Source organism: Cyprinodon tularosa, unplaced genomic scaffold, assembly GCF_016077235.1.
Source record: "Cyprinodon tularosa strain WSP-4 unplaced genomic scaffold, ASM1607723v1 ctg141, whole genome shotgun sequence".
Lineage (NCBI taxonomy): Eukaryota > Metazoa > Chordata > Actinopteri > Cyprinodontiformes > Cyprinodontidae > Cyprinodon > Cyprinodon tularosa.
This window is the reverse complement of record NW_024038232.1, coordinates 216,848-277,795: the sequence shown is the minus strand read 5'-3', so window position 1 is coordinate 277,795 and position 60,948 is coordinate 216,848. Positions and strand designations below refer to the sequence as shown.

The window sequence follows — 60,948 nt, the reverse complement described above, 5'->3', positions numbered from 1 at the left end:
ATTATTTGAAACAAACATGTTTCCCTTGAAATCACTTTGTTTGCATGTTTTTTTTTTGCTATTTTATGTCCAAAATCCTGTTTCATCAGCCCAAATGATCTATTCTGTGGAAACCATACTAAGGGACTGCTCAACAAGACGGACATCCTGTAGATGAAAAAAATTGCTGTCACATGAAAGCCATTAATACAGTGAAAAAATAGACTAAGCAAGGAAACATAAGTTTTGAATAGCAAAATAAAAAATAAACTTTTTAAAGGTAGGTTGTTTGAATGTTTATATGTAATATCACCCAACAAAAAGTTTATAAAAATATTATACATATCATGATTCATACACAAATATCATTAGCATTAATAAAAAAGGTTTGATTTACATTATGTAGTTCCTCTATACACACTATGTTTAGCATAATAAAAACATTGGTTTATAAACAAACCCATTAACATGTTCACAGATTATGCCTCTTCATTGTCATTGGTTTCACTGTTATTGTTGCAAGTAATTTCATCACTCCTGCTGGACTGAGATCCTTGATTTTCTCTTTCACAATAAAAATAGCGTTGCCACATATTTAGGTATGCTCTCTTGATCTTCTTTATTTTGAAAGCATACACAACTGGGTTTATGGCCGAATTAGCATGAGAAAGAACAATGCCAATATAGATTGATATTTTGTTAGGTCCTGGCTTTTCTTTTCCAAATAGTATCATGCAGTTCACAATGTGAAGGGGAAGCCAGGACAGTGCAAACAGAGCCAAGACCAAAGACAGTGAGGATGCTAGTTGTTTCTCTTTCTTTAGGTATTGTTGTGACTTGCTTTTGGCCCCGTTGCCTGGTTTCTCTTTGAGATTTTCTCGGATTCTACAGAAAATATAGATGTACAATACAGTCATCACCAGCAATGGTGTTAAGGTGCAGAGGAAAAAGTTGAAGTACACCAGATAGCTTGGGGTAATCACATTTATAAACATGCATTTTGTAGAGTTGGATGGACTTCCATGCCATCCGAGCATGGGAGTAAAGCTTAGCGGCACAGCAAGAAGCCAGCTCGCAGCAGCCACAGCGTAAGAGTACCTCCAGGTTACAGTCCTTTTATACCTAGAATTATATATGTAACAGAAACTGTAACTTGATGTAAAAAATAACATCAATACAATGATAACAAATAAAGCATTACAGCATTACATTTTGGTATACCCTGTGATAAAATGTGCACAGTTAACTAAAAAAAAAAAAAGATCTTACCAGAAAGGGAAAACAAGGCGCAGGTAACGGTCCACAGCGATAGCTGTGAGACAAAGCACTGAAACAAGAGTTAGGAGGATGACCACACAGCTGATGAAAAGACAAGTGTGGAATGCAGTTTCAACCCGGCCATCTACCAGCACAGCCAAAGGTATAGCCACGGCTCCGACAAGAAAGTCTGCCACAGCCAGAGACACAATAAGGCAGTAGGTGGGTTGCTGGACACTCCTGGTTCTCCACAGAGCCAAAACAACCGTCATGTTCCCCAAACAGCAGCACAATGCAATGAAAACTTCAACTGAAGTATAAATAACATGTTCTACATCCATGGTGCTCTCTGACTGCATGTTGATGAAGTGAGGTTCCAACGCTCAGCATAAGCATTTGTTAGATAATGCCCTCAGAGGAAGTCCTAGAGGAAGTCCTTAGCTGCAACCACTTCTTTTTTTTCAAATTGTTGTCTTTAGCCTTTTTTTATTAACATGTAATCATAATTTTTAGCATCTACATCAAATACTTGAAATCATTTCTACTGCTGAGTCTGTTGACTTATGTTCCAAACTTTCTAAGGAAGTTGGAAATATGTATGGACAGGCAAATTTAGAGCTTAAACTCTGACAGTTTTTTTTGTCACCACAATAAAGCAGACCTACACCACATTACCCAGAAAAAGGGCCTGATCTTCAGGTGGTTTGTCTGTATAGAAACACATGCAAGTTTGGTAGCACAAGAAGAGCTGATCTACCAACAATCTGAAAAGGAAATTGCATGCCTAAAAGACTGCAAGATATTTATTTTGTGTTTCGCCCTCTCATCGATGCAGACCATAACGCTGATTATGAAATTAGCAAATTCATAACAGGAGGATTTGCAAATTGAATTCCTTACCACCAATCAATTGATCTAATCAGATTGTTGGTACAGTTCGTGCATCTGCATTTTGCACAAGTTGATGGCAACTTGCATACAAAACATTCTGCAGTCATTTTTGATAGATAGGTGCTGTTATATTGTGTTTATTTGAACTGCCAAAACACAATGCTAATGACTACAGATCTGAAATGTTTACACAGTTGTTGTCCACAACATGAAAAACAATTGTAGTAAGTGGGAGAGGTCAACTATGAATCATACAAAGATATAATATATTAAAAATTGCAGTTTTTTATTTGAGGGGAAAGAGGGGAGGTTCTTACATGTTTGAAGTCACACAGCTCTGGTTGTGTAAAACCTACAGAGTCTGTACACATATCTCCAGAAACTAGACAGCCTTAGCCTTCAAATGAGATATATCACAGAAAAGTGGTATCTATATTAGTTTTACTGGCCAATGGCATTTTTGGACAATGGACTCACTTTTAAGGAGCACATAAATTGTCTAGTTTTTAAACTAAATGCTAAATTTATGTTTTTACATCTAATTATACACTGAAACATATAAATATGCATCCAATTCATAGAGTTATTATAGAATATCAGTAACAAAGCATTATGTAGTTTGTAAAAGTAAAAAGACAGAATGAGTCTGACTGAGCATGAACCATTTTGCAAAAATCAACATGGTAATAATGTGTGTCTAGATTTGAAAAGCTGATATAAACAAACCAAAAGATAAGCATCAGTAATTGCTCTAAAAGGTGGTTTGATGTGCTGACTCTTAAAAATAATGCATAATTTCCTCCCTATTTTGCTGTTCAACACAACTTGTGTTTGGGTTGGTCCATCAAATGAAAAAAAATAGCAACATTTGTTGAAATTTGGGGGGTTTGTCTGATAAAATGTAGAAAACTACAAAAGATATATACATCCTTTTGAAACAATGTATATCAAGAGTAGTTTTAAGCAATTTGATTGGATATAGGACGGTCATTTTGAATTGTAAGTGTGTGTGCACTGTAACTGTTAATTTAAAGTTGTAGACATAAATTAGGTTTTGTCGTTGTAGATTTTTTTTTAAACTGAAAAAAAAATTGTAGTACAATTTCATTAGAAAAAGCTAGAAAACTTTTTCCACATAGCAACATTTTGATTGTAAATTTCACTTAATAAAGTCTAAGTAGATTTTACTCACTAAGAAGAGTTGATTTAACAAACTCGAGTAAATTTTACTACCAAATTTCTCTTAATAAGCAAAGATGTACTTTTGATTTGCTAGGAAATGTTACACAGAGAAGCCCAAAGATGTACAACCATGCACACACAAGGAGAATCTAGAGAAATCAATAAACATATCAGTCATATTTTCTGACTGTGGGAGGAAGCCGGTGTACCCGCAGAGAACCCACATATGCAGGGGAGAATTATGCAAACTGCATTGAGTAAGACCCCGGACCAGGGGACGAACCCAGGACCCTCTATTTATGCATTGTAGTTGTAGAGTTTTCTTTATCTTTCAAATTGAATATATTATTTAATATATATTTTTTTTTACACCTCTTCAAATTCTAAAGTACAGGTACACCAATGGTGATTTCTCATTGAAAACTAGGGAGGTTAAAACTCCCCTGTAAATTTCATAAAATTATTGGTAAAAAATGCATAGTCAAACTTCATAAATGTAGTCTTTACACAATTAAATATTAGCCTGATTTTATTAGTATCTTGTGCATTAATCAGCTGTTGAGCCTGCAATCTTACCTCCAATTTGGAGCAGCAGGATGCTGCCTGTCACAAAAAAGTAGAGCCCTGATTGGATAACACAGCCAAATAAGTACCACCTGAAGCTGGCTGCTCAATGCTGATTGGCAAACATACTTAAGGATTTTTAAAAATCAGTGACCACATAGCGAGGAGGTTTTCCACATGAGTGATCATTCAGTCAGAACAGTAATCTTGTGCTAAACTCTTGCTGGGGTTTCTGAAGTTTATTATTTCAGAGCTATACAACAGCTATATTGACCCTTTGTATTTATGTGTTTTAAGTATTTCAACAGTTGCTAAAGGTATAGAGGACAATCTTTTATTTGCAGGTGCATCATCTAAATAAGTGGTCCTCCTAATTGTCAAGCAGTCTGGTGTCATGTTTAGGTAAGGCCTTTCTACGTGCTTGTCTCGTTAGCTATCTTTTTCTGTGCATGAGCACTTTCAGCCACATATGTGTAGTGAACCACAGTTTCAGACAGTTATTGAAGCTTTTTCTCACAGTGGTTCTTTGAAAATGACCCAGGGTCATAAGAGAAAATCTGTCTACGAAGTTTATGAGAAGAAAAGAAAGCCCTCAGAAGTGGCAAATATATCCCAGATTGCTTTGCGCAAAGATCCCCATTGGTCAAAGTTACTTGACCAACGGGGATCAAAAAGCAGTGATCATCCATCTGAACGGTAAGCTAACTGAGTTTGCTATAAAGTCCACTATATAGTCACCGCTGTATGTGGACACAGTAAGCTTGTATGAGCTATGAAAACAGCACATTTTAAACAGGACGTGCATGAGGAGAAATGGGCTTGTGCGTGTTCTTGCATGCGCATCTTTTTTTAGAGTGAAGAGGTCAGGCCCTTTAAAAAATCCTCCACAATACCTTTAATGCAATACATGATGGTTGGATTTAATGGCCACCATTGAGCCTCCCCTGTTTCAAAGAGGAGCCACCACTGAAGTAAACAAATTGTGCTAAAACATAAAATATCTCTTGCACTTTCAATTTTGGTCCAGTTAATCTGAGACAAATGTTGATGTATTACAATCTTCCCAATTCTTTTATTATTATTATTTTTTCTTTAACACAACTACAAATCAATGAATATAACTACTTGAAACTGCTGCTGTGAGTTTGAAATTCAGCTTGACTTGTGGGTAGTATACAGAACTAAACAGCAGTGAGCGCTGTCTCCCATCAACTGGCACCAAGAAGGAAATCCATATTTGGCCCACTGCCACCTTCAGAGGACTTGGTAGACATTGAAGGATGAAGCCACTGATCTATAATATATTTGAATATGTTTTAAACTTGTTGTACTGGATAGACTAGACCAGCCTTTTGACTTAAGGACACTACTGTTTGTTTTGTTCTCCTTCATTCACCAATACACTGTAACTCTGTAACTCTGTGTTAATGATTCTAATTTATTTTTTCGTTTATTTTTTTCATTTTTCACTTTATTTATTCATTTATAGTAAAACCCATCTGTATATATGCTATTGTTATAACTGTAAAAACCCTTTTTATAGTAATATCCACCTGTATATTATATTTGGTACATATCCAGTTGTAAATTTAGTTCATAACACTAGTTATCTATATATCATATTAATCTATTAGTAAGATTCTGCTTATAATGGTATTCATCTCTATACTCATTCAGTAGAAACCCATGTCCTGTATTTATGGAACCATTATTTATCCTGCACTTGCTGCTATTGCACTTCTGGTTAGACCTAAACTGCATTTTGTTGCCTTGTGCCTGTACCTGTGTAATGACAATAAAGTTGAATCTAATCTAATCTAATATCTGGTACAACTAGCCAGATCTAAGCTGCTCTATAAAGTTCGGCTTTAGGGGGTGCTACTTAGCTATTTTTCATTGTTTCTTTAAATAATAACCCAAATCATTTATTTTCTGACATCAGTAGCTTAGGGCACTGAACTGTAAAAAACAGTCACATGAAACACACAGGAATTAATACTTGGTTACACAACTATTTTATTTGAGTGAAGGGGGTTCTACTAATTTTTATCCATGAATGTTTGTTTACAACTAAGCAAGCTGCAAAGTAAACAAATAAGAGATAAAAAACAACAAATACCACAATTATAAGATGCTGATAAATCACAATGTTTGATCCATTCTGCAGTATAGTGTATTTTGTGTTTTTTATAATTGTTTCAGTATTTGAATCTACTGATGTCGTAATTTATCTACATGTAGATGAAGAATTACTCAGTTACCCAGTTCCTTTGTTTACTATAGATCTACGTAATCACATGGATGTATTTACAGCAGGGATGGGGTCCTGAGAACCATCTTGGTCTTGGTCTCCGGTTTTTCCCTGTATAGGGCTTACGCACTGTCTTTAAATCTTTTTGCCTTGGTATTGGTCTCATTTTGTCCAGCCTAAGGTATTGAAACCGGTTAGTTTTTTGTATTAAAAACAAGATAGTAATAATGATAATGATACAAAACATAACTTCCTTTGAATGTCACCTGTGGGTGCATTTTGCAATGTAAACTAAAAACAGCATCAGTGATCAGAGCACAGCTGGATGCTGCCATCTTAGACAAAATGCAATATAATGGCTCATAATGTCCCTGCAAAACATAAAATAGCATTTCTTTATTTTTTTTATTATTGCCACATTTTGATCTATTACTTAAAACAAGCAAACATTTATCTGCATTATTGCTTTCATGGAAAACACACATCTGTCTCAGATGTTTTTTTGGAAATTATAGAATTTGATTATCAAAAATATGAAGCGTTTGAAAAAAGGGAAACAAAGATACAAGAAAACCAGTAAATTCTGTTGAACCCAATGATAAAGAGGGACGAACTCAAGTTTTACTTTACATATACACTCCTGATCAAAATCTTAAGACCAGTCAAAAAATTGCAAGAATTTGCGTTTTTCTACACTATAATTTTTCTTCCAGTGTTTATGTCTGATCACTGCTGTACTTTAATAAAATGGGAAGCTCATGAGAGCTGTACAAAACTAAAGTTTGTTTTGTATACACTCTGTGCATACAAAATGACAATAAAGTTTGTCTAAGTCTTGTCTTAGTCATCCTGATAGTGTTTACTTAGTCAAACATCTCTGTGTCCCATCTGCTGGCAGCTTAATTTCCAAATTCGAAACTCGAAAATTGAGGAATGTCTTACCAATTACATACACAAAGAAATATTTCTGTCACTATCTAAGAGCCTAAAAATGACATTGCTTTTGCTTGTATCTGTATTAGGAGTGCCAAATGATTTGTTAATGTGGCAGCAAATTCTGAATGCATTGTCATGAACCGAGGTGAGGACAGATGGACCCAGTATTCAAGGAGAGACAGTCAGTAGGAAAGTTCAAAACGTTTATTAAATAAACAGACAAAACAAAAGTGGAGCTGTGGCTCGCGGACACTGCAGGCGGGGGGGCGGGGCACCGCCCAATCTCAGACACTCTAGGGAGGAAACACAGGTAAGTGACCATGATCATCTTACTGAAGATGATGTTCTCAGTGAGTCACTTACCTGGTTTAGCAGTTCAGTCCATACCCCTTGAGGGGTGCAATCCAGCCGATGGGCTGACAGCTGACGCAGCTCGCGTCACCCAGAGTGTCCCCAGTGCACAGCTCCGGAGGAGTTGGGGGAAGCTGATCCTGATCAGGGATGCAGATCAGGCAGGAACAGACAGAACAGGTTGCAGATCAGGCAGGAACAGAACAGGTAGCAGGATCCAGGCTTCCAGGCTTTAACAGAGCTCTGGGACAGGAGGGTTCAGAGTCTGACTGGGACCAGAACCATGACCAGGTGGTCACACACTGGAGCAGACAGGATCAGGTGCAGACAGGCAGGCTCAGTGGAAGAGGGTAGCCGAGACAGGACGTAGAACCGGAACTTGAAGCAGGACTGGTCTCCTCCCTGGAGCCAGGCTTACTGGATAAAAACTGAACCTCCCCACATAATGAGCCAAAACCCAGAGGACTCCACAGGGGAGGAACAGTGGACGATCAGGAGACGAGACAAACACTAAAACCCTCTTTCCACTGGCTGCTAGGATCCAGGACATGAACCATAAAATAAAACTGAACAGACAGACTAACAGATAGACAAGTAATGATCTGGCACTGAATGCTCAGGCTGAACTGAATAAAACCAAGAAGAAACTGGTGAGAGGAATAAATTATAATTGAGGCGGGGAGCGAAAACGACAGGTGAAAGGAATTACTAATTAAGGAGGAGCAAACAGGCCAGATCATGACATGCATTTGCAGGAGTCGTAGCTTAAGTGAACAACAGAACAGACCTATTATGGAGATAATAACAAAAAAAAGAGAGACAGAACAGCCCCCCCCCCCCCCCCCCCACCCCCAATTCTAGATAAGTTTCTGTATTCTCTATGCACCATCAGTCTTGTGTGAAAAATTCTCATTGACTTCTCAGCATTTAACAGATAAGAGGAGATACTAACAAACGCTACAACTGATCCCTGAGAAGGGATTCATGGCCACACAAAAAAAAGTGGTTTGCATCAGAATATGAGATCCAGAGTAAGAACTAAATGTGAAATTGCAGTTCAAACATGTTTCCCATTTTTGTTGTGATGTTAATAACTTTATCATTAGACCAAATCACTGATAATGCTTATCCATCTTCACAGCTTAACTGTACACTCCCAGATCTGATATGCTCATTTCCTCTGAAAAACTCCACACTCACACGCAGGGCGCACACATACACACTTAATGCAAGCAAAACTAATGCTGCAGAGTGCTGCAGAAAACAGAGTCCCTCCCCTTGATTTTATGACTCCTTCATACAAAGTGAATAAGAGGGAGTGAGAGAGTAGAGAGGAGTGGTGATGCAGTACTACTGAGTCCCTCACTAGATTTCGAAATTGATGCAGAAGAGTGATCGTTAAGGGTGTCTTTACGGGCACTTAATACGGCAAGAGAAAAGTTATTTCCTAGCTGAACAACCAGTCTACTGGAAGATGTTTTTGCTGAGGGATAACACAAAGGGGACAGAAGAAGCTTCTGCAACTTATTTACCTTCTTTTACAACCTGATCAAGATAAAACAGATACCTGAAGCTAAAAAAAATGTCCTCACCAGGTGTTGAGAAACAGGAGCATATGGATGTGGTGTACATCTCCATTGAGGTAGCCATTGCTGTGGCCTCTGTCCTAGGAAATGTACTTGTTGTGCTTGCAGTTTATGTGAATCGGGCTCTCCGGGACACCACCTTCAGCTTTATTGTGTCTCTGGCTGTGGCTGACATAGCTGTTGGAAGTTTGGTTATCCCTCTGGCCATTGTTATTAGTCTGGGATTCAGTACCCAGTTCTACACCTGCCTTATCCTCTCAAGCCTGGTGCTGATCATCACCCAGAGCTCTATCCTGTCACTCCTGGCCATAGCCATAGACAGATATCTGCGCATAAAAATTCCTACAAGGTAAGAAACTGTTTTGATTTCACAGATCTGCACTTCAAACTTCCAAGAGTCATTTATTTTCCCTTGTATTGAAAAATAAAACAAATGCAAAAGACTCATTGATTACTCATGCAGTGATGCAGGCTTCCAAGAACTCTAAAAATAAGTGCTTTCAAAAGGAATAACCAAACATTACAGATGGAGAACAAGACATAATGTCAATGTTTTCTCTACCTCAGTCAGGCTTCTAAATATAAACTTTGAAAGACTGGAGTGGCTATTGCATTAAAGTGGTAAATAATTCAGATCCCTCAATAAATTAATCTGATAATTAGTCACTGAAAGTTACAAATAATAAAAAAAAGACTGAAGCCCTGAAGCTCTCTACCTGACAATTTGATTTAGACTTTGATGAGGGTTATTTTTATATGTTTACAGATATCTAAATTTGTTTTCAGTAACAGAAAGACAAAATGAAAGACTGATCGTCTGTGTAATCTTAGTAGTGAGTTTTTATGCAAATCAGGCTGCTGGACACCAAACCTTTTAAGTAAATTGAAATTTTCCTGTCTGTCTTAATTACTGATAGTTTGTTTCTTTATGTAGCTGGCAGGTGTCTCTACTGATGTTTTTTTTATCAGCTGAATCCTGAAGTCGAAAGCTGACACTTAAGAAAAATGCCTCTGAGAAAAAAAGCAGACTGGCACAGATTCAATGAAATGCCATTACAGTTGTTTGTGAGTACATTTACGTGATTGGAGAGAACTCTTATTTGTTTTCTCATTGTGTTGCACAGGTACAACGACATAGTGACCCAGGGAAGGGCGTACATGGCGGTTTGCATGTGCTGGATCCTGTCCTTCCTTAGTGGATTGGTTCCATTGGTTGGCTGGAACAACCAAAGCAGCAGGAACCTCAGCAACTCCAGTGAGATAGTTTGTAAATTTAAAACTGTTATCCGGATGGACTACATGGTGTACTTTAACTTCTTCGTCTGTGTGGTGGTGCCACTGAGCTTGATGATCATCTTGTACGGGGAGATCTTCCGAGTCATCCGGCAGCAGCTAAACCGCCGTGCAGAAGCTACTTGTGATAGAGAACGATACTACAGAAAGGAGCTAAAGCTTGCCAAGTCACTGGCCCTGGTGGTTTTTCTTTTTATCATGTGCTGGATGCCAATACACATTATTAACTGCATTGATTTCTTTTGTCCCTACTATGAAATACCAAAGTTTGCTGTGTATATAGGAATTTTTATGTCTCATGTAAACTCTGCACTAAACCCAATGGTTTATGCATTCAGAATGAAGCGGTTTCGTCAAACACTAATCCTAATAACTCGCCGCTGCATGTTATGTAAGGATACAATGGCCACTACATACCCTAGCAGCACTATAGAAGCAAATGATAAAATGACTGTAAATCTATAGCATTTGAAGACTGTTACTTGCTACACAAAAACCACCAGAAACGTCTGGAAAAGCAAAAATTAATGCAACGGCTGTTGGGTTTTTTTTTCTAACCCTTTGGAAGGGTCTAGCCTACCAAACTATGCTAACACAGCTTTACTGTGGCAGTATGAGGGGGCAATTTTGAAAGCAGCACACACATCAAGTTTAAAATGATGTTGATACATTGTTTTGGGTAAAGTTAAGCCCCTATATATTTTTTTTACTTACAAAATCAGCTAACATCTACTTTGTTTGACAAGAAAAACATATTTAAATCAATGAATAAATCAGTGTTATGTATGTATTGAAATAATTTTTTAAGGGACAATGACAAGACTAGAAATATATAAAAATGTCTTTATGGAAATCATCTTTATTTCAAAAAACCTCTTCTAAACAGTGCTGCTTCAACACAGGAAATGTAATTCAAATTATTAAATGAGCCACAAAAGTGAAGAACTGAGTGAGAAAGTATTTGCATCTTTTTTTTTTATGTGTATGTCATTTTCTTTTTAATGCCTTGTTCCATATAATGTGAAATATTTTATAAAATTGTAAAACATTTTTTCCAAGTCTTGAATCTGAATGCAGCATATATTGTGTTTTTTTTGGATTTGTTAACATACACTATATTGCCAAAAGTATTTGCTCACCTGCCTTGACTCACATATGAGCTTAAGTGACATCCCGTTCCTAATCCATAGGGTTCAATATGACGTCGGTCCACCCTTTGCAGCTAGAACAGCTTCAACTCTTCTGGGAAGGCTGTCCACAAGGTTTAGGAGTGTGTTTATGGGAATTTTTGACCATTCTTCCAGAAGCGCATTTGTGAGGTCGCACACTGATGTTGGACGAGAAGGCCTGGCTCTCAGTCTCCGCTCTAATTCATCCCAAAGGTGTTCTATCGGGTTGAGGTCAGGACTCTGTGCAGGCCAGTCAAGTTCATCCACACCAGACTCTGTCATCCATGTCTTTATGGACCTTGCTTTGTGCACTGGTGCACAGTCATGTTGGAAGAGGAAGGGGCCAGCTCCAAACTGTTCCCACAAAGTTGGGAGCATGGAATTGTCCAAAATGCCTTGGTATGCTGAAGCATTCAGAGTTCCTTTCACTGGAACTAAGGGGCCAAGCCCAGCTCCTGAAAAACAACCCCACACCATAATCCCCCCTCCAACAAACTTTACACTTGGCACAATGCAGTCAGACAAGTACCGTTCTCCTGGCAACCGCCAAACCCAGACCCGTCCATCAGATTGCCAGATGGAGAAGCGCGATTCGTCACTCCAGAGAACGCGTCTCCACTGCTCTAGAGTCCAGTGGCGGCGTGCTTTACACCACCGCATCCGACGCTTTGCATTGCACTTGGTGATGTATGGCTTGGATGCAGCTGCTCGACCATGGAAACCCATTCCATGAAGCTCTCTGCGCACTGTTCTTGAGCTAATCTGAAGGCCACATGAAGTTTGGAGGTCTGTAGTGATTGACTCTGCAGAAAGTTGGCGACCTCTTCGCACTATGCGCGTCAGCATCCGCTGACCCCGCTCCGTCAGTTTACGTGGCCTACCACTTCGTGGCTGAGTTGCTGTCGTTCCCAAACACTTCCATTTTCTTATAATACAGCTGACAGTTGACTGTGGAATATTTAGGAGCGAGGAAATTTCACGACTGGATTTGTTGCACAGGTGGCATCCTATCACAGTTCCACGCTGGAATTCACTGAGCTCCTGAGAGCGACCCATTCTTTCACAAATGTTTGTAAAAACAGTCTGCATGCCTAGGTGCTTGAATTTATACACCTGTGGCCATGGAAGTGATTGGAACACCTGATTCCAATAATTTGGATGGGTGAGCAAATACTTTTGGCAATATAGTGTATATCGTTTTCAAAATTAAAATTTTTAATGATAGATTTTTTTTTTCTTACAATATTTTTATGTATACCCCCCCCCCAACATAGATTAAAAAAATGGAACGATATGTTACTAGAATTATTTGACAATACAAACTAGAGATGGATCAGCTCTTAAAAAGTGTACTTAGGTAAGAGTAGGACTTAATCAAAACCTTTTTCCCCCAAATAAAAATTACTCAAGTTACAGTAAAAATATATTTAGTAAGAAAGATGACTCAAGCAATGATGATAGCATCTGATTTATTTTTTAAAAGAAATGTAATCGGACAGACAAAAACATAAAGAGACATGCATATTCTTGTATCTCAGACACTAGAACGAAAATTACAATGAAAAATAAAATGTATTTTAAACAAAACAACAAACCAAGGGAGAATAAACACTTTGATTATCAAATGTATTTGACAAAAAAACAACAACAATGAAACCAATTAATATATCTATGTTAGAAATGGGTGAAGAATTTCTAGAGACAACATGTATGGTTCAGCATGAGGGTGAAAACATTAGAGCAAAACACTTGGTTACAAAAAAAAATGTCTTATTTTAACATAAACTATAACTCTGTGTCTATGCCTGGTGGATTTCTGCCAAAAAAAAGCATTTGTTCCTCATTCGGTGCAGTTACTCATAATTGGTAGCGTGGAAAGAATTCTTAATAAAGTAAGCATAGTAAAAAAAAATATAAGAAAATTGCACAGGTAAAATGAAGCAGAATGGTGAAGTAGAAGAGCAGGGTTATACAGGGTTAATTCACAGGGTATTTATCTATACATCTATTGCAAAACATGTATTTAATTAAATTTAATTAAATTTAACTCAGTAAATTAAAAATATTCCTCTGATAAGCTACTTGCTAAGCTGACCCGGGTATCTGTGCAAATAACAGAATAATAAATCTTTACAATAAAAAATGAAAAACCTTTAATCACAGTTTTGGACCTCTGACGTAACATAGCTGGGGTCAGTACCCTTCTGGATGTTGTAAAGAATCATATTATTTGAATTGTTTTTTTAAAAACTAATAACATATATAGTTTTGTTTGAACGTTTACACACCCTCTCATTAAAGAAAATGATAAATTCACTGCAGTAATTCCAATAATAAATAAACTGAAAAAGTAATAGTAAATAAAAGTTTTCTAAATCATTATTTGTATACCTATATATTCCAAATCAGTGCTCTGATTTCCTTTTTTTTGTTTTTACTTACTATTTATTTTGTGAATTTCAACTTATTTTACTGGCAGCCGATTTTTGTCACACTTTAATGGAAGGCTTTGTAAACTTTCAAGCACAACTATATATACGAAAGCTGTAACAAAAATTAAAAGAAGCTGCAGAGAATATAACGTCATTTGGGGTCAAGATCAGTGGAAGGCAACAGACCTTTTTGCAGTTGGGGGTTGCATGGACAATCACTCTTTCAACAGTAAATATAAAAAATTCAATTGAACTTCCCTTTAAACAGTTGCTCAGCTTACAAATGTTTGCAACATTTTATTCATTGCCTTTTATCATAGTGCCTTTTATTTTCAAATACAAAACTGGGATAAATGCCAATTTACTAAAATACCTCAAATCATTGTCCTTTTTAATGCCATACTGGTGTGTAAAAATATTTTTCCCATTCCTGATGTTTCAATTTTTGTCCAATTTTAGTGTTTCAGAAGTCATATCAATTTAAAAATAGGTTAAAGACCGTTTTTAAATGAAGGTTTTCATAATTAAGAAAAAGAAAAAAAAATCTAAAGCAGAATGGCCCTGTGTGAATAAGGGACCCAAGTAAAAACACAACTTAAATATATTTGATCACATTTGGTTCACTTTGAATTAAAGTTGCACATGCTCCATTTCAAGACATCACTTCAATAGGGATTTTCTGACAAAGCTAAGTTGTCATGACTCAGAACAGAAGGACTCAGTATTCAGGGAAGACAGAAAGTTGGATTAGTGAAAAAGCATTTATTAAAATAAACAGTTCTGTGACGTCAAAGGCAGAAAACTGGAGAAAAACAGGTCAGAGACCACATTAATCTAACAGAGGAAGATTCTGAACATGAGTCACTAACCTGGTTTACAAGTTCAGTCCATAGCCAGAGAATGAGGTAGGATCAAACCGGTAGGCTGCCCACAAGATGTAGCAGATGCCAACCAGAGTGTCACAGATGCTGAAGCCCCGGAGAACATGCAGGACTCCAAAGTCAGGTCAGGCAAACAGATCAGAACAGGACCAGGCAGGCTCAGAGGTCCAGGAGTCCGAAGCCAGGTCAGACAAACAGATGAGATGAGAACAGGCAGGCTCAGGTTGAGAGGCAGAACAGGTCAGGATCAGGAAATCAGAAACATCAAGATACTCTTAAAACACTCTCACCACTGGCTAGAAAGAACAAGAATAATCAGGCCCTGATGGCTGGATGCAAGCAGCTTAAAAAGAGGCAGGAGCAGGTGGATCAGGTGAGAGGTAATGAGCCACACTGGCAGAATTGGACAGGTGAATGAAATGAGTAATTAAGCCAGTCACCAGTGCCACACTGGTCAATCTAGGAATAAGTTAAAATTTCCTAAATTAAGTGTATTTATCCCTAATTTGTAGGTAGGTAAATTATACTCTTAAAATAAGATAATTAGATAATATGTACATGAAATGAGACAATGCAATTGGGTTTTCTTATTTTAAGTGTAAATTGTTTTGTTCCATTGGCAAAATGTCAAATGCACTTATTCTAAGAAAAAATTACTTATCTAGATTTTTCCAGTGCAAGATCATGACACAAGTACACTCAAATCTAGGCATCATGCTTATATCTCTATCAAAAGAAATATCCGTTTAAAGTAAACATAGTAATTGAACCACTTTATTAATGTAAATGTAAAAGAGTACAAGTCATACATTGTACTAAAGTATAAATACAAATTATACTTTAGTAGTCTTTGACTTAATTGATGCAAATTATCTTTTTTATACTATTAAGGACAAATCAATTCTATGCATAGGTAGAGAGAACATCAACAATACTGACTCTATCTAGCTTTGCTCTAAATTCATTTACATTGAAGTTAACAGAAGTCCTTCATTAGCAGCTGAATGCCTTTAGAGTTCTGGTATACACGGCATAAAGTTACAAATATAGTTAATGAAGAACTTTAAACATAACTAACACATACATTTAAAATCTAATGAGGGTGGAAATGATGGGGATTGTCTTTGTTACAGCTTTTAAGTCCTGTTGTTATTAACTAAGTATCTGTACTTACTAAAGGGTGAACATTTCTGCCTAGAGGTGGTCTGGCTGACCAAAATTACCCCAAGAACAAAGTGACGATTTATCAAAGAGGTCACAAAGACCCCATAACAACATCCAAAGAGCTTCAGGCCCCACTTCCTTCAGTTATGCTCAGTGTTCATCCAGTCATTATAAGAAAGAGACTGGGGAAAAAATGGTCTGCATGGTAGAGACTCAAACCAATACTCAGCAAAAAGAACACTAACACTTTTCTACAATTTTCCAGAAAAACATCCTTAATAATCCCCAAGATCTTAAGGAGAGTATTCTGTCGAGTAACAGGACAAGTGTTGGAAACTATTTGGAAAGTGTGTGGTCGATTACATCTGGTGTGAAAGTAACATAGAATAAAAAAAAAACTGAAACAAAAACATCATACCTAGGACAAAATATGGTGGTGGTAGTTTGATGGTCTGGGCTATTTTGCTGCTTAAGAACCTGGAAGACTTGCTCTGATAAATGGAACTATAAATTGTGGTGTTTACCAAAAAACTCCTGAAGGAAAATATTCAAGCACCTGTTGATGAGCTGAAGATGAAACAAACTTAAGTTTTTGGAGATATCTAGTTAATTATTAATAGTTAATTGCCTGTGGTGTAACCCTGAAAATACCATTCATGATTAAAAAAAACTGAAATGCGGCTGAATTAAAACACTTCTGCAAAGATCAGTGAGCTAAACTTCCTCCACAGTTATTACAAATGCTTGTGTTGCTGCTATTAGAGGCCAAGGGGGAAATTTGTTAGGAGCTCCTCAAATAAAAAAGACTCCATTAGAAAATGCATTAGTGTTTATAGTCTTTTCTTTGACTATTGATTTGTTTTGTCTTCTTAAACACTCAAGTATCCCAAGCATCCAAGAACTAATCATTATATTTTTAAAAAGCTCCTTCTTATTAGCTGCTGATCCTGACTATCACATCATCAGGAAAGAGTGAAGATCTAACAGTATCTTATAAAATTGTTAAACAAAGTATTTCAAAGAACACATTTTCTATTATGATTTGCACATAAAAAGTTTGTTGCTTTCAGTTGTGTAGAGTTTTTTGTGACTTTAGGGGAATTAGCTGCAGCCCCCCTTTATTCAGCAATAATAAAATACTCTCTTTGTTTTGTCGTAATGTCAGTATGTAATAAACCTTTCATCATTTAAAGTTACAAGAATCTAACTCTAGCTTTTCTGGTCACCAAATTAATAGGGACAAAGATCCTAGATGGATTTAAAAAATTTTTTTTTTTATTTAATAGATAAAATAATATAATAACTCCAATGCTTTTGTGTTCTATTTTCGAATGCTCTATTTTGAAAAAAAAATTGACTTAATATAGACATAAATTAAATTGCCACCCCAGAAGTCGAAGTGAATAAACTCATTTACATCGAACAAAACCCTGACAAAGACAAGCAATTTAGTGCCAAGCCTTTATAAGAAAACATTGGACTCTGTTAAGCTAATTCAGCTTCCTCAGGCCATATATTAAAAGTTTCTGCAGAGAGGTGAAATGCGGTGGACCATTTGAATCAATTACCTAAAGAGCATTAAGCTGATTTATACCAACTCTAAACCCATAGTCTCTGCAATAGTTCTGCTTTGTCATCAGTATGACTTCTGCCTTCTACAAGGGTTTTATAAAATAAAAGATGGGAAATTCCTCTGGAACATTAAACAATTTGTTTTTCAGATTCTGTGTGTGGTAAATACTAACATCTGCAGTAATAATAGGCATTGTGCTCTTTGAAAATAATTAATTTCCTCTGAATTATGAAATAAAGTCTTAACACTGTGCCTTTGTTTCTGTCTGTCTCTCAATCAGGAACTCATAATACTTAATAATGCCATCTGCTACCGCCCCTCCCTCTCTCGGATGAGGGATTTTAAACTGCTGAGTGTGGTTAAATCCTTAGGACTTGTTTCAGTGTCATAGATAACATATAACCAAATTGCTAATACTGGCTTTAAACGCTGTTTCTGTTTTCTTTGGCCTTGCAGATATACAAGGAGCAGAAAAATGATCTAGCAGAAAAGTAGGGAAGACAAAAGTCTCTGTTTCTGATAAATTTCTTCTCTGATTCTAATCTAGAATACTAATCTTCTTTAAGGTAAGGCATTATGTTTTTTTTTATAATGCAACAAATGGGGAAGGAAATGTGAAACCTTTATCCAGCTTTACATACAAATCAGATATTTTTTCTTCATTTATGCATACAGACTTCAGAAAACAGCTTACATTTGGGACCACAAAATGGAAAATGCTGATGAAGCTGAGGGAAGTCAGGATCTGGAGGCTCCAGAGGAAGACCTGGATGACGAACAGCAAGCCTTGCTGCACTTAAGCAAACATGGAGAAAGACGGCGTGCGCTACCATGGGAGCAGTGGACCTTTAGAGAAAAGGCAAACTATTGCATGGATCGCATCTTCCTTTGCTTTTTAGTTCTCTTTCTAGTGATGTTGCTGTGTGAATTTGGCTATAAAATGGGGTATGTGTTAAATGCAAAGAAGATAGCAGAGTTTATGTCCGACTCTGTCATTTTTATTATTAACTGGCTCTTCACTCAGGAAAAACAGGAGGAACTGGTTGAATTATAGGATGTGAATAAAGGTGATCATTCCATTATATCTCTCATTTCTGTATTGTATGTAGTATTTACTTTGTAGTAATACTATTCCATCAGATCTACAGCCCAATTTTAAGTAATAAAGAAAAAACATTACTATTTTATTTGTGATGTATGTAAGAACTCAACTGCATTTAAGAATATTACTATTTTCAACTTGATGCCAACATTTGTTATTATTTAAAGTCATGCTTGTCTCTGGTGTAAATGATAAACACGTTTGATTTTATCAAGACAAAACAAAACAGGTATTCATTAGAAATTCCCACTCTTTTAAAGACTAACCCTGGCATTTCTGCAAGGAATATAAATTCAACGTATAAATTTACAATCAGTATGATTATTAATAACACTCTGTCTACATACATTTTTGGGGGTAAAAAAAACATATAACAGTGAGGAGGAACACTGGTATGTTTTAAATTCTCTTACATGTTTTTCAGTAAACAAGAATAAAAATGATTTTAAAAAAAGTATCAACATTGTTTTCTTTCTTTTAAGATTCTCTGTGTTAGCACTTTATAAGATTTAATACAATTCTCACGTTTATTTACAATAAAATTTTTCTTAAACATTTTTTTTTTTTAGAAATGGGATTTAACAAATATATAAAGTAGATTTTAAAAGAACTGGTCAAACTGGTTTACCTATGATAAAGGTTCAAACACCATTTTAAGTGTTGAGAAATCAGATGAATTTTGTTCAAAATTTAAAAATATAAAATCATGTGTTTTGAACGCTTTAAAGAAAAAAAAAATTAACATGATTTTTATCTGAACTCCAAAATCTAAAAACTTGCTGTAATAACCTAGAGAGCCAAAGGGGGCGCTATCAGACCCCACTCTATGCCCATTTGACGTCTTTTTTGTGACACACGAAACAACCAATGAAATTCACAGATCACATCCTTTTCAACTTCCGGTCTCATCAATCAGCCTCTTCCGGATTTCTTGGCGTGACCGACGTTTCGTGTCTGTTTAGACTTAAAAGTAAGTTCAAATAAATGACCTACCCAACGTGTTATACCAACCATTCATACCCTTATCGTATTTTAATAAAATGCACACTTATATAATGTGTGTAAGCTGTGAAAACCGTGGCTTTGTGACCTGCTACGCACTTATAAATAGTAGTTTGTAGCACTGGTAGCAGCTGCTAGCAGACACAGCAGCTAGCTAAAATTAGCTCGGTGTAAAGTAGGTTAAAACCACTAAATGGGCTGAATCTTTATTTAAACTAATCCAATAAACGGCTGTGTTTGGCTTATGTTTGGCTAATTTTCAGTGCATTTTATTTCTAAAACAAATATTACTGACGGTAAACGTGTGATTAAAAATGGCCATGCGCTTACTTGCTCATTGTTAGGCCTGAAAACGTGGTTGCAACCATTTAACTGAACCAACCATATTTTTAGAAATACTAAAATCTACTCTCTAAACGACATATATACTATTTGCTGCAGGTCTAGGCTGTCTGCATGAACGAGACTGGATCGCATGAATTTAAGAAAAAAATAACGATTCTCTGAATATGTTTACATAGGAGAAAAAAAAGCTTTCAAACAGAAGTATCATGTGTGGGCTATAAATGTTATCATCTTGAAAACGTAGTAATTTTAAAGCTCATGAATAATCTGGCATGAAAGAGTTTTAATCAATCATCCTTTCAGAATATGTTTAAAGTTAACAGGATCACCCCTTTAGCTGATGTTTGGCGTTATTGAAATAAATTTGATTACCATATGAAAGCTCGTCTTTTTTAGCCCAAAAGTCATGTTTAAGTTTTAGAATTTTGTGCACATTTTAAAATTTGATCAAATGACAAATAATATTTTAATTTATCATTTTTTTAAAGTCAGAATTCAGTTGTTGGTGCTTTACTAATCAAAACCTCAGTCCCGTTCAAGAATGTGACTTTTTTTGTGTGTGTGTGAAGCAAGCGGCTCGTAAACATAACTTTTTACTGGAATAAAAAAAACAGGAACTGCAGACTCGCTGATTGTAACTTCTGTATGTACTGACTGTCTTGATAAGTATGTGTCAGGGGTGTGTTTCATACCATCTTTTAGAAGAAAAACAAAAACTCGCCTAAAAAATTTAAGTAATTGTCTGTATTCAGCTTACTGTTTACGCTTTGGCCATGTGGTTAAATGACTACAATAAAATCTATCATCATTTCTTCTGTGATCAGGGATCTAAACTGTGATCAAGCCCAGTTTGAAGAGCATAATACTGACTTACTAGATGATATTCAAGAGCATTCTTTATTTTAACTCAATTAATCAAAATACTTATGAGAACATTGTTCTCATACCTGTAAGTTACTAAGGCACAAAATACATTTAGAGCAATAAAATAGACAAGTGAAGAAATTCAATCATTGCACAATACAAAAATACAAATGAGATCTATGAATAACACTAGTTCCTGAACTTAAGGCAACTCCTTTGTCTGTTCTCTACTTGATGAACTGATTAATCCAGGTGTGCCTGATGTCAGTAACCATAACAGTATTGACCAGACACGCCTGGGTTTATCGATTCATCCAGTGATGAAAGACTGAAAGCAAAGGAGCTGCCTTGGGTTCAGGAAGCAATGGAATGGGCCTAGAGCCCATAGGCTATAATAAGGGCAGGGATTTAGCAATAGTCTATAGTAAGTAGGACTTGGTGTTATATTGCAACATCCCATAGTCTTGAAAAATCCCTTCTATCTTTTTCATTAAAAAAAATACTTCTACCTTCAAATGCAGGCTATATTACAAATCCATCATGTTTCCCATGTGCGGGAATTCCTTTAATTATAAATGTGCTGTTTGGGTTTCTGCCTGTCATGTGTTCTATATACTTTGTCATCTTCCAAGTTATTATACATTATTACTTTTTTGTGTTTGTAAGCTTGTTTATTACTTAACAATTGTTTACATGCTGCATCCTTTCCAGAATGCGTTACGTGGCCGCTTACCTGCTCGCTGTTCTGGGTGGAAACACCAGCCCCTCCTCAAAAGACATCAAGGAGATCCTGAGCAGCGTGGGAATTGAGGCCGATGATGAACGCTTGAATAAAGTATGTAATGTAGTGTAAGTAAAGTTTTTTGTAAAGGGGCCAGGTAATTAATTATCCGGTTTTCTCTGTTAGGTCATTAGTGAGCTGAATGGGAAAGACATCAACGAAGTCATGAATTCAGGTAGGGACTCTGATCTACACAGCTCTGCAGTTTGTGCTCTAGATGAGTGGTTCCCAACCCTGCTGTCCAAATACTCCTGTGTCTCATTGCTGCTACACCTGACTTTAACGAATATGTGATTAACAGGCTTCTGCAGTATTTGGTGAATCATGGTTATGTTATAGACTCATTTGAATCAAGTGTGCTCCAACAGAGCAAATATAGAACGTGCAGGGGTGCTTGAGGAGGACCAGGGTTGGGTGTCACTGCTTCGGATAGAAGGTTTCTAACATTATTTCTTGGATTTCTAGGCCTCTCCAAGTTAGCCTCTGTACCAGCAGGTGGTGCTGTTGCGGCACCAGCAGCTGCTGGTGGTGGAGCTGCTGGAGGTGGTGGTGCACCTGCTGCTGGTATGTGTATATAAATGTGTAATTTCTTGACATAAATACACAAAATATGTTTATGTAAAAGATTTGAAATTAAAACTGTATTGTCTTTGTCCCTTTTTCAGCGGAAGAAAAAAAGGAAGAGAAGAAAGAGGAATCCGAGGAGTCAGACGAAGACATGGGCTTTGGACTCTTTGATTAATCTTGCTTCTCTGTCTATAAAAAGCAATAAAAATGTAAAAGGTTTCCACATATGTGTATCTTTTTGTCTTCAGTGTATTTATACTTTAATTTGCTTGGGCTTCATAAGTCATTTGTCATGCCTGTAAATACTGGTTGAGAAGGAGTAATGTAATGAAGCAGTGATATATCTACCAGGGGTCACAGCAGAGCTCTAAGACCTTGAAGGACCTCAGAGCCGCAGTTTGAAAATATGCACAAAGCTAAACACTATAATTTATATGAAAATGAAAAATTAGAATGTTCTTTAATCTTTAGGTAGTATGATTTGTACTACCTTACAATGGAATATCAAGCTGCCTTGATAAATTGTCTTTAGTAATTTCAAATTTTCAGTATCCTCAATACATATTTTTTTCACTACAAAGATATTTTAAAGGCCATATAGTGAAAACCACAGTACAGTTGTGTAGAGGTTTGCATATTTTACTGAAAAGGTGAGTGCAGTAAAGTCTACAGTGTTTTCACGGCCACAAACCAAAGCTCTCCTTTATGATGCAGCATTTGAGTCAGATTTGACAATTTGTTATTGAACTTCAACTTGCAGGACAATTGGCATAACTGATTGTGTAAGTAATTTATTTGTCACGGGACATGACACCTTTGGTAATCTTAAATTTTTCCACTCCCGGACTTTTGTTCATGCTTTTTCCAATTAGAAGTCACACTACAGCCCAGCCTTTTTAACTCATTTTATTGTGGATCTTCCCATTTGCGGCTGTTTATGGATGTGCTCAAAGTACAAAAGAAGCACATTCCTGTGCTGCTATAGAGAGCCATAATTAACACTAAATCCATAGAAACAGACATACTTTATTACATTTTGGCATGTACCTTTTACAAACTGCTTCGCAATGCTTTTGATATAAATAAGTTTTCACACTTTATTAGGGAATAAAACTTGGTGTATGAGTAATTATTTGCTTCTCTGAAATGGTGCTGAAACAGGTTAGAGCTTATGATCTACATCACTTGTTAATGATCTTTGGCTAAGGAGTCAAAAACAATTTCTTAAGCTAAAGGAAATGGGTGCAGACTCAAAGCCTGTAAAATATAAGGATTTGCTTGTTTCTGCACCTGTACGGTTAACCAATGGTGCACATCAATGCATTCAAAGAGTTTAACCTTTCCCAAAAACAAGTCTGATCATTTCTTAATCCTCCAGGTGTGTAAACAGTGTGACTCACTCTGACACACTTCACCTTCCCAACAAACGGTAAAAGGAGCAGCACATAAGGTCTTTTTGACAAGCTGTTTTTCAGCTCTGATGTCTCATTTTTGCTGGTAAATGAGCGACTGCAATCCATGATGGAGTATAGATATATTTATTTAAAATAAAACAATTTCATTACAAAATGAGTCAAAATGAATGCCAGCATTCATATCAAAAAGTCACAGTTAAAGTGCTCAGGCAACCACCTTATTTACAGAATTAAATATTACACTGTATTTTTTTGTACAGTTGCAAAAAATACAAAATCTTTATTCTTGGGGTTTCTGTAAGCACCTAATTTTGAATCGAACAAAGTGATATCACAGTTTAGTTCAATATATTTCAGTGAGAGGGCTCACTTAGATTTTCTTCAAGACATCAGTCCTATTAGTGACTTTTTAAAAAACAAAACATCCTGTTGTGTCACAGTTATAGGTTTTCAGTCACAGCTTAGTGAAACTTCAAGCATGTTTTAAATAGCTTTACTTGTTAGACTTTGTACATAAAGTGGAGCTCGTGCAGATCTTGAGTCACATCTGTGGAACGTTGTGCAAAAGCCTTCATTTTCTGAACAACACTGTCTATCCATCAACGTTGTCGGACCATGGATGGTCTGTGCACGCCTGGAAGAGAGAAGAAGATATTTAAACAAGGTTTTAACTTTCGATTTGTCAGCTGGCTGAAGGCAAAGCCCCAAACTTTCCCCTTGCTTACAAGAAAGACCGGTTCTGCTGTTCATGGAAATGAGGGCAAAGCTATGAACGTAAATATTCTACAGGTTTATCCCAAATAAGAATGTCAAATATTTCAAAAATATGAATTAGTTTTAGTACTTAGACCTTTATAAAAAAAATGTTTTTGAGAAATAATGTTTAGGAAACTTAATTTGGGGTATTAACAGAAGCAAAAACATGAAATCTCTCACTGTAAGTAATAAATGGATATAAATTTCACTTTTTAAAATTACAGTAGGGCGGAAACAATTAATTGAATTAATCGTGATTAATCAATGATTGAAATAATCAACTAATTTAGTAATTGAGTAATCATTAACTGGAGCATAGAGACTAAAGTATGCCTTTAGCTGACAGAGCAACCAACTTAGAGCAGTAATTATAATAAAATTGTAAAAAACAAAAAAACATGTAAAGTTTTTGCATTTAAGATAAAAGAAAAACAACTTTTGTTCCGTCAATATGCTCTATTAAGAACTCTTAAAGTGGAAAAGTTTTAGTTTCACCTGGTTTAATTTAGTAAAATACCTTCTTTAAGGAACCCTTGACTGTTTGATTATTAAATGATCAATCGAAAAAAATATCAACAGATTAATCGATTTGCAAAATAATCGTTAGGTGCAGTCCTAAATTAAAGTGAAAGTGAACTCACTCAGTTGTGCTAATTTTGATGACATATTTGGTTAAGTCTATTTTGCACAAATTATTTTGTGTAGACTAAGTCTCACTATAATCAATATGCTGTGGCAATATATTAATAGTATAACAAAAGTTTTACTTCTAACAAAAGTAACATGATTTCATGTTACAAAATTTCTGTGTGTGTGCATAAAATACTTTAATATCATCAAACAGCTATACTGATACTGGAGTTTATCACAATAAAAAGAACATTAAAACTATGAAAGTACATAAACACCACAGTAGTCTGTCACTAACAGAAATCAGTTCTTGTCATTCTCACCTGTGTGTATTCAAATCGATCCTGCAGATAGCGATTACCAAGACAAGTGATGTAGCCTGTATTTTGCTTGGAGAGGCCAGCTATTCTGGCCGTGAAGTCGAGAGTGAAGGCCAGCTTGACCAGCTCGGGTGCTGTTGGTGGCACGGTGGGAGCTGTGTGGGTCGGCGTTGCCTCGTTCTCCAGATAAGCATCAGCCAGCCTCTGGAAGGAGGAGTAAGACATCCGCAGGAAAAAGTTGCTCAGAGTTGGGTTCCCTTTAAGCTGGAGGAGATATGAACAACAGAGCTATCAGGAATGAAAGCATGTTTGACCTACTTTAGATAACACAGAGAAGCTTATCCTTTTACTGTATCCCAAAGCAATTCCATTAATCCGGTTAATAATTCATACTTAGAGGCTTTAAAAGCGCAGAGTTCCTAGTTTTGGCCCGTTTTTTTTATCTATTGTGTGAACTTCGGGTTCTGACAACATCTTAAATAATTGGAAATAAAAAAAACTGTTTAAGAAAAAGAGATGCTGCAAAAGAAAAAAAATTAAGCAAGAAATCAAGTAAAAATTGCAATTAAATATTTGAAATGTCCCTTTCTGTCTTAAATCAGGCTTACAGGTTTATGTGTTAGTTTCATGTAAAACAGTTTCAGTAGACTTTACAACACAACGGTCACATGACCTGAGGTTGTTTTTCAAAGCCAGCTTTGTGACTCAGCATGTGCTATATGCAGTAGAGCTCTTCCTCCTTTTATCCTCTTACAGTGACTTTTGTTGTCTCTAGAAACATACCTCAAATTAACAAAGGAACAGACAAACATAGAATATATAGTAATTTTAACTTAACTGTACTTTTATGTTTTTCAGCTTTAGCATTAAACCCCATTGGTTTTTAACAGATACAGTACGTTTACTGTATCTTTACCTCAATGAGCTTGTATCCTTTTTATAAAATTATTTACATCTGATAAGTTTTTATTCTGTTATTATTACAGCTCATACTTTTTCACTGACAATACAAGGAAATACCCACCTTGTCATCAATGGCATCACCCTCTTGTTTTGTCATTGCAATAATCCGTCTGATAACTTCCTCTGATAACAAACACAAACAAAAGTTGAATATTAATAGTTGGCTGAACAGGTTTTATTGACTCTGAAAGCTTTATGTGTTTATTTCCTAACATGTTAATTTTCACTCCTGCAGTAGGCTACTTTTACTTTATCGTGTTTTTTTTTTTTACAATTTTGCTGTCAGTGCAGAACAATTTTTTACAACTGCAAACTAAGACGATGTGCTTTTTTCATACCATTGGAGAGAGTTTCAGTTTCCTCATTTTCTTTAACCTCGTGTACGATTTTTTCAAGTTCCTCCGACATTTTCTCATAGTAGGAGTATGTCGGTTCCACGTTGACGACACCTGTTTAGGAGATGGTTTTGTTATTTATGTGCAGTTTGTTGATGCAATACCATGTTATAAAGTATGTATCTGCATATTACCTTCTACTCTTGAAATACCAGCAGTGTTGAGATCTTTGATGGTTCTACTTGATCTTAGGGAAAGCCTTTTAGAGAGTTTCCTCCTTAAGGATTTTTTCCTCAGTGATTTCTTTGGGGAAGAGATCTGGGTTGTGGGTAGACAGGTAGTTGAGTGATCAGAAGCTTCAAACACCTCTGATGAGCTGCCTTGAGCTTCATCTTTGTCCTCGTTGTTCTTCGGGGTGAAAAAGCTGACCAAATTTTTCCAAAATGAGGGTTTCTTGCTCTTTTTGCTCTTCTTTGGTTTGATCGCTGGTTTCTGAGGTTCTTCCGGAGCCCTCTCTGGCTCATTCGTCTGGGATTCAACCACAGAGATAGCAGATTCTCTGGGATTTAATACCTCAGACAAGTGGAGCAAAGGGTCACTGGAGGATCGCCTGTGCCTTTTGGACATGGTTACCCACTTTTCTTTCTTCCCTGAATGCTTTGCCCTCAGACTGCCATCGTTCAGGCTGAGGCTCCGTTTAACATAAACCTCCAGGAGACGGATTGTGTCATTATGGGGCACAGAGATTATCTGGCTGTGTTTTTCTGTCTCCGTTTCCATGGTGGACTCTAAGAAGAAAAGCAAGAAGAGAAAATCCCAGGTTTATATCTGATTTCACTCTTTTTCAATACAAAACAGTATATTCACTGATGCACTTCAATAATGTTATGCACTAGTGTATTTCTTTTTTTTATTCAAAGGTTGTCAATACATATTATTTAAAAAAAAACGTTTTATTAACTTCAATAATCATGCATCTTTTAATATATTTTGTTGTTTTTTTACTTTCATTATGAACATGTTCATATAAAAATGATCAGCATGACGTTTGATCTTATTTCTAATATAAAGCAATAAAATTAGATGATCTTAAAAACATCAATTTCACGCAACACCCATCTACTATCCTAAATCATCTATAAACGTAGCAGAAAATCAGTTTAAAAACAATGACATCATGTTAAAGATAACTGTTATTATAGCGGTATAAAAAGAGACGCTCTTTTCTGTTTTAAAATCTGAGGGGGGAAAAAAAGCGTTATTTTTGTAAAAAAACAAAACAGGTTTACTCTTAAACTCACCTTGATCCGATAGAGTTTGTTTTTAATATATATCCGTAAAGAATTAAGGCGTTTTTATCGGCTCGCAGGATTTGAAGCAGCTCGCTGCAGTGACAGACTTTTTCTAATGAACAGACTCCGAAGTCTACCTGCTCACTGAAGCCAGAGCTCCTCCCACTTCTGCTCCGGATACACCTGAGATAAACTGGATGACAGAGGGGATTTTTTTTCTATTCACCTGCATGTTTTCCGGGTTTCGCTGCAGGACGTCAGAATCGGCCCTTGTTTATAGTTTCTCTTTAGCTGCGCAGTGTAACAAACGGCCACGTTTCACAGGAAGTCTGAGCTTAGTTTATTTCCTTCAAAAGGCAAGATTTAGAGAAACACTGGGCTAATAATGGAATTTAACATTTAAACATCTTTCTTTCTTTCTTTCTTTCTTTCTTTCTTTCTTTCTTTCTTTCTTTCTTTCTTTCTTTCTTTCTTTCTTTGCAAGAGAGATTCATAGACTATAATCAGGAAGTTTGTTAATGCAGAAGCAGTTTGTAATAGACAGGCTAGGTTATTTCACATTGTAAACCATCCATAGCTGGCTGTTTAGAGGACGACTGACTAACTGACTTCTGACTGACTTTTATTATTAATCATAATATTCAGTAACAGTTAGTTAATGGTTTCATTTAAAGGTTTATATCTCCCAACTTTTGTTTTACATTTAAACTTCGCACACACATAAGTGCACTTAGTCGCACATTACCATGTAACATCACATTAGTATTTCGTTTGCAGTGAACAGTGTTGGGCACGTTACTTTGAAAAAGAAATTTGTTTTAGTTACTAGTTACTTCTCCCAAAAAGTAACTGAGTTACTAACTGAGTTACACCACAATAAAATTAACCAGTTACTAGTAAAAGTAACTATTGTGTTACTTTTGCATTTCTCGCCCCCGTAACCCTCACCACCCGGCCCCCACCTTCTCGCCGTGTGTTTCAAAAGCCAGCTGAACAGAGCTGACGACAAAGTATCTGCAGAGAGTTTTGCATTTATTGCAACTCAATGTAAATTACATCAGGAGGGAACGCTATCTGGGCCATGCAACAACCTCTCCACAGACGCATGGCCCAACACAGAAGAGCGGCCTCCTCTGGCAGTACACCTACACCTTGTGGACAAAGGACATTCTTTTGAGGACCAGAATGTTCACATTCTGGATAAAGAAAATAGGTGGTTTGAGAGGGGCGTGAAGGAAGCCATCTATGTTAAGAGAGAAAAACCAACTTTAAACAGAGGTGGTGGACTCAGATTCCAGCTTCCAAAAACATACAATTCAATCATAGACATGATCCCTTCCAGATATCACCAAACCCCCCACCCCATCAGAGGAACGAGGGACCTACCCGCTCCAACCGGTGAACAATACCTCCTTAACGACCGACTCTTAACAATCATAGACAGGTTTCAGGTATTACAGGAGACAACCCCCCCCTTAACGGCAATCCCCCCCCCCCCCCCCCCTTTAACGACCTCAGAATCATAGACAGGTTTCAGATATTTCAGGCTAATAATTTTGAATTTTTACGGAATGACTATGACCTGGATGACTGAGAACCTTCATCAGCAACTTGCAGAGGCACATAATTTTCTCTTTACCCCATATAGCACAAAACCTAGCTCTGAAAAGAGCAGGAATTCTGTACTTATAATATTTGATGTTAGTATATTAATGTGTGTAATTGACCACAAAAAATTCAAGTTTTTTGAATATTCCACATGAGAGTATTACTGCTGCCACCATCTTTATTTGAGGGAAAAAATGGTCGGGGTGGCGACAGTGGTGGCCAATGATAGGGTGGCCACAGCCACCCCTGGCCCCCCATCTAGCTCTGCCCCTGATTCAGTGGTCAATTGCTACATTAGAGGGTGGATGTAAACATCCCATTGCAAGGCAATGTAGGTTAAAGTAGTCCAAACTCCATTCAATAAAGCGTTAAATATCAAATGGTATCAACAGATTCTTTAAAAAAGTTATGAAGATGATTAGTAAATCATTTTACTTTAGTTTGACAATATATGTATCATGATTTGGAGTTCAGCAATGTTAAACTCTATCTCTATCTGAAACTCGAATATCTGGAGGCTTTGAGAGCCACTGACAAGGCTGCTCAAAAGCTCTCTGAGTTTAAGATTTGTCAAGTAGCGCAGCTATCATTTTTTGTAATGCAAGTTGTGCCTTATAAGATGTCACAAACCAAAACCAAGCGGATTTAGGTTGTTTATTTATTTTGTCAGGAGACAAAGAGGCTGTCTGACTACTGTTTGTCACTACGATCCCCTTAAAAACACCCTATGAAGTTTCACCTTAGATACAGGTTTCACATACAGACAAATATATTTGTATGGATGTTTATTGTTTTTCTCACTGTAGAATAATACAATATAGGACAGGGGTAACCAATTAAAAATCAGTGGGGTCCGAATAAAGAAAATCAACAACCAGGAAAGATCCAGAGACATTTTTAATTATAATCCGTTACTTTAAACAGCATTTAACACTGAAGTGAAATGTAGGCATCCATGTTATACACAGAATTTTTAAATAAAAAAAAAAATATATAAAAAAAAATAGGTAATTTTTCCATTTAAAAATCTAAATTTTTTTTGGAAGTAGAGAACAACATTCTTTCAGTTTAGTATATAGACAATTTCCTGACTCACTTTTTTTTTTTTTTTTTATAAAACACCTGAACTGACTGTTTTTTTTCTTTCTTTCATTTTTCTGGCTTAATGAAAGCAGTGGGCTTTAGGCTGCCCTACAAGGCTTTAAACCTGAGTTTAATGGAAACAAAGCCATTCTCAAGCACATATCAAGGTGCTCATTTTGAGCCTGGATTGATATTTATTTTTTGAGTATGTTCATGGTGAAGAATCCTGCTTCACAGCAGCAGACTGAGCCTCACATACTAAAAAATTTGCAGGGTCATCTTCGAACATGCTATTTTACCAGTTCATTTCAGTTCTTCTTGCAGTCCGGTTTGCCTGCTGTGTCTAAAAGGTAAATAGAAGCAGCAACCCAGACTGACAGCCCATTGGCTAATTTGTATCACGTGTAGCCTGGTGCCGGACGCTACGAATGGCTTTACCATGCAAACAGGAGAAGCGGCGCAAGTGACGTTTATATACTGTCGTCGGACAACATGCAGTCATTTATAAATGTTTTAAATCAGGTTGGGTCCGGATTAGCCACCAGGTGGGTTTGGATCCCGACCCTGGTCCGCTAATCTGTGATCTCTGGTTTAGGATTAACCAGAAATTCCAAGCCAATTTTTTTTTTCATCAACCTCCATTCAAAATAGAACAATTCATGCTGGATTTGATTTATTTTTCAAACAGGACCCATCTCTAAAGCGATGCAGCTCAGGTTTGGTGGCCAGTTCAGTACAGCTTTATCTTTTTGAGCTGTACAATTTTTACACTCAGGTAGCCTATTTACAATTCAAATAATTTCATGCCAAATTTGACCTTATTTAGCTCTATGTAAAAGCTAAATATGCTAAAATTCAATGCTATGCTCCAACATAGCATTGAAATGAACCTACCCTGACATTACCTCACACACTTCCTGTAATAACACCTTCCTCTCCACTCCTCTTTATAGTATGGAAACTACAGTGTTGCTACACCAGTTTGACATCTGTCATTTCACGGAAGGTGTTGTTTATGAGGCAGAAACAGTTTCCCTATTTTTCAGTCAGATAGTTTGTGTAGATTTGGTTTATTGTGCTGTCCAGCAATTAAAGTAAAACATTAAACAAATACTATGATTGAAGTCTTATCGGGTTAACTTTTAACCCATAGAAACCGAAACAAAAACTGTTTAATCATACGGATTATCTTTAAGGATATTGTTGTCAGAAAGCCGTCCTTATTCGGTTAAACTTTTTTACATCACAAGATGGGACTTCAACCTGTAAAAATGAATGTTTACAAAGTAAAAGTTAATAAATAAAATAAAAGGGACAATAGTAATAAAATAAGGCCTGTGACACAGTTTAATCATAAATTTATCATATTGTTTTATATTGTGTGTAAGGAAGAACATTTTCTCTAAATATAAATAAAACATAAAGTACCAGTTGCACAAAACTATTTCCACAACAAGCAGTGGAAAGGGAGGGGAAAAAATGCCATTTGCCAAAATTGCCAAAATGCCATTTAGAGGTAGATCTATGAAGCCACATTCAGCATTTTCCAGGTCATTCTAATATCTTCAGTGTTTTGGTTAAATTAAGGACTGCCAAATAAGATAAAAGCATTGTGTTTTGTAGTACATACTAATCTCCATAGGGTGTCACAGTTACTTATAAAACCTTAGTTCTACACGGACTAAAGACCACTCATAGACCCCTTTCAGAGGTGTGAAAAGTTTGCATTGTACATTCTTTACCCTCCTTTAAAAGTACAGATACCTGCTAAAAAAAAAAAAGACTTCAGCAAAAGTACAGATTAAACACCTTTACTTAAGTAAAGGTTAACAGATAAAAGATTCAGGTTCTACATTTTATTTAAGTACAAAACCTAAATGAAGCTTTTGCCTTAAATTATACAAATAACTTTGAAAAACTATTATTTAAAAGACATTTATATGCAAATGAAATGGCATAATTTCTTCTTCAAACAGAGCAAAGAAAGTTGTTCTCTCTAGTTTTTAAAAATGTCAATTAGGATAATATTGATTGAACTGAACTGAATTCCAGCAAAAGAATTTGAACACATTTAGAATTGATTTTTACAGCATTAAAAGTGAAATAGAACTTAAATATATTTAATACATAAATGTTAAATCTACTAATTTAGATTTAAATCTGATTTATCTTTTTGAATGTTTTCCAGCTCACTTTTTTCACCAGTTTTTCTATAAACAAACTGTGCTCCAACTGGACAGATGCTCTTCACACTCTTGAGTTACCCTGGTTTGTTGCAGCTGTTAAAAAGCAGATAGTTAGTCTTGACAAAGTAAGGATTAGAAAGTACAGATATTTTTTTGTAATATTAAGTACAAGTCATAAGTGACTCAAGTAAATAGAAACATAAAAAGCTACTTTAGCACAGCAGCTAAGTATTTATAATAAATTACTTGATACCTTTGGACACTTTTAATAGGTGTGCCTAGTTAAGGTTAGGGTTGGACCCCTTTTTTTTCTAAATAACTGTCCTAAATCTTTATTGTTAAGGTCCAACGTTGTGTTGCATTATGCATTTGAAGGTTTAATGACTGTCCATGATGCGAGTCTCCTGTTCCAACATGTCTGTATTTAAAGCGGTCTGGTGAGCATGGAGATCACTACTGGAAATCAATTTTTAGTCATTTTCAATAAGGTTGATTATAGATGTTGAAGCTTGGCTTGTTTTTTAGTGTAGTCCTGTTTCTCTGACTGTAACTAACTGGATGTGCTCTCTTCATCCTCTGACGTAGAAGCTGGCTTGGAGCTTGTCTTCCTGGCTGTGTCTTTCCTGGCTGGGGCCGCCTGTGGAGCTGGTTTACAGTTGCCTTTTGTATCTATGCTTCTTTCTGTACATCTGCTTCTGTCTCCTTGAACCCCAGTCGGCCTCGGCAGTTGGCCGCTTACACTAAGCCTGGTTCTGCTGGAGGTTTCTTCCTGTTAAAAGGGAGTTTTCCTCTCCACTGTCAGTACATGCATGTTCAGTGCAAAGGATTGCATAGAGTCAATGAGTCGATGCAATCAACTGGTTTTATTTAGATAGAAAACTTTGAACCTGCCTGACTGTATGATCTGTTTGAATTGTCTCTGTAAAGGGCCTTGAGATGATATATTGGCATCATCACCGATATAAAGTTTGCATGACCTCCCTCCTCCCTATGTGGGTTCTCTTTGAGTTCATTTAAAAGCATGTGTTACAGTATTTTCTTAGTATTATTTCCAAGTTTAAATAACTCTTAGTAAAATATAGAAATGATCATTTCAGATTGATTCAACTGATGGGAACAGCAGTATTTGAGTACAATGGACATTTGTCTGTGTAAAAATAATCCTTCTTATATCATACAATTAACCAATTAGGCTTTCTGTTTTGTCTCATTCATTGATGTCTGGGAAAACACACTCTCAGGGCATTGCTCCATTTACTGTTTGGCTCTCGAAGATACTTTAGGTCACCTTCTTTATTTTTCATGGCCGTTAAGCTTTACAAATGTGAGACTCATGTTTCGTCCCACATGGTTTAGTCATTGACCTCTGGAGCAAGCACCCCGCAGCAGGGCATTTACTTTGCATTTACCTGTCATAAATCTTTATGTTTTTCAGTCATTACTTGCCCTCTCTGTGTCCCTGGACACTCTTCTGCAATCACAAAATGATTTGTGTTGCATAAGGCAACACAAATCATATCCAAAGAGACTGTGTGAAAAAACATATGTGTGGAAGTAACTCTAAAACTCATTGTATTATCATACTTAATATATTGAAAGACATTTCTAAAAATACTAAATTATCAAACTTAAAATAACATAAATATTGTTTAATATTTATTTTAATTTTTTAGTAGTTTATGGTGTTATTTATCACAATGTAAAGAAAAGTACAGTGAAACAGTTTTCTTAGTTTATTAATACTTGGTTGAAGACATACTTGTGAATATAGGTGTAGATATACAGTAGGTGTAACACTTTTTCTATCTGTTTTTACTTTGGGTTTGAACAGGTCAGACTTTAAACACAATTTTAGAGGTTGCCTGAGATTTTCATTTTGTTGTTCTCCTCAAATGTTTCCTAAAAAATGTTTTAACCATATATTCCCTGGCTCTAAGTGTGTATACAGGAACTTGGAAAAATTTTTCATAAACCTTGAACACTTTTAGATTTTATCATGTAATAAGAAAACTCCAATGAGTTTTTTTGTTGGGTTTTTATAAGACAGATCAAACTTCATTTTTAAGCTGAAACGGAAAAAAACACAGTTTCCTCAATGTGAAATGTATGACATTAAAACTTTGTAGAACCACCTTTTATATCTACTCTTGCACTTCTTTTTGTCTCCAAAAGCTTTGAAAAAAAACAAAACATTTTGCTTTCGTCCTGGAAAAATGAAGTGGGTCCAATATTATCAAATTGTCCATCCAACCATTTTCTGACACACTTATCCCTAATGGGGTCATGAGGTGTGCTGGTGCCTATCACCAGCTGTCTACAGGTGAGAGGCAGGGTGTACTCTGGAGAGGTTGCCAGTCTATCGCCCAACAAACAACCATTCAGATACACACACTCACACCGAAGGAGAATTTAGAGAAGCCAATTAACTTGGACTTGGAGCCAGAGTACTCGGAGAGAACCCACACATGCTCAGGGAGAACATGCAAACTCCATGCAGAAAGATCCTGGGCCGAGAATCGAACCCACAACCTTCTTGCTGCAAGGCAGTAGTGCTACCCACTGAGCAGTCCCTATCAAATTGTCAAATCTAGAAAAAAAAAAAAAAAAAAAAAAAAAAAAAAAAAAAAATATATATATATATATATATATATATATATATATATATATATATATATATATATATATATATATATATATATATATATATATATATATATATATATATATATATATATCTCATTCAATTTACATTTTGTATTTAAGTCGAACATTCAACTCGAGAAGAGGCCTGAAAATCATTCTATTGAATCTCTGGCTTTATGTTTAAGGTTACTGTTTACCAAAAAGTGAAGACTCCACTATTATCTCCATCTTTTAATCAACTCTGACCTCCCCCACAGCATGATGCTGCCAATGCAAATGCCAATGCTGCCAATGTTGTTTTTGCACTTTTACTTTATACTTTGTTCCGCTTCCATACAAGTTGTAGCTTCTTAAAGAAACTATTTGATTGAAATGCAGTCTGATGAGTTCCAGGTGACTTTACCCTCCAGAGAACATAAACTAAAGTGCAGAGCCTGCTGTCTGTGTGACTGAAAATTAAATTAACATGTGTGCTGACAGTACAGTAACCCAATCCACTGATATGAGACTCAGTGTCTTATGGCTCAGTGGCTTTTGCGTGAGACCCGTCCATTGTTTCACTTAGAGCAGAGGGATGCAGCTTGTCAGCGCCTGGAAGAGTCAGAAGGAAAGAGCAGTCATGCTACAGAGATATTTATAGTTCTACTAAGATTTGCACTACACTGCTGCGTCACAGTGACAGAACTGAGTGGTGGTCTTAGAGCAGCTTTCTCGGGGGTTGAATTTTCATCAAAGGTAGGCTGGATTTGATCTCCTCATGAAACACCCCATGAATTATAAATGACAGCCTCTCTTTAGCCTGACCTTGCCTGAGCCAACTGTCTTTTTATATTCTAAAATTCGAACAGAGGGTATCTGTGGGATATCAGCAAGCAATCAGAAATCAGAGGAGTGGCATACATTGTAAATAGTTTAAATGGCTTAAAAACTCAGCACTAGTCTCAACAGGAGTGCAATTAAATCTCTCAAGCAGACTGAAAATTACAAATCACAAGAACTTCATAATCCAGTTCTGTGTGGTCTGAATTAACTGACTGACAATGTCTCCAGCATATGAAGAAATGTGACTAAAACAGCAGGAAAAACACTCTCTGACTCACTTCACAGACCCAGTAAGATCATGTTATAAAAGATTAATATGCTCTGCATATTTAACTTGGTGTTTTTGCTTCTGTTCAGGTCCCACTCAATGGCATTGTTAAACTTGTTCTGATAGCTAAACTCCTCCCATTTAAAGGGAAGTTAAGCCAACAGAAAACTGTTTCTGTCCTGTTCCGCATTCAGTTATGCTGATTTTCTATCTTACGAATCGGTCAACATTTTTTATGCATTCCAGCTTATTTTTCCATTTAGTAAACATTAGTTAAGAGGCTTGTAAGAGTTCAAACAAACATCTGCTCCTTCAGACTCATTTTTACATCACAACATTAGGGATTTTGATACCGATACAGCAAGAAAAAAAAATAATTAAAAAGCCAAGCTGTTTTTCCATCCTATCATATGACAGACACCGCACAACCATTTTAATCATGATATCAGCAATGCAAATAACCAGCAAGAAGGTGTTGATAACAAGCCAAGATGAGGTGTTAATGAGTGTGCAGCCTTAACGACAAAAACTGACACACGTTTATTCATCACTTTTATAAATAAATCTACGGAAAAGAGAAGCACAAACCCCTGTATCTGCCCAAAAACGCACATGTTTTGTCCCAGGCTGGGGAAGAAGCTCAACCGAAGGAAACATGATGCAGTTTGGGTACATGTTTAATGAAAGGCACTCTTTGCTGGATAAATAAAACATTGCAAATTATGACACTGTACTGTACAAAGTTGACACATACAGTAACAGTCTTCACCCATTCAGTGCTCCATAACATATTAAAGTGCTGATTATTGAAGTGACCTACTAATGTCACCTTGTTGCAATATACTTTCCTTACAGGTACAGCTTTTTCAGGAGGTGAAAAGCATTTTTCTGTTAGGCCCATTTTTTTAAGGATTATTATAAAGGCATTGACTGAGATACAATTACATTCACTGACATTTCGGTACAAGAGATATTTATATGAACACTCATACACTATGTTCCAGTGAAGAAAATGTTTCATGCATAAATAGTTCATATTCATCTTATCTTGTGCAAAATGCAAGTAATCATTTCTCATTATCTCACAGTCCATGTTTTTATTATCTCTTCATCTCATCCCTTAGTATATTGTTCCTCATAATAGTTTAAAAATATTATTGTAAATTCAGTTGCAATATATACTCACATGTATAAAATTTTCATAAATGATAAAAGGAATGAAATGTCATATCAGTCATTATGCCATGCAATAAAGAATGAGAAATCATCGGCAAATGAAATAAAAATCTTAAATAAAAAACATTTCTTTTTGCTTTTTTGCCTTTACCATTTAGTCTGTTCACAAATGCATATATGTATATAATTTTTTACAATTCTGTACACTTTTACAAACACATTTTCCCTGCTAGCAATGGAGGATGTAAAGCTCCTAAAGTGCTTAAGACATATGTAGAAAAAAGCTTTTAGTGCAAAGAAGTGATGCAATATTAAAGGGTATTTATTTCACATTAGAATATAAATTGTTTCGTTGTTCAAGTTAAAGTCAAATACATCTGCATTGCTGCTTGGTGCCAAACTATAATAAAACGAATAGATTAAAAAAGTAATCTGTGTTTGTGATTATTAAAACCGCTGCATGCAAACCCTTGCATGTATACTGAAGATAAAGCAGTTTTATTTTTAACTTTGCAGGGTATCTACAAGATTAATAGCGGCCATGCGACTTCGCCTGCTATTTATCACACAGATATTGTTACATGGGGAGGTGCCGCTGGCTGTACATTTGCACCTATAGATGTGCTGAGAAGACAATGAGTAAGCCAATGTCCTATTTTACACTACACACACTTGCCTGCCCTTGAACATGCTGCCAAAGCCTATCTGATTTCACTGTATATGATAAAATAACTAGATTACTTCATTTGTTTTTATCTGACAGACAAACCTATTCTACTAAGGTCTTATCAGTTTGCACTTCTTAGGTTATTTTTTCTTACTGCACTTTGTATTCTCAGAGTTACTGAAGCAGTAGTTGCTCAGTTATGTTAATTGCACTTTGACACATCTACATGCAGACAGACAGTTTGTGTACTGTCTGTGCCATCAGTGTCTAATAATACTGTAATCATCTTCATAAGTGTTTCAGGTACAAAAAACGAGTAGATAAATCACTTGTGCCTCACTAACAGATATGTTTTATTTTTAATTCCTGTTTATCTGGCCCCGTATGTTTAAAAAATGAAACATTTTACTCAATGCATGCCATTTTTCTCATTTTGCCAAGTCCCATTACTCTTGTTGAGTGAGAGTGTGCTTCCACTCCTGTTAGCAGCTGACATTTTCTGTGCAGCTTCTGCAGCTGCATCCATCACTTGTTTTTCTTCTTGCTCTGTCTCACGATGGTAGAAATAGTTAAAGTTGGAAACGATGACAGGGACTGGTAGGGCAATGGTCAGAACACCAGCTATGGCACAGAGGGTACCGACCATTTTGCCTCCCATAGTGATCGGACACATGTCTCCATATCCGACAGTGGTCATGGTTACAACAGCCCACCAGAAGCCGTCAGGGATGCTAACAAACTGTGTCTGAGGCTCATCCACTTCTGCAAAGTAGATGGCACTGGAAAAAAGAATGACTCCTATGAATAGGAAGAAAATTAGCAGCCCCAGTTCCCTCATGCTGGCTTTCAGAGTCTGACCCAAAATCTGAAGACCCTTTGAGTGTCGAGACAGCTTGAAAATTCTGAAGACTCTCACAAGTCGAATGATTCTCAAAATTGCCAAGGACATGTTCTGACCTGCGTTCACATCATCATCGGGTGTTGTGGCTAGCTCAGTTCCAAGAGTAACAAAGTAAGGAATTATAGACACAATGTCAATAATATTCATGATGTTATTGAAGAAATCACTTTTACTGGGGCACACCACAAAACGGACACCGAGCTCAAAGCAGAACCATATGATGCAAATAGTCTCAACAATGAAAAATGGGTCTGTGAGATATGTCCACGCAGTTTTTAGGGGCAGGGTAAGAGGGAGAACTGCTTTGAGAGCCATTGATCATTTGGATGAAACCTAGAGGAAAGTCACTGTCCTCCCTGAACTCTGGAAGAGTCTCTAGACAGAAAATAAAGATTGAAATGACAATGACAAAGACAGAGACCAGAGCAACGGACTTAGCTGCGCTGGAGCTCTCTGGGTATTCGAACAGAAGCCAGAACTGCCGCTGCAGTTCATTGGTCGGTAAGAGGACTTCTGGTTCTTTGATGAAGCCTTCATCTTCACGAAACTGTTCCATTGCTTCATGACCCAACTCATAGAAAACAATTTCATTTGCAAAAATATCCAAGGGAACGTTGGCTGGTCTGCGGATTCTCCCACCTGACTGGTAGTAGTAGAGTATTCCGTCAAACGATGGACGATTTCGATCAAAAAAATATTCGTTTCTCATTGGGTCAAAGTAATGTATCCTCTTCATGGGATCACCCAGCAATGTCTCTGGAAACTTACTAAGGGTACTGAGTTGCGTTTCAAACATCAGTCCTGAAACATTAATGACAACTTTCTCATCCTTTTCTTCAAAACAGTGCTTTTCAAAGAGATCTTCATTTTCATAATAATCCTTTAGCATCTTACTGAAGACACTGTCACTGGGGGACTCACTGTTGGCCAGAAGCTTGAGATTTGAGATCAAGCTGCCACTGCTGGAGTTTGCTTTTGAGGTAAGAGTTGGAGGAGTAGAAGGGGACAACCCATCTTGACCAGACTGACGCTGTCGCCGTCCTCTGCGTGGGGACTGGCGAGGAGAAGCAAGTCGATGGGCCAACAGGTTCTGATCAGGAGCCTCTGAGGTGGGTGAGGTCGGGTAACCCGAGTCGCTTGGATCACCGAGGTTGATTCCAACATCATCCATGTTTTCAAAATTCACAAGCGGCACCTCCATTGCCGGCTTTGATGCTAGCTCTGATGGTCAATCTGGTTCCGTAGGTAGAGGAGGCACTTCAGCCAGTGCCACGCTGAGGATGCTACTGCAGCTTCTCTCCACCTGGTTACCATTCAGACTGCTGGAAACTAAATTTTAATGCAGGCTTCTGGTTTATCTGCAAAAAAGTGTTGAAAGCAATCATATTAAAGTAGTGTTAATCGGTTCAATCTAGTCCTGTTGAAAAAATACTTTTCTTTCAGATTCTGTTGCATCAGCAGAGAACCTGCCATCTGATACATTGCATGTACAGGTCTTTTTTTCCTCTTTATTTTCTTTTCAATGACCTAAACGGAAACTGCAACTCCCCAAGATCAGATTCAAAAGTGCTTACATGCTGCATACAGTGCATTATTGCTGATAATGTGCAGCAAAACATTTTTTTCTGTCCACACAACTTATTCTGCATCTTTGACCGATACATTAAGTAATTTTAAATGACACATAGTTTTCTTTCCATATATAATTTCCTTATTAAATTTTCAAAATTTCTATTTTTACACCTTATTATTATCTATGTAATATTATTATTATCTATCATCACAATCCTTCTTAGATTCTGGGTGGGTAATCCGATATTAAAGTTGCCATATAGTTAAGTGGCTGTTTATCATTCCTTCAGTAAAGATTTGACAGGTAACCAAATCCTAACAAACAACACAGGGCTGCAATGCACTTGACACCGAGGGGCCCTTCAAGACTCAAGGTGATTCACATGGCTCTGTTTCCATTCTCAGCTTAGCAGATAGCATGACAGCTGAGGGTATAGAGTTGATTCTTATGTAAGGAAATCATAGATGGCTGTTACAAAAATATTGGAGTTAATTGCCTCATGTTAGTGACCATGGGTCACTAAGTAGCAAGAATACAAGGGATATCACCAAGAACTAAGAAGTAGGCACTAACATCTATAGACCTCAGAAACCTTACTCAGTGCAAAAAGATTTTAAAATCAATTGCTGTTATTTGAAGGTCTGCTGGTATTTATAAGAATAGTTTGCACTCGAAGGACACTTAAAACATAAGTTGTGTCAATGTGACACAACATGCATGCAATGAGGACTCACCCGTGATCCTGGCTCTGCAGAAGTTTCTGTGCCCTCTCTGTCCTGCCTGCCGGCTCCGCTCTGTTCCCCACTTACCTCCCTAACACTCCCTCATCCAAAACTTCCAATCAAGAGCGTCTCTAGCTGTATTAAAGCTCCCACTGAGTAATTTAACACCATGTGCGAAACCAGAGATGTTGAATACACCCTCAGAAACTCACAAACATACACAACTGCTCCCTCACGCTCTCAAAACTGCTAAAAAATAAAGAAAAACACCCACAGAGGTATCTGACCACATTGAATGTGGGGGTCACCTGGTGTTGTTCTCCCTGATCCCTCCTTCGCCAGAGGGGACATTATAGGTGAGCTCTGTGATAGGAGATTTACTCTGCACGAGCCAATCGCTGTTTGATGAGGGAAAGGGAGTGTGGGTCCTAGTAGCTTGCTTCTATACTGCAGACTAAGCATCCACTTGCAGGATCATCCAATCCATTGTCACCTTGGGAATTAAACTTTTTCTTCCTCTTTTATACTACTTCTCAATACTTGCAAGAACATCTGTCTGCCTAGGGGCTTCGGTCTCTTGTTTTATTTGTCCTGATTGGGCACAAGCTGTTGTTTCCTCTGAAATCTGATCTGTTTGAGTAATTTCTTCAAATATTCACAAAAAGATCATAGTGTTCCTCTTGTAACGTAAACCTGTTAAGGTGCGGTTAGACCAATGACAAATTCATACCATCAGTGTTTTCAAGGATAATGTTTAATGTTCTGATTACTTGAAAAAGTTAACAAGGTAAAGCAATTAACTTCTGCAGATTTGTCAGGGTGTTTTAAAGATAGCTTTCCAATCTCCACCGATGTTTTGTCAGATTAATTAAAGTCCTTTAGGTTCTTTCAGGAATTTAATCTTTTCATTAAAGTTTATGTCACGGTTCTTTGGAAGAACGAAGTCCCGAATGTCCTGATACCTGACTGAAAACCGCTGCCCCAATGTTAGATATCATTGCCTAACGCTCCTCCTGCTGCAGCTGGCTGTCTGCTGGTCCCCTGTAACACTGCAGCATAAGAAGGACCGCTGCAGGCGACCTCAGGCACACTGCTTCAAGGTCACAGAAAACTTTGCAGTCTCTGCTTTTTCACATCAGTCACCATACATGATCCTGACATCATTATGTGGTCTCGCTGCAATATCATGCATCTATAAACATAAATTTCAATTTACTGCTCTAGGCACTGACACAGAGAATGCCATGCATATGAACAGATGCAGTGATGTGCATATGCTCAGACAAGCACTAACTGCTGACTCAACATCCCTCACATGTAGACACCTCTCTTTATAGGCTCCTGCATTGCCCGGCATTTGTCATTGAGAACACAAGCAAGCTGAGGGACAACCTCCTTAAACCCTTTATTATTGAAATTGCCACATCCAAAGTGAGACAGAGAGGACCACAGACTACACCAGTTAAATCGAGAGTAAATAATCACTCCCTTATTCAGGATGATTTGTGACAATGAAAGTGGGAAAAAAAAAGGTTTATATATGAAATAGAAACTCAAGGGTGATGGGTCAGAAGTTACTGCATTGTGAGGTGTCTCAGGGGAACTGTGACATACTGTGGGATTAACACCCCTCCTTCCATCCATCATCCACTCCTCCGCCCTTCCTGATGACACTATCACCTTACCGATAAACAATCTGTGTTGACAAAGCAATTCTCCATCAGAAGGTTTATACACTACTGCTGCATAGTTGGAGTACCTTCAGCACACCTTTACAGAAGTTTGACTTTCAGACACATCTGCTAAAATGGTGACCTCTGCCCACAAAAGGAATATCATTACATTGAGGAGAATGCTCCTTATCCACCCCTGCCCAGACCCCCCAAAACACCCCCCCCCCCAAAAAAAAAAAATGTGGAACATTCCATTGTTATAATTTCAATTAGTAATTACAATGCTTTTAGTTAGGCTAGGAACAAAGCAGAAAAGTGTAGTAAAGCTTTCCATAACATTTACTTAGAAGGTTTCTTGACATAGTCTCAGTGTGCCATTAGAAGTAGATCTAAGGGGTTAGTTGTTGTTCCAAAAAAGATGAAGAATGAATCAATGTAGAGCTTACTGATATGGACGTGATTGGAGTTCCAGGGGGAGGTGAGTCTAAACCCATAGCTGGTTGGTATGTATTTGGAGACCGGAAGTGAAGGGATGTGTGGTCCTACAGTCCTTCCGAAGTGGAGCTGAGCAGTGGTGACACATAGGAGCGTGGACAGCAGGTACAAGGAGGAGGGGTTAAAGATTTGGGACTAAGACCCCGTCCACACGAAGTCAAAACGAACACGAAACGCTAATATTTTCCAGAACGTTTGTCGTAAAGACGGAGACGTAAAATAAATGTGATCGTCCACACCAATGCATGAAAACGCTGCAAAATGTATGCCAGGCCTGTAAGTGGCGCTGTGGTGCCAAAGCAAAAATAGGCGACGAAATGTTGGGCATGCGCACTAATATTTATACATGGTTGCCCTGCGGGTCCATTTTCGTGGTTCAGTCAAATTCAGGTGCTGAACTATGTCGTCGATATAGCTCTGTTCTTCCTGGAGATATTCCAGAAGAAGAAGATTCTGTTGTAAGCCCGACAGCAGGGTGAGTAGCATAAGCAGCAACCATTCACCACAGTATGGCGCCATTGTTGTTGTGATACTGTGTCGCGCATGCGTGTTTAGAGGCGACGCTATGACGCATGCGTGTAATAAAAAAATGCGGTTAGAGCTTAAAGATGGAAACGCGAAAACGGCGTTTCAAAATCTTCCCACTCTGAAGGCTGAATAAAAAAAAGATCGTTTACAGACCCCCGAAACGCCGGCTTCGTATGGATGAGAGGCTGGTTTGGTGAAAAATTTGTGCGTTTAGGCCAGGGTTTGACTTCGTGTGGACGGGGCCTAAGAGGTCGAAGTAGGAGTTCTCCACACACCTTAAGACCCAGGAAGCGCCTCACAGAAGACAAACCTTGGATATGACAGGCAAATCTGGTGTTCTGTTGGAAGAGAAACGGTAGTTTAGAAACAAAACTTGAAGAAGCAAGGGACATAAAAAAAAACTGATTTCCACTTCTGTTACCAAAGATCTGGACTGTTTGTCAGAGAGCCAACCCCTCTCTAAGCTTCTGATGAACCTTAACAAGCTGCAGCAGCAGAGCCTGAACCTCCTGGTTGTATCCTGGAATCAAGGAGAGAAAAACACCAAAACAACAGATCTGTGGATATGATAGTTAAGTCTGTTATTTAAAAAAAAATTTATGATTAGTAAAATCTTTAATAGGTTTTTAATATAAATATATGCTTTATTTGTTTGTAGTGATTTTTCCTTCAGTTCTTTAATCCTGTGATTATGGCTGTGTTTCCTTTTGCATGTCTTCTGTTCTATTTTACATACTCATACCTAACGAGAGCTAATTACATGTACACAACCCATTCTTTCTATTCATAGGAAAATAAAGAGGCAATGGATTGTAAGGTAAGTTAAGGCAAGAAGACGCAGAACTACCCCACCCATCCACTGAACCTGGGAAACTGGATGACCTACAGTATAAGCAAGAAATAATGGTTAAAAAATGTTATGGGTTAAAAATATCAATTTAACAAATCAAATTAAGTCATGTTTGCAAGGCATATGGTTGAGTATTTTTGTAATTTTTTTGCAGATTTGAGTCTGCAAAAGCTGCTAAGATTCTGAAAACAGGGATGTTTTTATAGAGAATTTTTTAAAAACAAGCCCTTCTTAAATTGTCACCAGGTTAAAAGTAGCTAAAAGCTAAACTATTTATCCTGGTACATGACCTGGGTAATTCCATCTCAAAAGCCCATGCGCTCATCTATTAAGGATGACAAGATTTCAAAGTGCATGTAAGGTATCGCAGATTGGAAATTCCAGGCTCGTAATCCTATAGCTGTCTGTAAAAGCAGCTGGTTATTCCAGTCTAGTAATCCTATATATCGCTCCAGCGGTTTTCTTCATTTCAAATTACTTAATCTTTGAGTTAGGAAAAAATATGGATGTAAGAACTTGCTATTTAAAACAATCCCACCCAGCTTAACAATGCGTAACAATCCAAAAAGATATGGATTTAACTGTCTGTGGAATTATGGTCATAAATAGGTCTCAAGGTCACAGTGCTAGCATTTCATTATAACAATTATTGATATATCTGTTTAATTATTAAAGGCTGAAAACATCTCTCATTGTAAACTCAATAAATAATCTAAAACAGGCCAACAGACCATACAGTCTAAAACCATAATAAAACAGAAATAGACTCATATATCAGTTAATTCAAGGAGATAATTTTTACAGGTGCCATATTACTGAGTGGTTTAGACCTTTGCTCCATTTTTTTCTTTCTCTCTTCTCCTACGTATCACTATGACAAAAAGGCTGTAAAGCTTGGGGAGAGAAATGTTGTACTCAAATGAGTAAGACAAGGTATAACCCCAGTGAGTCATTGGGAAAGAAAAAAAAAACATCTCCCATATTTCAATGTCTTTCCTGCATTGTTACGGTAAAACATATTGCAGTTTGGACACAAATTTCTCATTGAGATATATATTTTTTTCTCTTGCTCTATCTACTAATTATGTTATAGTCGAAAGAAAGAAAGAAATAAAGAAAGAAAGAAAGAAAGAAAGAAAGAAAGAAAGAAAGAAAGAAAGAAAGAAAGAAAGAAAGAAAGAAAGAAAGAAAGAAAGAAAGAAAGAAAGAAAGAAAGAAAGAAAGAAATTGTCATCATTATACCACTAATAATCTACAGTTCTAAGCTAGAAATGCCTAGATATAAATCTACAATAAAAAAGTAATCACAATTTCTTTTACTAAAAAGCTAAAGTAAGGGATTATGTTTAGATTTTCATTTAATAGAGCACTGAGTGAATAGAATTTAAGAGAGATTTTACATTTGTCTTATTAATTAATAATTGCATCTAAAGAAGTCCTCAGAATTTTTAAGCTAGTTATTTGATGCATTTTACAGAGCCAAAGAAAACATGTAATAACTTGTATGAAAGTAAAAATCAAATGTTTACCAAACTTTTTTTCTTTTTGACATAGTGAGAAATAAGTAAGCATGACTGTGAAAGTAGAAAAGAAAACTAAAACACTAAATACAAAAAAAAAGCTTTTATCTGGTGAAAATACCATAAATACCATTGGGAATCTAATATGTTTTGAACAAAGTTAACAGAACTGCATGACACTGAAATTATAGAGTTTGTTTGCTTTTAATGTATAATGTGAAAAAAAAGTTTGTTTGAATAATATACAATGTGAAGCATGATAGTTTAAAGTAATTTTTGCTTAAAACATCAGTTTAAACAATATGTGGCTACAGGGTCTGAAAGGTGTAAATAAATCATTGAAAAAGAACTGATCAGAGATCAGCATGCCCATTACCCACTTTCAGCTGCATTATACACAGTTCCATTCCTTGGTAATACTCCACCTTGCAGGTTGAGAGCCCATGTAAAGGAATCACCATCAGTTCTTGAACTGGTTCTGGTACCATAAGGGTTAACCCAATATCATCTCCCTGGAATGGCTAGAGGGTTGCCTGGATCTTCCCCATCTGGATGGACTTCACAAAAAAGCAAATCCTTCCCGCATCAACATTTTCACAGCAGCTTAAGTGAGTTTCTCCCATTAGGAGGAGTTCTGTCATTCTGGATGATCTGTTTCAGAGCCATCATGGCTGCTCCACATCAAAAGAAGTTTGCTGAGGTGGTGTGAGCATTTAGACAGGATGCCGTCTTTGGCACTTCTCTTCGAATGTTTTTCCAGGAATGAACTATGGAAACCACATCTGGAAAGATCCCAAAGTAGCAGGTTGAATCAAATGCCCAATTCCTACACTATAACAACTTGAGATACCCAAAATGGTCTAGAGAATTTTGTGGAGAGGAGAGATTTATTATTTCCAGGCCTATTTGACTCTATTCTTTAGGAGATGAAAGTCTTCACCTTAAACACTTGCGTTTTGAACCAAATGTTAAAAAGAAAGGCCTAATCCCTTTTCAACAAATACAGGAAATGTGTAATTAGATTTTTTATAAATCCAATGTGACTAAAGTATTCAGATGTTTGTTATCTTTAGACGTATAATGCCTCGATTTTGGTCTCAATCTGGTATTGCAATGATTGAGCCGTTTGTGCTAGATAGGGTGACTGCTTTGCTAAGGAGATTATATAACACAGGAAATCAGCCCCGCAGATCACCCACATGGATATATACCGGTATGTCTCTAACCTAATCATCAGATTTAACAGAAATTTATGATTTGCTTTTCTCCTCATAAACTAAAGACAATAATCTGGGTTGATAAGGCAAAGGGAGATGAGCTTTCACAACAAACCAATGAACCAAACAAACCTAAACCAGAATCAAAAATTAAGAACACTTCCAAAGATATGATATACTTCTAACACTTCTAACACATTGTTTAGCTATAATACCTGTCCTCTAGGTTACAAGCATCCTGTCATGGTGAATGCACCATACAAACCACTGCTTACCCTTGGAGAGAGAGTTTCTATGGCTGCAGATGTTACATTTATTTAAAACCTCTTGACTTAAACCCAGCCACATCCAAATAATTATTTTAGCCCTGTCACAAAACAAACAACAACAAAATGATAAAAAGCAACCATATAATCTTCAGAAATTGTAAAGGTCAAACAGAATGACACAATGTATCATAAAAAAAAAAGTACACATATAAAACATTAAAATATATGCAAAATAAGCTCCTATGGGTCTACCATTGCCAGACAAGGAAAACAATTTACCTCATTGAGCAGTCGTGACAGAAGCTTGGCACCAGCCGCTCCCCCAGCCTCTCGGATTAATTTAGTGACCAGGCGATGGCAGAGTCTTAAGGAGCGGTGGCAAATCTCTTTTAAAGGAGTTGTTTTGGCAGGAGGCAGGCCAGTTACAGTTAAACGCACCACAGGACAGATGGTTTTTACCACCAAAAGGTTCCGGTCACTTAGATAAGTCTCAGTTAACACGCAAACAAAACAAGTCCTATCAGTGCTAATGTGTGGCATTGACTTTTTTGCATGCTTTACAGCAGGACATGCACCTTCGGCCATTATGACATTGTCACAACACAAACAAGGGAAGTTTTTATGGCAACTGCTGATTAGGAGTGATCTGTCCTTTGCCAGGTTAATGGACTACAAAGTGCACCTGAGTTTATGCAGCGTGGGGCTCATTTTTCTCTTTGCTGGTAAAGTCCTGAACTGATACATCTCCCTGCCAGGTTCTCTTGTTTGGCTCTCTATCATATTTCACAGTTGTTTGTAGGATCTCCTGGTCATGTGCCAGCTTTTCTCTCTGTTTTCACCTCTCTGCCCTTTCTATAGTCTATGAAGTGTTTACTGAAAGTCACAGTGACCTAACTGACAGAATGTACTGTTGGGCTTGAGTGTTCAGAAACACACCTTCACTTGTAATTACCTTCATCTTGTCGTGCCAGCAGTATATTTTGGCAATTAATCAACAGCTTAACTCTAAACTGAAATAGGCCAAAACATATTCAAGCAATAGCTCTAACAGTTAACTGTTTTACACAAGGAGAAATATATTAATGTTCTGTCTGTTCCAGTTTTCAGCCAAGCTAATCCACTTTTAAATATACTTAACTCTTTTCCTTTCTCTTCGGGTCACACCCTATAAATTAATGCCAGCCATTATTCATAAATTACAGCCAGAGCCGGGTTTTTGCAATGACCAAGAATTGACAAAAATTGGAGTGGTTCAACTGAATTTAATACATAACTGCTAAAAGTTTTCTTATCGAGGGTTACAATGCTCATGGGTTTAAATGTTAGATCAGTGCTCTCCTTCATTTTGTTGTGTTAAGTGTTATTTTTTTGCATGGAGTTTGCATGTTCTCCCAATTTAATCATACTTATCTTGCAATACTAGATAGATACCGGCCCCTTGTGACACAAATAGAACAAAAGGGTATAACCAAGGTATGATGTCTTAGTAGATTTGTATTTCTTCCACTTTATTTAGGTTTTTATTATGAGCCAGGGCAGACAACCTTACCTCAGTAATGGCAACCCTACGACCCCTATCCAACCACCAACACCCCCATACTATACCCATGCATGGATGGCAATAAAATGCTTAGTTGGTCTCAGATGAACACAACCCCAATGCTGGCATTATTTGGCTATTAAGACCACAACTTGTTTTGAAATTCCCTTGGGATACCTGCCTGTTGTCCACTGTGAGTTTGAAACAAGACATCTCCAAATTTCAGTTTATGCTATTGGTTTATGTTGCATGCTATAGATCAGACAAATGGGAAGTTTCTTTATCTTTATATCTTTATATCAACTAATACAACAATGAGGTCTTTGTTTTCCTTACTCTGTCATCTATAACCTTAAAATGTAGGAGAAAAAAACTAGACTGTTACATATCTATTTTAAGAGTCGTTTAAAGTTACAAAGAAGAAATTCTGCACTTTGGTAAAAGGAAACAGAAGGACAAAAGGGAATATTAGGCAATAACACAGTGAAAAATCAAAAGGTGTTTTAATTTTTTACATACTGCCTTTCTGTTTCCAAGCATAATTCTAATACAGTCTCCAGAAGGAGCCTTTCTTTATGGCTTATAAAATATTTCTGCACCAAACCAAGGGGCTAAATCCTCGTGAGGTTTCTGGTTGCGTTGTTTAGCCGCTAGGCGTTGGCATGTGCAGGAACTGGATACCTCAGCATGCGTGTGTCTAAGAGGTGCTGAAAAGCCCTAGTTGCTGCTGTGTTGCCTGGGACAGACAGCCCGGTATTCAGCTCTAAGTACTGGGTATCAGTTTATCCAGAGAAGGCATTGTTAGCCTTTGTTGTAGTTGCTGTGCACCATGTTTTGCAGCTGTTTTTGTTTCTATATGATCATTCACAAGAAGTACTCACACTTGAGTTTGAAACAAATGTTTCACTACATGGAACAACATCGCTCAATAACAAAATCAAAACCAAATCTTTGTTTGACTTTATGCAGTTTAAAGTGAATCACTCTCTTTGATCAAACATGAATAATGAATGAAGGCAAGCTGCTTAAGCGCCTTGTTTCCAACGCCTGACATAAAAGCTGGACCCTGAAACCTTTTGTCAGCAGGCATGTAGCTCTAGTTTCTTACATGATGATTCATACATTCAGATACAGGTGAAACACAAGGTTCTAACCTATAGTAACAGCTCATGCATCTAACTCTATTTTAAAGTAATGTACCGTGATCTCTATTGTTTTTTCTTAAAGGACAAAGGTGCCAACTGCATTTAGACAGCTGACACCAGACACTCCTGTGAGGATTTTTTAAACAGTTAGCAGATTATAGCACCTCTGCCGATTTTTATTGTTTTTTTTTTAATAGGACAAATAAATAGAAAAAGAAAACAGTTAGCAAAAATTACAAGGTTGCACATCATACTAGGATGCACAAACAAACCATTCCAATGATAAACAGTGTTTGTGTACATTTAGATATTCACGGCATTTATCTACAGTTATAAAATAATTCTGGCTTACACACTTTGAAATATATGTTCATAAAATGGAAGGATTTAATAAATAGATAATTTTATGATAAGATCACATGGATGTGGGAAGAGGGTTATTTGTATAAATAAGAAGAAAGTAAGTCAACCCCCAAAACCATTAATCTAAAAACGATAAAGCGTAAGATTCCCTAAAACTAATCAGAAAGTGAAAAATAACCAGAAATATATTTTTTCTAACCTACTAAGCTTTTAATTTGAAGTAAGATTTTGCTCTTACTTAAGTAAACATGACTTTGATTCTGTAGAGCAATTTTTAATTGATAGATATTAAAATGCTGTTTAATATCAAACTAAGAATGGATGTAATCACAAATTATTACAGAATTCAGAAAAAAAGTCTATTCCAAAGTCACAGGGATAAGGGAAAGTTTAAGATATATTTTAAGCTGTTTAAAGGTTTAACTTATTTTTTAATCTCCTGGTCCTTCTGGGGCCTAATGAAATTTATTTTATGGCAATAAGGTTCTGTTAACTAAAATTAATTTCATGGAGAGGCTTTGAGAGAAGATTAAGAGGAGGAATTCAAAGTTTTGGAGCCTCCTCTGGGTCTGAGGCTTGTGACATCAATACTGCCTTTGTGAAACAGAAACAGTTTGAATTAAAGTGACCTGAATGTTGGCTCACACATTGAAATGACTCAGACTTGTTTTTAAATGGGACCCTGGGATTTGTTTGTGCGGTTAACTGATGGGGAAGACTCGTGAGAAAAGCCTTTGTTCCAGGTAAAAGGTCACCCAGAGTGTAAGGCTGTTGCCTCTAGATTAGTTTGTTGGATGGACATAAACACACCCTTACACTTGGCCATTACCATTTAGATTATGCTCTCGAAATTATTTAGGAAAAATGATCATTCACACAGTACCTCCGAAGACACCATAGCATGTATGCAATCAGATTCTTTGTATGCCCTCATCTCATCTCTTTTAAAAGTGTTTCTGTAGATTTCTATTTAATCGTGTCATTGATTTTTTAAGAGTAAGCCATCTTCAATCTGGATCATGTGCAAGCTGTTGCTCTGTCCCAAGTAATGTCCCATCCACCGTTCTCTTACTATGAGGTAAGGATGTTGTATTGCTTCTGTCCACAGATACCTGGCATGCCAGTGTGCCTCACAGGTCTCTCTATTTCTCTTTATTGTTTCAGAGCCCACAATGACATCCTCCACAACATGGTAAACAGGCAGCTCCAATACATTCCCTCTCAAGGGCTGATTATGCTTCCTGCAGCAGTGTGTCAAGATGAGCTTGTAGCAGATATTTTTGATTTATTCCCAATATTGACGCGTGGTCTGCCCTGCGTTATTCCACGCAAGAGGGACAAGTATGAACTAGCTGTGGGTGTAGATGCGGCTTAGGCGTTAAGGAAGTGAGGGCAAGTTTTTACGACAATGGAGAGACAGGATGGCGAAACCGGCGTTCTTACGCACCTCGCTCTTCTAGCTAGTCCAACATCACGAGTTGTTTTCCGCAATGGCGGTCATACAAACAAAACAAGCCGGTAAGATACCAAACAGGAAATACACATGGTGTAGAGCAGATGTAGATTTGACCAATCAGAGGCCTCCTGCGGCACTGTATGCGGTCACCTACAAATTTGGAGAGGTGCAGCAGAGTGTCTGCGGCACGGGCGGGGGCACATTTGCATTTACTGAGACACACACAGACGACCTGGTTTATGAGTAAAAATTAGTCTTCACAGCCCTTTAGGAACTATCTGGTGCTGGTGACTGTATTGGACTGGGTGCCAGGAAAAGTGGAGGACTGGTAGGACACTGGATCTATCATCTCAGTCTGCACTACCTGACTACTGCAGTTCTCACAGATCTTCAGAAGTGTGTCTTTGTTGTGTGGATGATTAAGGGGGTTCATTAAAGACGTCTAGTTGTATGTATAATAAAGACTTTTTCCAAACTGGTTTTCCAGGACTTGGAAGTTCTCATCTGATGAGCTGTGCATTGCAACCATATGTCTTTGTCAACCATCTTGTTGAGGCTAGAAAGCAGCTGAAATTTCTTCACTCGACTCTAGCAAATTAGTTCTCCTCACTTCTGCAGAGCTGCAGTCTTTTCTCCATCTGTTGTATTCTCGCATGTTAGCAGCAAATGTTGATGAAACTGTAGCTTTTAGCTTTATTACTGTTACTGGTGCTGAGCTAATAACTAAGATGAGCTGCTTAGGTATTACACCTATAGCTATACTGCACAGCAGTCATTTGGCAGGTGGAGCCAAGAGGTATAAGTTCTACTGCCGTTTTTGCACTGGTTCACCAGGATTTTTTTAAAAGCATAAATCAGCATAAATCCTTTTTCTTCCAGACTTGTATATGGAAACCTAACATAAAATTTGTAGAGCCAGCTACAGTTCAATTTCTCTGTACCGGATATGGCCCACAGTGACTCTTGGATTTGGAGTTTAACTTCTTAAGCTTCTGTTCACATTCTTTCTCCTTCCTCTCTGTGTATATTTACAGTAGGCTTTTAAGCCCCTCAGCAGCAGCTGCCCTGCACTCTGCCATATAACCAGACTTCACATTGTTTACCTCCATAACTTTGGAGCCCTCTAGTGCAAGCATTGAGCGGCCTTCTCTTCACTCCTTTCTAGGCATCTCTGTGTGGATCCTTGTGCTATTTCTTAGATGGGAGAAATGTCTTTTAACTGTGGTATTTTCCACTTTCAGTTCCTTTTTTTAAAAATTTTTACATTTTTCCACTGACCAACGGCAGTCTTTGCTTTTCGGGCCTTAGATAAAGGTTTCCCCTTTTCTGTGACCTCAAGTGGAGTCTCTGTTGGTCAGTTGTTTGATTTAAACTTTTAACGGTCATTCTGAAGGGTGTTGCAGGCAGCAGATTGGTCTCCACGGTGTCTCCACACTCTCAGTTTGAACCTGCTGTCCTCTGTGAAGAGAACAGGGGGCCAGTGTTAAATTTGCCAGGTCTAGTGTAGCACAACCCCCATCTGTGGATATCAGGCTCTCATACCATCCTCATTAAGTCGTTTTCTAACCATTTGTGCAGACATATGCACATTTGTGACCTCCTGTATCATCATCCTCATTTTGTAGGGCTCTGGTAGTGCTCCAGTGCAGAGGTAGTGGTCCTGCTGCTGGGTTGTTGCCCTCCTACAGCCTCCTCTCCTGGTGTACTGGCCTTTCTCATGGTAGTTCCTTCAGCCTGTGGACATTACTTTGGCAGACACAGCAAACCTTCTTTCATCAGTTTGCATTTTTGTGCCATTCTGGATGAGCTTCACTACCTGAGCCAAAAGCATGAAAGCACCAACAACATTCAAAAGTGACCAAAACATCTGCCAGAAAGCATCGGCACTGAGAACTTGTTTATGGTCCCCACCTGTAAAACCAACAGTCTGTCTTGCTAATTGTCAATATTTTTTGTCTATTCCATTTGCAGCATGTGAAATTGATTGTCAATTAGTGTTGCTTCCCAAGTGTGTGGTTTGATTTCACAGAAGTTTGATTTAATTAAAGTTATATTGTGTTGTTTGTGTGTTCCCTTTATAAAAAAAGCTGTTTAACAGATTGCTTCACTTCTATATAAGTATATTTTAAGAATCTGTCTGAGGCTGTTTTTTATATTTATTAACATCCCTTTTATACTATAATGGGGCTTTCCTTATATTTTCAGTTTTTCAGGTCAAATAGCCATGATAAACTATCATGTTAGTGTTTAGTACAACACAATGCCCTTTTACTAACCACATTAACTACAAAACTACAATTAAATTATATTTTCCCTCTGATTTGGTCTTCCATGTTACTTTATGTTTCCTGGTATACAAATCTTGAACATCTGTTCATCAAATTTTCCATATGCTTTACTAGCGTCATCATTAAATTCATGGTTGGATGCTCTAACCTACCCCAGTTGACTGCACCTCCACCCCACCCCACCCCTCACCTACAGGGCTTTAAATGATTGTGCAAACGTAACTTGGTGTACAGACTCCATAGGGAGTCTGTACACCAAGTTATGCTCCACATGACAGCAGCTTTGTGAAACTAGGTGTGATAGAATCTTAAACTCCAGCTCTTACAATAAGCAAATTGCTAAGGATCCTAATATGGCTTTGTTTGATTATTTTAGTGGACCAACAGGACTCCTTCCTCATGCGGGATGTCGAGGCATCGGGTCTATAGTCATTTTAGATGGATGGCTGAGTTGTGATTGGTAGCAGAACATGTTTTTTAAAACATCAAAACTTCTCCTGGGTAAGGCTAAGAGCTGGAACTAAGACAATATAAGAATCTTTAAAATGTTGGTAACAAATATGGAGAAGCAGAATGGTCCATTACCAGGGTGGAATAGAAAAAGCATTTCAGGGGTGACTAGATGACTGGATGTTAAATAATTTGGAAAGCATAAATAGACTGGTTTATTATGTCTCCTAGTTACCCTCGTCTCAGTCAATTAAGTAAGAATGGAATGCGCCTTTCAAACAAGTGGTCTTTCTCCCAGGCCCCACCTCCGAGGAGTGGTTCCCAACCTCTTGATACTATTTTTCACAGCACACATCTAGAGAAGATTAGAGCCCATCTCCCTATTGATTAGTTATTTGGGCAGTAAAAATGGACCGACACAATTAAGACGGTGCTTATACTGTTATGGCGGATCAGTTTATATTTTCCCAACCCTTCATATTTATAACCCTTCATATATACCATTTGAATAAATGACATAACTGAGGTAAAATAAAGCAACCACCTGAACTTCACCTCTACTCATCTTCAAATTTTTTCTAAGGATATTTCATTTTTTTATGTTTATCTACTGAGGGAATTAAACTTAAAGGATGCTTTTTCTTCATTTTGATTATATTTTTTTCTGTCTGTGTGTTCTGTCTGTCTGTCAATTCATCTTGGTTTCAAAATGAAATAAAAAATTCTTGAATCGCTGCAACAGTTACAGAGTAACACTTAGTGATTAGCCACAAAAAAGGTTTTAACTGGAAAGCAATTTGACTTCATTCAGTTGTCTTTCTGAAGACATCTTCCGAAAAAAAAAAGAGCGAAAGTTGCCTTAGAGTTGAAGCCTGTTTTGTGGTTACCATGATCTGGATGACTGGGAATTTACACAGGCATTTAATAATAAGCTTTAACAAACACACAACATAATATGTGTAGTGTTTCTCTTAATGAGAGATTGTGTCTGGATAATGAATAGCTGAGAGTCATGCACTTTAAAATGTCATATTATGTGCTTTCTCTCTTAATGGCTGAAGGCAAAACAATCAAAAAGTTGCCCATGGTACCTCTAGAGGGCAGCATTTTCTCTTCCTTTTTTGCCTTCATCCCTTAGTGTTTAGAAAACCTATAAAATATTGATCACTGACTTACCTTTTTCGTTTTCAGTAAAACCCTTAAATACAGGGACTGCGTTTAGAAAATTAACTCCACCTTCTTACAGTAATTCTACAGTTTTTTTGAGTAAAACCAGGGCATGACTTAAACATGTACCTCCCAACAGCAGGGTGTTCTCTTATGCCAGGGCAGCCCCGTTGGATAAGCTCCAGGTCCCACAGCGCTCTTCTGTTAATTACAAGCTGGTAAGTACAGTGCAAGCCTGTAAGACTCCTCTACCGTACTCCTGTGGGCATGCTGCTGATAAACAACACATAGGCACACACTCCTCCTCACTCCTCTCTAACAATAACAACAACTGTAGTGTACGTAGTGGTGGCCACCTGCCCCAGAACTGTGTTTCTTGCTTCAGCAGCTCAACCCCATCTGTCTATCCATGATTGCCCCGGTTCCTGGAAAGTGGAGCTGCAGAGTGCTGCAGAGAACTACTAGATCAAAGCAATACTAATGACTATAGCAGAGGTGAAGCCTAATGTTCCTCCTCACAATGCAGAAAAGTTATACACATGTTCACTACATATGGTGTAGATCAGAGTAGAGGGAGGAACTCACGCAGCTAACGACCCAAATGTATTAAAAAGCCCAGGGGTTTACCATAGCTTAATTAACGATCATGCGTTTTGTTTACTTGTGTTTGTAATAAAAAATGCATTTCTAACAACAGTCTATATATTTTTCTAATTATATCAAACCATATATTCGTATCTTGACACAAAAATTACTCAATAAAAGCAATCTTCATGAATCTTTTCACATTAACAACTTTTTTCCAACTTCCCTTTTGTCTTCTCCTCTCTATAATTCTCCTACACCTTCATCTCCCCACCTTCTTCTATCTAATTTTCTAATAAAGAACGCTTCTAATAGAACACCCTGTTCTTTCTTTCAAACTGCATGGATCATATAGAGTGCACTTGAAGGGAAGAAGAGGCTGAAGACGCCAGGAGGCGTTTGAAAATGTCCTTCACAGTCCCCCAAGCTACAAAGACGCTGGCTCTCCTAAAAATATCAACAAACGGGGCTTTGATATATTCGTGGCATTTTGTTTCAGCGCAGATGCTTTTGGGCTACAATTAGATCATCAAATCATTTGCAGACCAAATACAACACTGATTTTGATGGGAAGTAAGAAAGGCATAAAAAAAACATAAAAAAAACCAACTCTGAATACAAATAGCAAAAACAGACACAACAAAAACAACCCAAACACAGTTTCAGTTGATTAATTATTGGTTTCATTATTGATTTTACTTGTTATTGGTTATGATCATTTGGAAGTATACTTATGTCTTGTTTTACATGTTTTTTGAGCGTAGATTGTCCTTTTTGTTGTAAAGTGCAGGTAATACTACTTTTAAATCCAAACGTTACATACAATATGTAGTACATGTGTTCTTTCTCAATTATTCTTCATAATTATTTACAATATTGTTCTACATTTCATTTCACAGAAAGAAAAATCATATCCACTGTATCAGCATTGTTGGCCTCTATGATACAGGAGAGCAGAGGTGAGGTGAACAGCTGTACATGTTGTTTTTAGTGGATGTCATACTATCAGGCTCTGGGTTGAAAAGAAAAAAGAAAGGACAATGATTCTCAAACACACACTTTTGTACACAGTTTGCATATTGGTCATCTTGCTTCTCGTATGGTTGAGATGTATTGGGGTGGCCTTGCTGCAAAGAGCTGACATGGAAGTTCAAACAAACCCAAGGAGTTAAATTTCTCCCTTCAGTTAAGCTTTAGCCACGTCTACTGGTTTCCTTCTAAAAAGCTCAGTCAGCTCTTTGAATCAGCAGGGAATGATGGAGGCTAAAACATTAAATACATCTTTACTCAAACCTTCCATTTTCATATAAACTACAAGCTTATAATCAATCTCTGCATAGATCTTTCGGCATATTCACTGCAGTTCACTCTACTCATTGGGTTTGCTGGTGGCTCCCTCAGTGTTTGGGAAACAAAATATTCCAAAATCAACTGTATTCTTGTTTTTGTGCTTTAAGCTGAAATTATTGAGGATGTTCAACAACTATGTTGTGGTTTTCAGTGCATGAGTTGCTACAGTGAGTCAGGCTGAAGCACAGTAACACACCTATGACAGTACAGGTAAATGTTAAGGTGCAAACACTGATCATAGTGTCATACAGAAAACAAATGAAGACAGAAAATATGATGCATTTGCATACATAGACAAATATTTTTGGTCAGACTGTGAGTTTCTCCCAACATATACATATATGCAAATTGCGGTTTCATAAATGGAACTATAGAACCAGACTATGATATTGACATCCAGGGTTTTTCTCACTGCCTGTTACATGTGTACATTCCTGCTCCTAGAGCATTGGTATGCCTAAAACAGTAACCAGGAAAAATAGATTTCAACAGAATGGGAGAGGTCTATTTGAATAAATATTTCCTTAGAGAACCATTCATTTATATGATACAGTGGTCCACTAAGGTAGAATGAGCGTATTGCTAAGAAAAAGCTACTTAAGCAGTAAGCAGTATTTTAATATCTATATTTGCCTAGAATTGCTCACAAAATTAGATTAAAAACAAATCTTTTAAAACCCATAATTTGGACAGAGACAACTATAGCCTCAAGTCAGGCAGTTGGATGATGCATCCTGAGTATATATTGGCAGCGTTGGTGTTGATATATTCTGCTACTGCAGGCTGAGACTGTAGTAACGAAAAGAAAAACCCTTTCAATAAGTTATTAATCCTGCATTTAAAGAACCCATCAGTACAGTTCATGCTACACACCATCTCCTCAGCAATAATCTCTTGTAACTGTGCTGAACATCTTTAAAAAAAAGTATAATGACAAAGAGATATACAGTAGGGGCTTAGTCGGACCATAATTAGATCAGACAATGTCTACTGCACTGCTGCTAATTATCACCTCCCATACTGATGTTACTGCCTTTGACTGTTACCTTGGCAGTGTTTAGCGAACTGTGGGAAGTCTTAGCTGTGCGCAGTCTGAGAACTTTACTCCTGGCCTTGGCCAACCTTTAAGGAAACAGTGTATTAATCTTGTGGCATAAGAGATGTTTTAAGGGACATTTAGACCTCACCGATATTATGAAGGAGCCAATATTATAAAGGTTTTATGATAAGAAAGTCAGCTTAGAGTTTAAAGATACCTGGTGGTGAACAGTTGCTTTATGGAGGGGGGTTAAATGAGACATATGTCTCAGTTAAGATAAACGTTATGTGTCATTTTTCCTAAAACCTTTTCAGGCAAGAAAACTTCCTAAGATGCCAAGGGAGAGTGTCTTTGGCACTCAGAAAAGGAATAACTGCTATTTTTAAAATAACCTTGTAAGAGCTGCACACTGTTCAAAATCTTATGCTTACTTTTGTTTTAGGATCTCAGATAAAAAAATTTGTGTGCTATATATGTGATCTGTATTTAAAGATATATTGTTTTATATATATTACTAATAAATATAACTATTGCTTTCTTTTATTGTATTCTTTTAGTTTCTTCCTTTTTTTAGCTTACATGCATGCTATAAATGTTTCAAGGTCATGCAACACCAGGTGAACGGCATAAACCCAGACAATAGGCAGGTAAAGCATTAGTTTAAAAAACACAACTCCTTAGTAGTTGCTACTTTGATATGGACGCACCTGTGAAACAGACACAGCTGCAGGACATTAAACTCTGAATAGATGCAAAAGCAGGATGTGAGTTTATGTCTCCAATTACAGCTCAGTTTACAGCAGCCTGGCAATAATTTAATTTCTGGAATGTAAATATCTATAAGATTCTTGTTATCTGTAGAAAATGAACTCATTATTAACCAGTTAAAAGTTCTTAAACCTACAGTTTTAGGTAAATAGCTACCTGCAGGCATCCTTTAAAAATGTGAAGGCAGTGAACAGACAAATATACAGTGGCTAGGTGAAGCAAGTGGCAGTCGAGAAACTAGAAACTTCTCATTGAGATAAAAAGGTCATGCAGTAATCTACTAACTAGAGTTTCTTCTTACCTACTGTACCAATCAGATATCAGTTAAGTCACAGTTAAGCTACCTATCTATATGGATACACACTATAAGAGTGAAACAGTGAAATACTTAACAAGTAGAAACATTCATTATGTCTCAAAGCTCTGCACTAAGACCAGTTTGGGTGAATGGAGTTGGGAATTCTTGCATTGCAATACATACAGTAAATATAAGACAAAAGCAGTGAAAATTCAAGGCCATTGTCAGTCATTCATCAGATACTGATGTCTGCAGGGGAAAAGGGTGTCAAACCATAAGCTTAGAGCTGATGGCTGTCATACATCCCTAACATGGTGTACTTAACCATCAGCCTCGTCAAAAGTCACCCAGAGGCCATATAAGCTTTGGAATGGGCTTAATATTTGCTCCCATCCTTTTATCTCTAAATATTGAAGC

At 37.2% G+C, this 60,948-nt stretch overlaps 6 protein-coding genes and 2 long non-coding RNA genes across 10 annotated transcripts in view; 3 read left to right on the top strand and 5 right to left on the bottom strand.

Moving 5' to 3' along the window:
• Window positions 1–391: 391 nt before the first annotated feature.
• Window positions 392–1,609, bottom strand: LOC119778972 (adenosine receptor A1-like). The gene is made up of 2 exons (XM_038278433.1): window positions 1,249–1,609; window positions 392–1,101 (listed from the first exon to the last, which is right to left on the bottom strand). Exons 1-2 carry the CDS (start codon window positions 1,593–1,595, stop codon window positions 459–461), a joined length of 990 nt encoding a protein of 329 aa, XP_038134361.1. The 5' UTR covers window positions 1,596–1,609; the 3' UTR covers window positions 392–458.
• Window positions 1,610–8,743: 7,134 nt separating this feature from the next.
• LOC119779017 (adenosine receptor A1) lies at window positions 8,744–11,326 on the top strand. Its single transcript, XM_038278520.1, has 2 exons — window positions 8,744–9,346; window positions 10,122–11,326. Exons 1-2 carry the CDS (start codon window positions 8,994–8,996, stop codon window positions 10,753–10,755), a joined length of 987 nt encoding a protein of 328 aa, XP_038134448.1. The 5' UTR covers window positions 8,744–8,993; the 3' UTR covers window positions 10,756–11,326.
• Window positions 11,327–17,862: 6,536 nt separating this feature from the next.
• Window positions 17,863–19,057, top strand: LOC119779016. The gene is made up of 2 exons (XR_005280168.1): window positions 17,863–18,075; window positions 18,185–19,057. It is a non-coding gene; the product is annotated as an uncharacterized LOC119779016 (long non-coding RNA).
• A 396-nt stretch (window positions 19,058–19,453) lies between these two features.
• Window positions 19,454–22,395, top strand: rplp2 (ribosomal protein, large P2). Its single transcript, XM_038278453.1, has 5 exons — window positions 19,454–19,581; window positions 21,534–21,657; window positions 21,730–21,778; window positions 22,069–22,167; window positions 22,269–22,395. The coding sequence occupies exons 2-5, from the start codon at window positions 21,535–21,537 to the stop codon at window positions 22,343–22,345; spliced, it is 348 nt and encodes a 115-aa protein (XP_038134381.1). The 5' UTR covers window positions 19,454–19,581; window position 21,534; the 3' UTR covers window positions 22,346–22,395.
• A 1,292-nt stretch (window positions 22,396–23,687) lies between these two features.
• On the bottom strand, window positions 23,688–28,096 carry LOC119779011. Its single transcript, XM_038278513.1, has 6 exons — window positions 27,891–28,096; window positions 26,784–27,377; window positions 26,593–26,703; window positions 26,316–26,377; window positions 25,295–25,555; window positions 23,688–24,219 (listed from the first exon to the last, which is right to left on the bottom strand). Exons 2-6 carry the CDS (start codon window positions 27,367–27,369, stop codon window positions 24,178–24,180), a joined length of 1,062 nt encoding a protein of 353 aa, XP_038134441.1. The 5' UTR covers window positions 27,370–27,377; window positions 27,891–28,096; the 3' UTR covers window positions 23,688–24,177.
• Window positions 28,097–37,150: 9,054 nt separating this feature from the next.
• Window positions 37,151–43,383, bottom strand: LOC119778984 (potassium voltage-gated channel subfamily A member 10). Its single transcript, XM_038278452.1, is given in 3 exon segments — window positions 37,151–39,496; window positions 39,498–40,593; window positions 41,543–43,383. Coding segments are annotated over 2 exon segments (1,692 nt in total). The 5' UTR covers window positions 40,437–40,593; window positions 41,543–43,383; the 3' UTR covers window positions 37,151–38,743.
• Window positions 43,384–46,909: 3,526 nt separating this feature from the next.
• LOC119778985 lies at window positions 46,910–48,610 on the bottom strand. Its single transcript, XR_005280160.1, has 3 exons — window positions 48,362–48,610; window positions 48,089–48,180; window positions 46,910–47,144 (listed from the first exon to the last, which is right to left on the bottom strand). It is a non-coding gene; the product is annotated as an uncharacterized LOC119778985 (long non-coding RNA).
• A 9,126-nt stretch (window positions 48,611–57,736) lies between these two features.
• LOC119778983 (potassium voltage-gated channel subfamily A member 2) overlaps window positions 57,737–60,948 on the bottom strand; it is a 6,801-nt gene continuing 3,589 nt past the window's right edge. For all 3 annotated transcript variants that reach the window (XM_038278450.1, XM_038278449.1, XM_038278451.1), the window contains one exon: window positions 57,737–60,948. This exon is cut by the window's right edge and continues 2,109 nt beyond it. The gene's annotated coding sequence lies outside the window, so the exon portion shown is untranslated.

Excerpts from the sequence above, each read along its gene's own strand:
- LOC119779011 (XM_038278513.1), bottom strand. The coding sequence starts at position 27,369 with ATGGAAACGGAGACAGAAAAACACAGCCAGATAATCTCTGTGCCCCAT. Across the intron at positions 26,378-26,592 it reads AACTGAAACTCTCTCCAATG|AGGAAGTTATCAGACGGATT; the intron begins GTATGAAAAAAG and ends GTTTGTTATCAG. Across the intron at positions 25,556-26,315 it reads GTGATGCCATTGATGACAAG|CTTAAAGGGAACCCAACTCT; the intron begins GTGGGTATTTCC and ends TATCTCCTCCAG.
- rplp2 (XM_038278453.1), top strand. The coding sequence starts at position 21,535 with ATGCGTTACGTGGCCGCTTACCTGCTCGCTGTTCTGGGTGGAAACACC. Across the intron at positions 21,779-22,068 it reads CAACGAAGTCATGAATTCAG|GCCTCTCCAAGTTAGCCTCT; the intron begins GTAGGGACTCTG and ends TTGGATTTCTAG. Across the intron at positions 22,168-22,268 it reads TGGTGGTGCACCTGCTGCTG|CGGAAGAAAAAAAGGAAGAG; the intron begins GTATGTGTATAT and ends TCCCTTTTTCAG.
- LOC119778972 (XM_038278433.1), bottom strand. The coding sequence starts at position 1,595 with ATGCAGTCAGAGAGCACCATGGATGTAGAACATGTTATTTATACTTCA. Across the intron at positions 1,102-1,248 it reads CGCCTTGTTTTCCCTTTCTG|GTATAAAAGGACTGTAACCT; the intron begins GTAAGATCTTTT and ends ATATAATTCTAG.
- LOC119779017 (XM_038278520.1), top strand. The coding sequence starts at position 8,994 with ATGTCCTCACCAGGTGTTGAGAAACAGGAGCATATGGATGTGGTGTAC. Across the intron at positions 9,347-10,121 it reads CGCATAAAAATTCCTACAAG|GTACAACGACATAGTGACCC; the intron begins GTAAGAAACTGT and ends TGTGTTGCACAG.